The sequence below is a fragment of the Molossus molossus genome, unplaced genomic scaffold, assembly GCF_014108415.1.
Source record: "Molossus molossus isolate mMolMol1 unplaced genomic scaffold, mMolMol1.p scaffold_m16_p_10, whole genome shotgun sequence".
In the NCBI taxonomy this organism is placed as follows: Eukaryota; Metazoa; Chordata; class Mammalia; order Chiroptera; family Molossidae; genus Molossus; species Molossus molossus.
The window spans coordinates 6,018,099-6,087,221 of NW_023425345.1; the positions used below are offsets into that span (position 1 = coordinate 6,018,099).

The following is a 69,123-nucleotide window of genomic DNA, read 5'->3' on the forward strand; positions in this document are numbered from 1 at the left end:
GGCTGGCGCGGTCTGCCCCTATCTGACTGCTGCTGTCCCATCGCTCCGGGTGCGCTGGCGCCCTGCTCCCGGGCTACCTTCTTGGGGAGGAGGTTCTGGACAAGACCATGGGCTCTGGATCCGCCAGCCCAGAAGGGGGTCCTGCCCAGCCACTCACCATCTGGGAAGACCCGATATATCCCCGGGCCTCAGCTTCCCCATCTGTACAGTGGGGCTTAGCAGAGAACTACCCTTTGGGTCGCTGTGAGGCCACATGTGCCTGAAAACGTGCCTCGGCCCTCGGCGGCCTCAGTTTCCCTCCTCCGCTCCCGGCCTCCGAGCCTGGTCTAGGCCAGACACGCGCGGCCCGCCGCCGCCGCCCCCGCCTTAAAGCTGATGTCCTGGGCGGCTCCCAGCTGCCTCCCGCGCCGACGTTTCTAAAAAGCTTTTAAAAATGAGGCTCCCTCCGGGCGGCGGGAGTGGTCGGGAGGGGCCGCGGAGCTCCCCCGGTGGGCGGCGGCGGCGCGGGAGGCGAGTGGCTGATCTCTATGCAAATGAGGCCCAGCGGCGCGCCGGGGGCGCGGGGGCCGAGGGGGCGCGGGGGTGAGGGGGCGCGGCGCGTCTGCAGCGCCCTGGGCCCGGGGAGGCGGGGGTCCGCAGCCCCTCCGCTCGGGCACCAGCGTGGCCCATCGGAGCCCGGGAGCCCGGAGGCGCCGGTCCCGCCGGGCTGAGGGGCTGAGCCGCCTGGGGGACGCTGGGGTCGCTCCCCCAAGCCTGGACCCGCGAAGGCTTAGAGGCGCTGAGACCTGGCCGCTGGGGGCCTTGCTGCGTGTTCAGTCCAAACAGAGGAAAAGGCTCGGGGACTCACGCCCCGCCCTGGGAACAGAACTGGGCGTAAAGACACATTGAGCGGGCACTTTGCATCCAGCACTGCTGAGCGCCGGGTGGCCGCTGATCTACTGAAACCGGTCCGTTGATGTGGGCATTATCATTCCCATTCTAGAGATGAGAAAATGAAGACTCAGAGGCAAGCTCACAGGGCAAAGCACCAGAGGAGAATCTGAACCCAGGGCGGTCTGCATCTATGGACAGTTCTTACACCCGTGGTCATCTGTGTCCCGCTGGAGGATGGACCACTGGAACTGCCGGTGGCCCCATCCAACTCTGAACTGCCCGGGGCCTCTCTGGAGGGGCCTCTGCAGCTGGGGAGACGCACGGCTCAGTCTGGGGCAGAGCTGGGGCACCGGTGGGGGTAGTGCTGGGAGGCCTGCAGTTCTGACTGTGCCTTGTCCCTGACCAGAGGGGTTAGGGGAGCCAGGAGGGCGCTCTTCACACATCGCCCCCGCTGTCAAGGTGCACAAAATCCCGTCATTCAAAATCCAATTCCTTTATATTTTTCACATTCTGGAGAAGGGAGACAATAAGCTTAAAAGTGATAGAGGAAATAAAAATGGGAAAGTCAGATGAATTTAGCCATTCTGTAAGCCAGAAAAACGACCTCAGGAGAAAGGCAAGCAGCAACCTTGGACAATTTTGTAGCAAATGGGGTCTGTCATCTTTGCTCCATAACGAGCTCAGACAGACCATAAGGAGAGACAGAAACCTACAGGTACCGGGCAAAGAGCAGGAGCAGACAATTCACACTAAAAAGGAAAATCAAATGCTTCACCACCACGTGGAAAAGAATTCATTCCCACTCAGAGACATAAAAAGCGCGAGAACTTTAATAATCGCAATTCCATTCAAATTAACATGGAGTTATTTGATCTACCACTGTAGATCAAACTGTAATTGAATTCTGCGACACACCTTTCAGAGCTGTACAAATGTTAGCTGTGCCGATCCTCACAATGGCTCCAGTTCACAGATGGGAAAACTGAGGCGGAGAGATTAACTACGTAATTTGATCAAGGCTCCGCAGCTGGTGAGTAGCTGAGCAGAATCACCTGTCAGATTACAAACCAGCAGGCCAGTGCTTCTCAAAGTGTGGTCCCAGATCAGGACCACCAACATTACCTGGGAACTGTTTAGAAACACGAATACTAGGCCTCGCCTCAAACCTACTGAATCAGAAACTCGGGCTGGGGCCCAGCAATCCGTGCTCAGCAAGCCATCCTGTGATCCTGATGCTACGACTTGAAAGTTACTGCTTTGGGCTCTAGTGTGTTCAGAATTGGGCACCTGCTTCTGCTGAGGACAGCAGGTATTCTGAGCCTGAAGAGTGGCCAGTAATTGCACTTCTGAGAGGACAGATGGACAAGGGTTTAGTCATGAAGATATTTCAGATAGGGTATTTATAAACTTGTAAAACTGGAAACAATCTAAGTCTCCAACAGTTGGGGATTTGGGAGGAAAACCATGATTCATCTGCTAGGTGGACGGTCGTGCAGGCAGGAAGTGAGCTCGTGAAGAGTGGATGACACGACGCCATGAGGGTAAGCGATGCGTTCCTGTTTGCCCAGACCGGCTCAGTGTCAGCTCCGATAGCCCTGCATTCCAGGACACCTATCACCCTAAATATAGTCGGCATCGCAGCTGCTGACCACCTATTTCTGTTCTCCCTTCTCTGTGGGTGGGTGGTAGGATGGTACTTCCCTGCCCCCTTGGTGATAGGTGGCCATGTGACTTGCTTTAGCCAATGAAATGTGAGCAGAAAGCAACATGTCAAGTCAAGACAGCGCTCCTGGTGGCCTGTGTCAGGATGGCATCTCCTCAGTCTGGGTCCCTGAGTGACTGTGATAAGCAGAGACCCCTGCTCAAACCCTCACTGAGTGTGCAGTGTGAGCAAGACATAAGTCTTGTGTGTGAAGCCCCTGAGATTTGGGGCTTATTTGTTACCACAGCATAACCTAGCCTGTCCTGACTGGTACACAGGTGGAGTCCATGGGGTTAAGGACACGTTACAAACTTGCCTATGTAGTCGCAGGGCAGAGATGTAAGACAGAAAGCAGATAGGTGTGCTGGAATAATCTGAAATGTTTATAACATCAGGTTGAAGAATTTTTAATCTAAGTTTTTTCTTCCTGATCATTGCATTTTCTAATTTCCTCCACGGAGTATGCTCTATTATTTTTTAAATAGGGAAAATTTTGTTAAAAAAATAATTTCTTTGGGTCAAAGCTGGGTCCTCCCTGGGCTCTTATTTATGAATTGCAAATCCCTTGGAGGAGGGAGGCAGAGAAGAGAATTAATCTTTAGCTTCAAAGGGACTAAAAAGGTCAGGAGTTAATCCTTCACCTCTGCTGAAGACTGCCTGTGGTCCCTGGGTCCTCCTGGCCTCAACCAGTCGAAGAAAACAAGTTAATCAGCTGCCGCTTCCTGGCCCAAGTGGCTCTGGGCCTCCACTTTCTCTTCTGTTAAATGGGAATAATCCTGTCTGCCTTGTGGGCTGTTGGGAGGACCAGATAAGATGAAGTATGCTCAATCAATGCCTTCTACCTCTGTCTTCCTCTGTGTTGGGTGACCTAGAATGTCCTATAACCTCGTGAGCCTCAGTTTCCTCATGACGAAGGGGAAGGATGATTTTACAGGCTGAGGCATTTCCGCACAGGGCTAGAGAATCCTGTGAAGAAGCAGAGAGAGGGGGCTGGGTGGTGAAGGAGGACTTCCTGTAGGAGGAGGGCTTCAGCTGGGGATGGGAGGATGGGCCGGGCAGCCCCTGGGACCTATGGTGGTTCTGGCCAGAGCCCTTGCTCTCGGCCCTGCAAGAGAGACCCCATCAAAACGGTAATAGTGGCAACTAATGTCTGCCGAGGGCAGATGGGGAACCAGGCTCGCTGCATCATGTCCAGTCCGCACACCCCTTTGGGGCAGGACTTGGGTGGACTGATAAAGGAGAAGTGTTCATTGGAACTGGATGCTGGTGGAGGCCTGTTGCCAGTCTGCCCAGCCATGGGCCCCATCCCTTCCAGCCCTAGGGCCGCCTAGGGTGCCTCCACTTCCTTGCTGGACTCTTGTAGATATGTCCAGTCTCTAGGGCGACCATATGTTTTGGGGTGCCTGGGGATGCCCTGGTTTATTCCTGTTGTCCCGGCATCCTCTCTAATCCAGCTCCTGAGCGCTCTCAGAAGGGTCCCACTTTGGATGATGATTGTGTGGCCACCCTAAAGCAGCTATAAGGGTCTCAAGTCAGACACCATGGCTCCAAGCTGGCTCAGGCCCTTCTAGCTGAGCCATGTGCCCCTGTGAGCTCAGAGTCCCTCTTTGCAGAGTGGGGATCACAGTGCCTACTCTGGAGAGTGGCGGGAGGTTGGGAGGCAGCATGTTGGCAGAGGCCCTGGTCCTAGTTAGTGCCCTGTGGTTGGTGGCCTTGGCCATGACATTGCTACTGGGCATGCTGGGGGTGGGGGCAGGGGTGTCCACGTGAAATCTGGAACACTGGGTCATTGTGGGCTTGTTTTGAGGGTCACTTGCCACTAAGAACTCACAAGAGAATGTGAAGGGAAACCTCCCTAAATATCACCTGTGGGGGCAAAGGTGGCAGAGGCCTCAGCCCCTTTTGCATTGTGGGTCCAGGAGAAGCCAGGTGGGCTGGGGAGCGGGAGAGACTTCTGTGACCCACAGAAGTGTCCTCCTTCTCTGGGGCAGGCTTGAGGTTTGAGTAGCCCCCTGGGCTTCGGGGGTGAGCGGCCTCCCAGCCTGTGCCACCCAGAGGGGCCTGGGTCTCCTCAGGTCACCCTACAGATGCCCCTCCTCTGCTCTTCCCAAACCCCTTCCCTTCAGGCCCCTTTCTCACACCGCTATTGCAGCCCCCAGAGCTTTGCCCCATGAGGTCTTTTCTCTCTCTGTCTGCCCTGCCCAGGGCCGCAGACTCTGATTCATCCCCGTTTTTCCTGCAGCCCAGCACCAGCCTGGAACCCTGCACCGGAAGAACACATCCTCCCCAACCAGGCCCTGTGGGAGCTGGTTCTCCGGGCGAAGCCGGCGGGAAAGGGCAAAGCCCGGGGGTTCCCGCCCAGGAGGCTGTGCTCCGGCTGTCTGGAAGCTGAATGGGAATAACCCTGCTGGACAGGGCGGGGAGGGCGAGCCTGCCTCCCTGGGGATCTGTCCTCTCCGGCTCCACAGTCCAAAGAGGGCCAGACACTTGTCCAAGACCCCATGGCAATTGGGGATAAGGCCAGGACTTCAACCCAGATGTGTCTCCCTAGGAGGCTTCACTCTGCCGTCATTCCGGCGAGGGCTGCAGAGGGTGGGGGTGGTGGCAGGCAGGCAGGCTGGAGTGGCTGGGTCTCTGCTGCCCCCTCAGTGGGTGGGAAGGACAGGTTCAAGGCTGGGAGCCCTGGTGGGAGGAGGCCTGCCCAGGCTTCTTTGAAGCTCACACTCATGGAACCCTGGGGCAGCGCCTGAGTCAGCCCAGGGCAGACATATTTAGCTCCTTTTATTGTCCCTAGTCAGTCCCTTTCTCCAGGTCTCTCACACCTGCCGCTTGACTGCTGGCTGCCCACCCCCATCCCTGTCTCCTGCTCCCTGGCACCCAGGTGCGGGGCCCCAGTGGCAGCTCTGGGTTACCCAGTGTGCTCCCCCTCCTCTGGCACTGGCTGGGCTCCCCTCTGCCTTCTCAGAGCCCCCTGTCCCCTGCCCCCTCCCTCCCTCCCTCCCGGGGCATCCTGTGCCAAGCTCGTTCTCCCCCATCCTGCCGTGGCTCCTGTCACAGGATCCCAGTCAGGGCTTCAGGACAAGGGGCACGGTGGCCTTGGAGAGTCAGGGGACTACAGCATTGTGCACACAGCTCATGTCTTGCCAGGACCCAGCCCTCCTCAAACTCGTATCCTCTTGGCCCACCAAGGCTGGTTTTCAGGGTCCAAAGGAGTCCAAGAAATACCTCGCCTTGTTAGGCATCGTGCCTGGCTTCCTCCTGGCCCCCCTGGCTGGAAGAGCTAGGCTTCCCTGTGCTCATCTGTAATGGGCTGCTCTTCCAGACCCTCCCCTCCCACCCCCGTGAATCCTCCCTCCTCCGGTGGCCCCGGCCTGGTTTGTATGCCCATGAGGGCACGCACACATTCTGCCTGTAACACCAACAGTAATAAACAACAGCACTTAACATAACCTTGAGTAGGTGCTCAACACAGTTCTATGTATTTTTTCATATATTTAACCATTCCCATTTTATAGATGGGCAATCTGAGGCTCATAGAGCTGAGAAAATTTGCTTGAGACGCAGGGTAGAGTTGGGCCCTGAACCCAGGCCATCTGGGTGGTTCTCAGGACGCCCCGTGGCCTTTCACACTTTTGTGGCACCTCCTCGTTTGCCATCCCCTCCCCCACACCTGTACCAGTCCATCCCCAGGCAAGGGCTGTGTGTACCCCTGTCTGTGATACCCTTGCACACGGAAGTCCTGTTAAAGGTTTGTATGATGGAGGTCGCCTGGCCCAACCTTCAGGGAGGAAGGTCACACCTAGAGAGGGTGAGCCACCATTTCAGGGCCACAGCCAGAAAGTGAGAGAGCTGGGTGTCCTGACCCCCAGGCTTAGCTCAGCGTGTGGGGAGGGAGGTCTGTGTTTACCTGTGGCTGGGGCTCATCCCTGCCAGGGGCAGGCGGTCTGGGCCCGGCTGGCTTCGGCGTGGGAACCTCTCATCCATGTGTGGTGGGAGCCCCCTGCCGTCCGGAGCGAGGAGTTGCAGCATGGTGCAAAAGTGGGCAGCAGCCGCCCAGGGGAGGAGCAAGGGGGCCGGCGCCAGCGAGTCAGAGGCCCCAAGTTCTGGATTGTGATGCGGCCCTGCCCTCCTCTCCTGCCACTCCCCGGGTCCCTAGCAGCACCGCCCCTTCCCACAGAGCCTGTGCCTCCAGACAGGTGCCCCTGCTGACGTTGACTTTTCCATCGACTTTGTTTAACCAACAATTGCATTGCATCTACTGTGTCCTAGGCACTGAGCAGGGACAACCTGGCCTTCTGGGAGTTCACAGTCAGTGTGTGTGTGTGTGTGTGTGTGTGTGTGTGTTGGGGAACAGACATGAGGTGAGCTCACTGCATTCTCAGGTATAGTCCTTTCCCCCACCTGGCTGCCAACACTCACGCACAGCTCCTCTGAGAAGCCTCCCCAGATCGCCCCTCAGCCCAGCCCGGCCTCCACTGGCCCCTGTGCCCCTTGACAGCGGCACGCATCGGCCTAGGCTGTCCCCGCTCTTTCCCACCTGTCCCCACCTGTTCTGAGCTCCTTTTGAAGACCAGGGCTTTGTCCTGATGGTCTCTGGATCCCCGGCTCTGCGTGAGCCTGGTACACAGTAGGCACTCAATATGCAGGGGCCGAATGAATGAATATATGAACGTGTTGATCAGTCCAGTGCCACCAGGTCTTCGAGAGTGACGCACGGTGGAATTCCAGACAGGGGCCGGGTTAGGGTGTGGGAGCCACCCGGTGCCCTGCACGACTGGGCAGGGCTGCCTGGCGTTAGAATTCACAGCCACTAGGACGTAAGCCCCGCGTGGGCAGGGACTGTCCTGTTCCTCCAGTGCCTGGAGCCGTGGCTGGAACACTGGAGGTATCTCATACCCATTGAGGGAAGTACAGGTCAGTGAAGGCTACTGAATTCAAGCTCTTCTAATGCCATACATGATCGCTGGAGCCAGCCTGTGCTTGCCTCCCTCCACAGACAGGGAGCTTATTACCTGTCTCCCGAGGCAGCAGCTCTTCCTTTTTAGACAGCACTGCCTGCTGGGAAGATCTTTTGCCTTTCCCCAGCCTTGGAAGAACCAGCTCACCCCCTCCCTGCTCTGGGGGAGCCCTGTGGCAGATGCAGCCCCCAGGGATGTCTGTCCAGTGGGCAGCCTCAAGTGTCCTGAGGATGAGGGCCCAGGGCCCTCTGACTGCCCACTTTTCCTGTCTGGCCCTCCTGCTTTCAGCTGGGAAGGTGACGAAGGTGAAGGGCCAGGGTGGGGTCGAAGATGGCAGATGTGGTCACAGAGGAAGACGACAGAGCCCCGCTCATGAGATGGATCATGGCTTTTTTTTTTTTTTTTTTTTTTTTTTTTTTATCCTCACCCGAGGATATTTTTCCATTTTTTGTACAGATAGAATGGGAGGGAAAGAGAGGAAGAGAGAGAGAGAAACATCGACGTGAAGGGACACATCGAGTGGCTGCCACCCGCACGACCAACCAGGGCCGGGGACAAACTGCAACCGAAGTACGTGCCCTTAGCGGGAACCGAACCCGGGTCTCTCCAGACCGCAGGCCAACGCTCTAACCGTTGAGCCAAACTGGCCAGGGCTGGATCATGGCTTTTATTCTCTCTTCTGCGTGGTTCGTGCTACTCATGCCCAGAGAATCACTGATTCCTCCTCAGTGACGGGGGAGGAGCTGAGGGCAGAGAGAGGACGGAGTGCACTGAGATCACCCGGCCAGCACATGGCAATGGCAGGAGAGGACCTCAGACCCCGTGACCCCCAGACCAGCGTTGCTCCCATGAGCCCTGGCGCCCCTGCATGGTGGGCTCAGCTCCCAGGTGACATGATGTCTTTGGAGGTCCTGAAATGTCCTGCAAGGCCTCCTGCAGCTGCCCAGCCCAGCCCCTCGGTGCAGTCTCATGACCAGGCACCTTGGCGCCCAAGCAGCTGCTCCATCGTGATGCTGCAGACTGTATGCACGTGGGCGTGGGGGTGGAGGCAGGAGAGGTGGCCTCCCCTCCCCTGGGGAACCCCCTAGCTCCTGCTCGCCCACTCAGGCTGGCACTGGGGCAGAGGCAACCCCATATCCTGCTTTCCTGCAGGGAACTTCCCTCCAGGGGCTCCCCCAGGACCCGAATGAGGGGGTGAGAAGTACCTCCGAGAAGCCTTTTCGAGGGACCCTCTTCCAGGCTAGGGCCTCCCGGAGACAGTGTTCTGGGAGTCAGCTCAGCTCTCAGAGGTGCTGCTACAGAGGGTCTCAGGATGCGGGGACCCGCCTGGGTTGCCCTCACCACCAGGGGTACCCGCTCAGTGGGCTCGCAGGGAAGCCTTGGCTGAGACTCTGCCATGACTCTGTGTCACTCATTGACTTGGCTGCTGCCTCCAGGCAGCCCTCCTGGTAACCACACCTATAAAGCTCCCTCTTCTTGGCTTCTTGGTTGTATCACCAGTCCTGACTGAGTACGTTCGTCTGGGATGTTCTGCACCATTTTCTTGAGGAATCCCTCCCCTGAAATGATGATCCTGAGGGTGGAGCCCTCAGCTCCCCAGCAGTTTTCAGTTCAGAGTCCCCTCCAGCTTAGTAAACAAGTGCAGCCGTCTCCAGCGGGAAGCTCCTCAGGGAGACTGGTGCAATCCTGTCCTGCCTGGAGGAAGCAGTTTGAGAGGCGGGAGCAGCCAGCTCACTGATTGCTGGGGCTTGCAGTGGAGCTGTGGCTCCCCTTATCGGCTGGAATGGCGGGGGGCACACAGCCAGAGGGGCGAAGACGTTCCTACCCAAACCTCAAAGTTTTCCAAGCACCACAGGAGGAGTGAGACTTGGGAAGAAGGCACACGGTGCCTCGGGGATGGAGCTTAGGAACCGCACGGCCTCTCCTACCGTGAGGACCGACGGCATTTCAGTCACAGAGGAGGAAGCTGAGGCCCAGAGAGAGAGGACGCGGACGCGTTCTGGGGCTGGTTTCTCTTCGCCTGCTTTCTCCGGGCCTTTCCTGGCAGCAGCTGGGCGCCGAGGGGCCTCACTGCCGGCTCGGGGCCCTCACCCACGCTCCTGAGCGTCGCCTCCCCACTCGTCAGGCTGAGTGGGGGAGGGGAGGATGCCTCCAGGCCCCAGCAGCACCTCCCGGGAGCCTACTGCTTGCTGGCGATCTTCTTCTTCCGAGCAGAGACCAGGTCGTAGAAGGGGACGCGGGTGATGCTGGCTCTGCAAGGAGACGGGCGGCAAGGCTTCAGGGCTGAGCTGGCCAGCAAGGGGTTCTCATCTCCCGGGCTTGTTAGAGGGGCGTAGGTTTCCCAGGGAGCGGCTGGCCTGCCCCCCTGCAGGGAAAAGGTCGGATGGCCCCGATCAGGACCAGGCCAGCGTGAGTCCAGCTTCCCGGCCTAACCGAGTCCCACGGGCAGGGCCAGAGCCAGAGACTGAGAACCGGAAGCCTTGGCAGTTCTGCCCCTAAATGTCCCTGGACCCCCCTTCAGGCTCCCATCAGACCCTCGGAAGGAGGGGGAAAGAGCCCGGACGGCCCAGTTCTGTCCAGTCCTGGCTGTGTGACCCTGGGCAAGTCCCTCCCCTCTCTGGGCCTCAGTTCCTCATCTGCAGAATGGGGGTGGAGTGGATGTGACTGGCAGCCTGATAGAGCTGCTGCAAAGCTTGAAGGAAAAGACCCTTCGAGTCTCCGGGACACGGCCCAGGTCCAGAGACTAGTCCTGTCTTTCTCTGTTCCTATGTCTCCTCTGGCCTACAGGACACCTGCATCTCCCCACCGGCTCCGCGTCAAGGCTGGTATCCTGCCTTTCTCACTTGGCCACACCCCTTCGCCATTTACCACTCTGTGGCTCCCCAGTGCCCTAGAGAAATCCAGGCTTGTTGCCATGGCAGCCACGGCCTTGCCATCCTCTGCAGCCTCCTCTCCCACTGCTCAGCCCGCACAGTGCTCTGTCCCTGCAGTCAGGCCCCTGCACTGCCTGGCAGTGCCCGGCCCACACTGCCTGGTACAGCCACCCAGGGCGCTGGGTGCCATCCAGGACGGCCACACATGACTTCGCCCGCACTGACCCTTCCACCTGGAAAACCCTTCCCTCCATCTCCACCAGCTCTTCCCAGGGCCACTTTGGATCCTGACGCTAAGTCCAGTGCCATTCCTGAGCACCTGCCCAGTGTCAGGTGCTGGGCGGAGAGCGTTCGTGCGACAACCACCTGCTCCTCCCATCAGCCCTGTGAGGTCGGTGCCTCACTCCCCTGTGTCCTGGGGCCTGGCATTTGCTGGCACAGAGGAGGTGCTCACAGGCCGGGGAGGGGGGTGGCATGCCAGAGACAAGAGGGAGATGCTGGAGTTGTCCTCCTTTGCAGACAAGGAAACAAGGCCTGAGAGAAGCAGGGGCTTCTGGGAAGTGACAGGAGGCCCGTCGCTTGCCGCTGGCCAGCCCTTACCGTATGGCCTCGATCCACTGGTCCCGCTCCTGGGCGCTGGAGGCCGAGATCCGGTAAGACTGGTGCTTGCCCTCCACCACCTTGCCGTCGCCATCGGTCTTGCAGGCTTTTATCTTCTGGCCCCGGCAACTGGGGTTGTAGAGCTCCAGGCAGAACTGGGGGACGCAGCCAGGGCAGGGCAGGGCAGGGGTGAGAGGCAGGGAGGCCCGGCCAGCCTCGGACCCACACCCCGCCCCAGGCCTGCTTCCTGTGAGAGGGAGGGGCAGGCAGGGAGCCCACCGCCCAGGAGATGGAGGCAGCCGAGCCCCCTGGCAGGTGTGCTGGGCCTGGCCTCGCCTCCTGGAGAGCCCAGCCCCGCTGCCCTCTCCTCCAGCCCTGTTTCAGAAGTGCCGCAGCCGGTCCAGCCTCCCAGGTCCCCGCTCTGACACCTACTGGCTTCTTGGGGTCGTCCACCTTCTGCACTGAGAGGTTCTCAAGGGGTATGATTCCCCGCGGCTCCTTGTCCTGCAGGCGAAGGGGAAGGGGTGTCAGGCTCAGCCCCTGGAGCCTGAGGCTGTGGACAGGGAGGGAGCTGACCAGGCCCCCTAAACCCAAGAGGAGTACCCCTATCTTCCCACACTCTGTCCAGCCTGGAGGGGTAGGGGGGCAGCCCAGAAAGAGCCCTGGCTGAGAGTCAGGAGACCCAACTGAATCCCTCGGCCCTTGGCCCAGTCCCACCTCCTCTTTGTAGCTCAGTTTCCCCGGTAAAATGGGTGTGGAGGTGGACTGTGTGGTCACAGTGGGGCCCCAGCTCTGTGAGGCAAGTTTAGCGGAGTGCAGAAGGGGGAGGGGCAGGGAGGCTCCCGTGCAGAAGGGGGAGGGGCAGGGAGGCTCCCCGTGCAGAAGGGGGAGGGGCAGGGAGGCTCCCGTGCAGAAGGGGGAGGGGCAGGCAGGCTCACCGTGGTGAATTCGAAGTAGTAGAGGCAGCTGTCGGTGAGGATGAACCAGCGCCGCTTCCACGTCTTCACGCGGCCTCCTGCAGGTGCCACAGCAGAGTCAGCCCTCCTGGGGCACCGACACTCCCTCCGCGAAAGGGCTGCCGTTGGATGCTTCCCCCACCCGACCCCCTACCTCCTAGCCTGCCGCACTTCCCCCAGATCTCGTGCCTCCCAGATCTGCCGCCCCCAGGCTTCCCGTGAACGCCTGAGGGCTCCTCCAGGCGCAAGCCCCAGGCATGGCTGGTCACTCCCTGGGCTTCCCTGCTGTCCCTGCCCCCAGTCCATCCCCTTGGCCTGCTCCCTGCCTGGCACGGGCCAAACACTTCATCTTTCATTTGCCAGGCAACGTTCTAGAGCGTTACACAAATATTCACTTGTTCATCTCCAGAACCACCTGTGAGGGGGAATCATTATCAACCCATTTTATGGATGAGGGGACAAGTCATCTGCTCCAGATCCTGCAGCGGAGCTGAGACTCGAACCCCGGTAACCTAGCTCCAGAGGCAAGTGCTTGGCTGTTTTGCTTCACATCCAGCCTTCCCAGGGGTTATTTGTTCTCCCCATTCCACAGCTGTGGAAGCTGAGGCCGAGCACCCGGACCATCAGCACACGGCAGAGGAGCCTCCCTGCGGCTGAGAATAGTCGGTTGGGCAAGAAAGGAGGCCGCGTGGGCTGTGGACAATCAGGCTGGGTGTGGGCAAGGGGAGATGCAGGGCTTGCACGGGCCCCCCAGGCCCAGGCTCCTGCTCCACCACGAGGTGCTGTCCTCACCTGCCTCAAAAGGCCACTGGGCCTGGGTAAGTGTCCCTGCTGGGAGGCGTCCGGAGTGTGAGTGGGGGAGGGGCAGGCGGCTGGGGTTCCCCTCCCAGACTCTGCTGCTGCTACTCCAGCACCGCAGCACCCACTCGCAGCTCCCACCCACAGCTCCTCTCTGCAGGCCCGAGGCCCTCCCTGACCCTGAGCCACATCCTGTCGCCCCCCACCCCCATCCTTCAGGGACACCCAGCCCTCTGCCCACCAAAGTCTTCCATTTGCTGGTTGTGTGGTCTCGGGCAAGTGCCCTGACTTCACTGAACCTGAGCTTCCTCAGCAGCCTCCGGGAAGAGACAGGACTGCGGTTCAAGGGTTTGTCTGTGGCCTGTCAGCATCCGCCCCCCCTTCCTGCTTGCCTGCCCCCCCCCCCATTCCCAGGACAGACAGACAGACAGATGGAGAGATGGGGCAAGCAGAGCTGCACTGGGAGTCAGGAGATCTGGGACTGGCTCAACTCCACCCTGGGCTACATGTCAACTTGTGTGTGTGTCTGTCTGCTGTGTGCCCGAGGGTGCAGGCATGTCGATGTGTGTGCTCGAGTGTGCCTGAGTGTGTCAGCGGTGTGCCTGTGTCCCAGCCGAGTGTGCTCGAGTGTGCTAGCTGAGCGCCCCAGTGTCCTAGCCGAGTGTGCACGAGTGTGCTAGCTGAGCGCCCCAGTGTGCCAGCCGAGTGTGCACAAGTGTGTGCCTGAGTGTGTCAGCGGTGTGCTCCAGTGTGCCTGAGTGTGCATGCATCTCACCCAGCTTGAGCAGCCAGCCCTCGCGGTCAGGGTTGAAGAAGGTGTGCGTGAGGTCATTGCCGTCGTCCTCAGGAATGGAGAAGGGCTCACTCTTGATGCTGTCGAAGAGGTTCTGCCCCGAGAGAAGGGAGGGAAAGGCCTGGCTGTAATGTCCATCCGGGTCTGGGGCCCGGGCCTGGCCTGGCCTGACCTGACCAAAGGGCCTTGCGCCGGTCACTGGACCTTAGGGCAAACTTTCCTCTCCTGTTAGCTCATCATTGGCCCCTGGCCTTCCTGGCGAAACTCCCTGGTTCCCCCAGGCCCCCTGGTGCTCTCCTGCCCCCACCCCAGGGCTGCCCCCTGTGCAGAGCCAGCACCCCGGAGACACTGTGGACGGCCTCGTGCGTGGTCCCGGTACAAACTATTTCAGTCTGTTTGCTCGCTGGCGCTGACCTTCCCTAATGGAGGGGCTCCCTGAGGCCCAGCCTGGGTGTCACAGCTCCCGGCTCCCCCAGGCCCAGCCTGGGTGTCACAGCTCCCGGCTCCCCCAGGCCCAGCCTGGGTGTCACAGCTCCCGGCTCCCCGAGGCCCAGCCTGGGTGTCACAGCTCCCGGCTCCCCCAGACCCAGCCTGGGTGTCACATCTCCAGGCTCCCCCAGGGCCCAGCCTAAAGCAGGTTGGCAACTGGTTGCTGACTGAATGGATGCTGCCCCCTCCCCGACCCCGGGCCTGGCATTCTAGCCAGTGGCATGAAAGCCCATGGCGGGCCCACGGCGGGACAACAGTGCTGGTTTGACAGCACGCCATCTGGGTTAAAATCCCAGCCTGGTCTCTCAGTGCTGTGTGACCCTGGGCATGTCCCTCAACCTCTCTGAGCTGCTGTGTCCTTATCTGATAAATGGAGAGAACAAAGCTGACACCAGGGTTCTGGGGGGGTAGCAAATAGACTCCACAGGGGTCAGGGCCCCCCTCTCCAAGTCAAGGGAAGGTGATGAGGAGGGAGGAATACAGCCTCTGCCTGCACTCTGACCAGATGCTGCTCTTGTGGGTCAGATGTGCGAGTCAAAGACTGTCACCCTGTGTCCGAGGATGTTGGAGACAAGGACACTTGGCTGGGAGCAGTATACCCACACATACATTCTTCTGTGTATCATGTGTGTGCATACATGCACACATAGAAACACAGTCTGGGGCACAGCAGCAGAGGTCAGGGCCTCCCTGGGCCACACCCTCTGCTTAGGTGCAGTAGCAGAGACTGTCAGGTGCACCGCGGGTTGGGGACACAGAGGAGCCACCGGGGAATGGGGACTGGTCCAGCTGAAGGAGACACTCAGGGTGAAATGCTGACCTAGGCTCTCAAAGGCACAGACCTGTTCTGGGTGGGCTCCGATCGTGGGTGTGGGGAGTTCCCAGAAAGTAGATTTCATTTCTCCATGGAGGACATTCTAGCAGTTAGAGCTGCTGAAACATGGAAGGAGCAGCCTTGCAGGGGAATGAGTGCCTTGTCTCTAGAGGTATGCAAGCCAGGGCCGAGACCTCCCTTTGGGCGAGTTGTGGACGTTGGCGGTGGGTGATCCCCGTGTGTTAGGAACCCTCTGGGCACGTCGTCTCATGAGTAACCTGCTCAGACTGCCGAGCGTTTGGGAAAACACTCCAAGCTGTCTATTTCTGCTGATTAAAACCAGACACAGCACTGGTTCTCCAGCTCTCGGGCAATTAAGTCATTTCCTTCGGCTGATTTGTGTGCGCTGCTGTTCACATGGCTTCCCAAATTTTAAATGAAAACACTCACAAGTCCTGTTTGATTCCTTCCAAGTTTTAGAAACGGGGTTTGCTTATGAACGGTCTTTTCTGACCTGAGAGCTAGGGGGTGGGGAGGTGTGTTCCTGGGCTTGACACCAGCGTGTTCCTACTTCGGACTGGAGGGTCCCTGGGCTCAGCCTGGCTGTGGCGGTGGGCGTGGGGGAGAGCAGGGACCACTGCCCTCTCTGGAGCCCCTGCACCCCTAGAGCAGCCGGGAAGCCCTGCTGCACCTCCCTGCCCGGCCCTGGGAATTCCCAAGTGCGCAGGCTGGTTAAACAGGGCCTTTGGCAGGAAGGCCTGTCAGCAAAGCTGTCAGAGAAGGACCAGCGTTTGGGAGACTGGAGGAGGTGGGCAGGGGAGCCTCCCGACACCCTCTGGGGCTCTGGCAGCTTCTGCAGGCACCTTATCAGTCTGCACATTCTGCCCCCACAAGGAAGACAGTCAGCTCACCCACACTTCCTGTACCTTGAAAGCACCAGCCTCCCCCCCCCCCCCCCCCCCCCCCCCGCCCAAAGAAAACACCCCTGCTCCTGTCGCCACCAAACCACTGGGCCAGGCTGTCTTCTGCTCCGTGGACACAATCAGACTGACACTGGCCACCGCTGGTGGTTCTGCTGGCCTTGCGTCCGTCCCTTTCCATCCCCTCAGTTCTCCTCTGGGGACTCAGCCCCCCACCCCAAACACACTCTGTCCAGATTGCTCAGGGAGGTTGACACCCACTGCCCCCACCCCCAGGCTCCAGGGTGGGGTGAGAACGATTCCCTTTGGCTAATGAGAGCATTTCATCCTGCCAGTCACAGTGACTGGTTCAGGGAGGGTCACAGTGACTGGTTATGGGCTGACCTAAGCCAGCCCATAAGCCCGAATTCTGGGACTTTAGTTCAAACTGCTAAACAAAATGCAAGCCTGGAGCTGCCCCGGCCGGCCCTGCCACAATCCAGGAGTCCTGACCTCACTGAGCACCTGGATCTAGCCAAGCCTGAAGCTGGCCTATCTGAAGAAAGTCAATCCCTGATCTTTCCTGTTGATTCCTCTAGCTGGGATGCAACGGTCAGCAGGGACACATAGCCAAGTCCTCTGTCCCTAAGTTATGCCTCTGGTCTCTGCAGAGGGAAGGGCCCTGGGGTCAGACGGACATGGGTTTGAATCTGAGCTGCTCACAAACTATGAAACCCCTCCCTAACCAGCTGCCCTCTGGGAGCGCGGTTTCCTTCACTGTAAACTGGGGGGTGGTACCTGCCACCTGAGGTTGTCGGGAGGACTAATGAGAACACAAAGTCCCTAGAACTGGGCTCGGACATGGTCAGTTCGGATGGAGTCTTTGGACTCCACTGCAGAAGATGCCTGGAACTGGGACACTGTTCCCCTGCCTGGACCTCAGTTTCTCCGCCTGTAGCCCTCCTCCTTCTCCTCCTCCACCGTCGATCCCTCTCTGGGCAGCTCTCTCGAGGTAAGTGAGTCCTCATTATTTCTCCAGCACTTTCCAAGAGCCAGGGACTTGAAGAGCATTATCTCTGCCTCTTAGAGAATGACGTGAGGTCAGTGTCATCAGCCCACTTTGTAGATGAAGAAACTGAGGCTCAGACTCAAGATCACACAGCCATAAAGGCAGCGCTGGGATGTGCTCTTCCATCCTCAGTCCACACCCTGTGTCTTGGCCCTGAGTCTCTGAGGCACCGTGACCTGTCCCATCACGAGGGCCAGAGGGAGACCTGCTCGTCCCACTGTCCCTCAGCCCCACCGGGCCCCTCTCCCAGCTGCACACTTCGTGTCCACAGCCCTCGGGGTGCCCTCTCCCTAGGTGAGGTCTCTGCATCAGTTAATTTCATAAATCAGGCTCTTAGCAGCATCCTGCGTCCTCGGCAGGGCCCAGGCTGGAACAGCTATGAGGGACCCTTCCGCCAAGTGGCCAACTTTGAATATCTGAAGGTGCTTAAAGCCGAGTCCTTGCTTTACAGATGGGGAAGACCAGGCCAGAGAGAAGGTGAGAAGGTGCCTCCCTCCCCGACAATCCACAGCAGCTACCTGTGGAAACCTGACCCAGGCCTGGGGTTCTCTGTGCCCTGGGAAGCCTCTAGATTAATTAGCCCCTCCAACTATACCAGGCACTTTGCTAAATACCCAACCTTCCTTCCTTCCTCCCTCCCTCCCTCCCTCCCTCTCTTATCCTCACCCGAGGACATTTTTGCATTTATCTTCAGATAGAGTGGGAGGGAGAGAGGGGGGAAGAGAGAGAGAGAGAAACATCAATGTGAGAGAGACACATTGACTGGCTGCCACCCACATGACCCCAACCAGGGCCGGGGACAAACTGCAGCCGAAGTATGTGCCCTTAGCGGGACCGAACCTGGGACTGTGGTCCGTGGGCCAATGCTCTAACCGCTGAGCCAAACTGGCCAGGACCACATACCGAATCTTTCTACATTGATCCTATGAGCTGGGAGCCAGCTTAAGTACTGTCAGAGCTCAGAGAGGTCAAGCCACTGACCTAATGTCACACAACCAGAAACTGGGGGACCAGGACTTGGACGTGGCTTGGCCTCTCTGTTCTCCATGCTTTTCCCTGCTGGGTCCCTGCCTCTCCTGGCTGCCCAGGAGGATAATAAGCCCTTCCTGACCCCCCAGGCAGAGTTTGAAGCTAAATTGAGATAATAGACCAGAAAGCCCTCTGAGCAGAAAGTTACAAGCTCTATACAAATGCAAGGCATTGTTATCAACAAAAGGCTTAATGGAGAAAAACATCCAAGGAGGGAGATACTGAAAAAGGCTCACTGGGGGCTGGAGCTATAATGTGGCACCTGGGAGATCTGGCAGGACTGGTGGCGGCTCTTCATTAACTCATTAACTGCCAGGCGAGGTGCGCCAGCGTGTTACCACCAGTCCACCGAGATGTGTCAGCCCTTTGCAAGTGCCCTTCCTGTTTCAGGCGTCTTGCTAAGTGACGGGGTGTTAAAATTATTTTTATTATTCTTAATTGTGGCATATGCCACCATTTAGAGCCTGTGCTATGTCCCTGGCATGGGCTGTGCCCTTTACATGTAAAACAGTCACTACTCGAGCAGCTGTGACGCAGGCCTCATTACCCTTTCTCCTGTGTGAACGGTTGGGCAGGGTGAGTCATTACCCAAGGTCGGTCGGGGAAGGTGAGATTTGACGGGAGCTTCCCACCATGATACATTTTCTCTTCTGGGACCAAGGAGGGGGTGGGCTAAGGGCCCTTCTCAAACAAGGACAGGCACCAGAATCATTCCAGACCCAGGCTCCCCCAGACTTCTGCAGGAGGTGCCCAGCTGGGTGCGGAGTTCACACTCTCTCCCTGTTTCCTGGGGAGGACCGAAGCTCTACTGAGCTCTGGGCATCTCCAGTCCTAGAAACGACTGTCAATTCATTTTTGGCGAGCCAGGCTCTGAATCTCACTCCAGTGCTTCCAAAGCTGCTCCTGGCTCCCTGTCGCCATCAAAAGCAGGCACACTCCTGAGGCTGTCATTCAAAGCCCTGGACACTCCGGCTCCACCGTGCCATCCGTCACGGTCCATACGCATGCTAACCCCAGCCTGCTACTCTCGACTCCCCTCCCTTTCCCAACCAGGCCTGCCTGGGTTCTGGCCACTTCCTCTTTCTGAAGTGTCTTTTCCCTACTTCTCTGGGGGAACTCCTATTCAACCTTCAAAGCCCCGTTCAAAAGTCACCTCCTCTGTGGAGTCTTCTAGTATGACACCTTTCCCCTGCCCCCAGGAGAGTGATGTAGTGTCCTCATGTCTGCATGGTTGTGTTCCCATGGTTAGCACAGCATGAATCACCCACGGCTGTAATTCACACGTGGATCATCTTCCCACCAGACCCTGCGGTTGGTCTGGGCAGGGCCTGTGGGTGATTCATCCCTGGATGCCCTGTGCTCAGCACAGGGCCTGGTGCAGTGTGGCGGGGGGGGGGGGGGGGGGGGGGGGGGAGGGAGGGCACTGTTTGGTGAGGAGACAGGAGGCCTGGGTTCTGCTCAGCTGCAGCTGACATGCAACCTGTGGAGACCTCAGTTTCCTCCCTTCTGAAGGGGGAGGAGTCTGGGCACAGAGCTCTGACACACTGAGCATCTACGAATCTGGGATTCTAAGAAACAGACGCGGGCTGCGTGAGGCACCCTTTCTGGAACTTGTGAGTGATGGGTGCCCGAGTCCCTCAAAGCTGGAAGTCTGGCAGAACCTCCTGGGTGCTCTATCTCTGGACCTCCTTCCTAAGATAGGGGCCACTGGTGCAGGCCCATCTCAGGAGCAACCTCAGAGGAGCCCCCCTTGGGGATCCATCTAAGACAGGTCCCTCCCAGATGCCCACGGACTGGGCTGGGTGAGGCCATGCCCCTTACCCGTAGTTGTTCCTCCGGCAGGTCACTGCCGTCATTGATGCCCCGGTTCATGGACACAAAGCGCTCAAAGGGCGGCTTGTCGCGGACGTTGGGGTTGTGGAGGCTGGTGTTGAGCATGATGATGGAGAAGGACAGGACATAGCAGGTGTCTGCGGGTTGGGACAGTGGGTCAGAGTCCTGGCCCTGGTTGCTCTCCCCTGCTCTGTCCCAACCCCTTCTAGGGATCAAGGATCAGCATCTGAAGGGCCCAAAGGTCCACCTTCCCCTCCTGGCTGGGCATCTGAGGCCTGGCCTTACCCTCCACTCCCTACTGGACTCCCTGCTCCAAAGAGATTCCAGCTGCCACATCCATGAGCCCTCCGTGCCCGCCCACCCCTGTGCTGCTGCTCCTGGGCCCCCTGCCAGACATACCCTCCCCTTCCCGGTTCCACTCATTCAAACCCTTCTCTTTCAGCTCCAGCCCTCCTCCCCGCCGAGCCCTTCCAGCCGCTGCCCACTCTGTTCTCTGCTTCGTGCATCTCGGAGAACACGTATTGTTGGCACCACTGTTCAGGGCTCAGTCACGTGCTGCGGGTGATCTGGCTGGCACGGCGGGGCTTCTGGGGCCAGCGCTCCTGATCTCTGTGCAGGCGGCCGGGCGGGCACTCGGGAGGGAGGTGACTGCGGCTCTGTGGTGTGTCCAGAGCAGGGAAGTCCAGCTATGTCCCCACCTCTCTGGTTGACGTTGGGGAAGTCCCTGCCCTCTCTGAGCCTCTGCTTCCCCATCTGTGGCATTCGGAGGTGTAACTCCGAAGTAGCTGCGTGTTCTGGACACTGGTGATTCTCTCTCTGATGACAGTGGCTCCTTATGTAGTTGGTGCTTGCCCTGCGCTGAACTCTCCCGTCCCCATGACCACCCCACGAGGCAGGTGTTGTCACTGCCCACATTGTACAGATGAGGAAACTGAGGTCAAGTTCCATGCCCAAGGTTACAGACTTAAGAAATGCTTGGACTGTGATTCAAATCTTTACAATGTTTTCCTTCCTAAAATCTTTATTGAGTACCTACTAAGTGCTGTGGGCAGGGGTTCCCTGGTGCATAACCCGGATACGGTCCTACCCTCCTGAGGCATTTAGACCCGCGGAGCTGGCAGATGCTAAAACAACCAAACACTAAACTCCTGCAGAACTACCAGCCAGGTTCGAGGTCTGCAGGACTGGTCCATGGGCACAGCCTAGGAGTGGGGTGTCAGTAGCCAGGTCGCTTTCCCTCTCAGCCTGTACTGTGTGCAGGGACAGGAATACCGCAGACCTCCTGGGCGGCCTGTGAGGATTGCACGGCTTCGTATGGGTAAGCACTGAGCATGTGGGGAGTGCTCTATAAACAATTGGTTATTGTTTAATGGTGACTTCAGATTCTGAGAAGAAGCCAGGACAAGTCCACGAAGAGATCTTCTCATCTACCCTGTGGGGGAGTGTGGGAAACTGACCTTCATTAATATCCTTCTATGCTCCGTTGCCCACTATGTCCTGCCCAGGCTGTTTTATGCTTCTGGGCCTTTGCTTGAACTAGAATTCCTGCCCCAAAAGCCCTTTCTCCCCTTGACCTCCTGGAGAACTCTTATTCATCCTTCAAAACCCCATTCAGACCCCATACCTCTGGGAAGCCATCTGGGACATGCTGAGTCGCCATCTCTGCCCTCAGACAGGTGTGCTGCTGCCCTAACACCTTGTGCCATCATTTCCTGCTTCCTCTCCCAAGGAGCATGCTCCGAGGCAGCTCTGCCCAACATGTACTCAACAGAGGGCCCGGCACAGAGTGGGCGCACAGTGAGGGCTTGGAGTGATCTGGGCTCCCAGGTCTGGGTACTTGCGGGAAACCAGAGGGGTGGGTTAACCATTCTGCTTTGAGAGGCAGATGTACGCCTGGCAAAGCTGAAGGGGTTCTGGAGCCCCAGGTCCCGCCCCGCACTGGCACCTGTGGACTGGAAGACACCTGGGTTGCAGAGGCAGTATCGAGCGGCAAAGGTCTCCATCATCCGGTCAATCTTCTGGGCCTCGCCCGGCAGCCGGAAGCTCCACAGGAACTGCCTGGGGGAGGAACAGGGCAGCAGGGTGGGTGGGGCTCTCAAGGGGACCTGGACAAGCCCCTCTGCCTCTCCCAGGCTTAGTCTCTATCCTGTAAATGGGCAAACCTGAACCTGTTGTCTATGCCCTAGTGAGGTTTGTACTGGGGAGCACCTGGCGCGCGGGGGTCTTGTACTGGGGAGCACCTGGCATGCGGGGGTCCTGTACTGGGGAGCACCAGGCACGCGGGGGTCTGTACTGGTGGGCACCTGGCGCGCGGTGCGGGCAGGGGGTCTGTACTGGTGAGCACCAGGCACGCGGGGGTCCTGTACTGGGGAGCACCAGGCACGCGGGGGTCCTGTACTGGGGAGCACCAGGCACGCGGGGGTCCTGTACTGGGGAGCACCAGGCACGCGGGGGTCTGTACTGGTGGGCACCTGGCGCGCGGTGGGGGGAGGGGGTCTGTACTGGGGAGCACCAGGCACGCGGGGGTCTGTACTGGTGAGCACCTGGCGCGCGGTGGGGGCAGGGTATCTGTACTGGTGAGTACCAGGCACGTGGTGGTGGGGGGGCTCTGTACTGGTGAGCACCTGGTGCACGGGGTCTGTGCTGGTGAGTACCAGGCAGGCAGGGGGTTTCCAAGAAAGGTTTTTTGTTTCGTTTTCAGAATGCAGAACTGAGTTGGTGCTGCCCTCTGTCCGTCTGAGTCCTAACACCTTTTGTGCCTGGTACCCCTCAGCCAACGAGGGAGCCTCTGCCGCTGGATTCCGCAGCTCCGCCTGCCTGGCCCTCAGGCCCTCTGATCTGACCGTGGGACCCTGAGCCATGCCCTCCCCTGGCCGGATGCCCCTTCCTGGAACCTAAGCTTCCAGCTCTGGAGGTCAGTGATTTTCACAACTTTAAATGTCACGTCTTGAGGGCAAGGGCCGTGGCTGTTCCTGTCACGTCTCTTGCTGGGCCTCGCAGAGGTCCAGGCACCCAGGACTGCTCCAGACAGACTTCGATGCCCCCTTTGGGAGCCTATTCCCCCAGACTCCCTGTGGGCCCATTTCTCATCCAGTTCTCACAGCTGTACGAGGTTGGTACAATTATTACCTCCATTTTACAGATGAAGAAACTGAGGCACAGGGAAGTTTCTGTGACTTGCCCAAGGCCACACGGGGGGTGAAAGGCAGAACTGGGATATGAACTGGGCAGTCTGGCTCCAGAGTTTGTGCTCCTAACTGATACACTATAATGCCTCCCGTAGTTGTAAAAATAAGAGTAGGCACAATATCCTAATTAGAAAATAATAAGTAATAATAATGCAATATGTGCTGCGCTGTATTAACAAAATAAATAAAACAAGCACTCTTCTGAAAAGCAGTGGGAATGGCAGCAATAATGGTAATAATGATTACAATGAAGAAATATTACAGTAGTGTAATATAATAATACCAGCACCAATAACCCAGGTGCTGCTACAGGCGGTCTGTCCCAATGGTCTCATCCAACCTCAGCTGTATGAGCGAGGCACTGTCATCCATTAATTTTTGCTCCTGAGACATCGTGCTGTTAGCCGCGTGGCTTGTGGTGCCCCCGACACCCCCCACCCTGGCTGTGCCGAGGGCCGGGCCCTGGACCACTCACCTGAGGGCCTGGACGAGGTTGAGGTTGGCGAACTCATGGCAGTCCACAAAGGCCTGGAGGACCTGCAGGTTGATGGGGTCCCTGGGGAGGGGACACACGGGAGGGTGAGGTGCACTGGGGAACTTTCTGGTACCTACCTCCTGGAGGAGATTGAAATGGGGGGGGGGACAACAGAGGACAGATGTCCTCCTCTGCATCCAGCCACTGTCTGGCCTGCTCACATCTGTCTGACCCCACATCAGCACCCCACGTGCACACCATGCCCTCCCCCATAGGAACAGACCCCTCCCCCCACGGCTCACTGCTCTCACCCTGAACGGGAGTCGGCTTTGGAGGGGTGTTCCTTGAGTCAAATCCTTCCTGTGTCACTGCCTGCCTGGGTGACACCACTCAAGCCATGTGACCTCCCCAAGCCTTGACCTGTGCAATGGAGATAACTGTGCCTGCCCATGTCCCTCCCTCTTCCCAGCTCTCAGATCAGGAAGTGCTGCCCTTCTGCGTAGCCTGCACGCTCAGGAGAAGAAATGTGTCCTCTGGGGAACCTGGGAGAAGGGTTGCTGGCTTGCTGACCCAGCTCCACCCTGGTCCTTTACAGTCTAAGCCCCCAACCCAGCAGCCAGAGGGGTGCTCTGAGAGCACTCCTCTGCCCAGAACCCTCCCATGGATCCCCACCTTGTCACCTACTACTGCCTCCCTCCTTTCCTGCTCTCTTCCAGTCTCACCAGCCTCCTGCTCCTGGAGCATGTTTCTGCCCCAGGGCCTTTGCACATGCTGTTCCTTCTCCTCCCTTAAGTTTCAGTCAGTCGTCACCTCTCCATGGACCACTCCTGTCCACACCAAAGTCACAGCCCTTGACCTGTGGTCCCCAGAACTTCTCACCTCCCTTCTCTGCTTTATTTGTATTTTAAAGAACGTATAATTTTCTAACATGTTTTACATATTTGGCAATTTGTCTTCCCCAGTGGGATGTACCTCCCTGAGGGCAGGAGTTTTGTCTGTCTTGATCACTGGTATAAATCCAGGGCTTAGAACAGTGCCTGGCAGAGGGTAGATACTAACAAATATCGACTTGTTGAATAAATGAAGGAAGGCAGGAAGGAAGGCTGTGGTTCAGAATCTGGAGGGGAGTGACCGCCTCCTCGGGCTCCAGGAGTTATGACTTCCTAACACGATGCACTCCCTCACTCCCTTGCACACAACACATACACTAACCCGTGCACACTCTCATTCCCTGCCTCCCGAGGCCCCCCTTACCTCTCCCCCAAGTAGTTGCCGATGGCCGTCTTGTTGAGGCCCTCGCCCTTGTACAGGAACTGGGCGATGTCCTGGGCACTGGAGGTCAGCAGCTTGTGCTCAGTGAGATACTGGATGCCCTGGGAGTGGTACACAGCCATGAGCAGCCCCTCAGGCAGCCAGCCTGGGAGGGAGACGAGAGGGAGCCCCCGTGGCCAGAGCCCTGCGGCCTGGCATCTGGCACAGACTGCTCTGGGAAGTTGTGTCCCTCCTTAATAGAAGCTGCCTTTGTAAGGTGGTGAGTTCCCCATCACTGGAGGCATGCAAAGAGAGATGAGGTTTCTGCTGTGGACCAGGTTCACGCCAGGTGCTCCTCAGGGTTCCCTTCAGTCTGACACTATTTGATTATATGCTTCAGTGATTCCATTGACTTAAAAATTTAAGTTCAATGATTCAGCCATTCCTTTTGTCCCCTTAAAGTTCACATTATTTAAAAATAGTGTTTCGTTTTTTTCCTTGCAAGTAATCTATGTCCATTGTATAAAAATTAGAAAAAACAGTACAATCAGAAGAAGAAACTGCCCAGGCCCTAGCCCTCGGAGGTAGACCGTCCTCACGGCGGAGACTTGCCTTCCCTTTGGGGGGGGGGGGGGCTTGCCTCCCGCGTTGAAACCTGCGTTTCTGACCTGACAGTGTCACAAACCTCTCCCCACGGCCCAGGTGCTTGGAGTCTGGCATTCTAATGTGGGATTTGGGGGGTCGGCCCCTGGTTTTCTGTGACGATTCCTTCATGTCCCTGTTCCTTTTGGAGAAAGAGACTTCTGGAAGATGAGGGGCGGTTTGAAGGAGGCTCTGAATGACAGGCAGAGGGTCCCGGGGACCCCTCAGGTGCTTGGGCGGGGAGCGGGAGTTAGTGTGCGCGGGGGGCCCTGTGGATGGGAGCAGGGTCCTATCTCTACGCTGTGTGACAGACACTGTGGACCGTGACGGAAGCGGGGCAGCGCCTCAGCCAGAGCAGTACTTTTCCAGGGCCCGTGGCGCCTGGCCCCCCCCGTGTGTCTGCCCCCCTTCCTCCTGCATGTGTTCGCGCAGGAAGGTGGGGGCTGGGGTTGCTCTGAGGTCAGTGGGGCAGGGGAGGGTGCCGACACCCCACAGCTGGCTCTTCCAGGCCCAGTGACTGGAAGACACGTGTGGAGACTGAGCTCCAGAATCCACGGGTCCAATGTCCTCCTCACAGAGGAAGAAACTCCAAGTCCATGGGCACCGGAGACTCCGCCCCCACCTCCTGGCTCCCACCTTGTGCCCGGGGCTGCTGTGCCGCGGGTGACAGAGCCCCCAGCCACGACTGGACAAGGCGCTGAGCCCTGCTGGGCCTCAGTTTCCTCATCTGTAGGCTGGGTTATCATGTCAGTGGAGGGAAAGTGAAGGTGCCCGGCTGTAGCATCCCCAGTCCCATGACCCGAGCCCCCCACAACTGCCACCTTCATGGGGTCCATGTTGAACTTCTTGCGCCCAATGCACAGCTCCTTCTCCTTCTGGGCCAGCCGGCTGTGGACATGAAGATGTCAGTGTGAGCTGCCCCGGGCCCCAGGCCACCCCTTCCAACCTGCAAGGACCCTCAGACTCCTTGAGGACTCCCCTCAGCTAGAGCCAGTATTCTCTAGGGGGCTGCATGGGCCCCTGAGGCCGTGTGCGCATGCGAGATGCAGGGCCTGGGCCCACCCCAGGTTGCTCCTCAGGGGTCACTGGTCGAGGGGTGGGTCAGGGTGGGTTGGAAGAGACTGCGTGGAGAGGATGGGGGGATGGAGTGGTCTCTCAGGAGAGGGAGCTGCCTGGAAGCAGGGACCAGCCCAGCCCGTGCCTGCTCCCTCTGCTGCCTCCTCCGCCTCATCCCTGACTTCTCCAGGCCCCAGGCCAGGTGTGGCCCCTGCTCATTTATGAGGTGTGACGTCCTTAGGAAGACACCATGACAAATTCCCAGGGTCCCCTGGCCAGGCCCCTCACCTCTCTTCTGTCATCTCAAAACAGTCGATCTGGGCAAACACATCTTCAATCTCATCTTTCAGCTTCTGTGGGGTGGCAGGGAGGGGCAGGACAGGGAGGGAGAGTCAGGGGGCGGGAGCTGGGGTGGGCTCTCCCCCCTCCCCCACCACTCCCACACCCTCCCCCATCCTCCCCCACAACTCCCACCCCTGGGCGCAGCTCCCAAACTGCTCTTTCTTGACAGACCCCCTCCCCAGATGTCTCCTATCCTCAAAGTCCCAGACCAAACTACTGCTTCTGTCTGTACTCTTCCTACCATCTCCTGACTGGGGGGGGGCAGTCCCCAAGTCCCCACCCTATTTCCGGGCTTGCCACCCCTCCCCTCAGCAGTGTACAGTCTCCTGCCCTCTAGCCAAGCCCACTGGACCAGCCCTCCTGCCCCAGATGCCATCGTATTGAAGCACACTTGGGGCCTGCCCTGCCCCTGCTCAGACTCCTCCCATGGCTCCCACTGCACCACCCCCATCAGCCCTGTGAGGCTCCAGCTCCTCTCCAGCTTTCCTCCAGCTGTCTGTTTGCTCTGTCACTCGTCCCGACTTGGTGCCCACTGTGTGGGGTACTGTGGGTGCCTCAGGTACGAGGCCGCGCAGGCCCTCTTCCCGGGGACTTTGCAATCCCCGTGGGATTTGCAGAAGAGGACATTGAGGTGTAGAGAGGTGGTGACATGTCTAAGGTCTGACTCTAAGCCTCTGGTTTCCTGGACTCCCCACAAGCCTGTTCCTTCTCGAACTTGCAGGGAGTGCCCAGTGGCAGAGGAGAGCCCCTGCCTCTGCCAACTGCCACCATTGGGCAGACAGGGCATCCTTTGTCCAGCTTTCCCCTGCAGGGCAGCTGCATGAGCCCCCCGAAGGCACCCAGCCCTCCCCTGCTCTCCCTGAGATCTGTGGGATAGAGGTGGTCCCAGGGGCTTGTCCTGGGACCCAGGAAGTACATGGGGCCTGAAGCCTATGTCTGTGCCCAGTTAGCTCCTGTCCATGTGACCTCAGCTGAATCACTGAGTGGCTTCCCCACAAATGCAATGGGGGCTCACTGGCAAGTATTAATTGAGCACCTACCATGCTCTGACTATTGGGCTGCAAGTTCAGTGGTGGGTACGACAGACCCAGGCTCCATGCACAGAGCTCACGGTCCAGTGGGGTTGGGATCACGATGGTCATGGGGAAATGAAATGACCATGCAGAAAACCATCACAGTAATGACACAGGAAAAACTTGGCTCATGGTAGATGCTCAATAAAATACTCGCTGAGCGAATGCTTCTGTACCTTCATTCTTCCCTGCAATACTGGATGGACATGTGTCAGGGTGGGGTGAGATCCCAGCAGCCGTGGCCAGGATGGTCAGGGCCACCTCTCAGAGGGGACGGCATGTGAGCTGAGAGTGAAATAATGAGGAGGAGCCATGACAGGAGTTTGGGAGAGTCCCAGGCAGAGGGAACCGTGAGTGCAAAGGCCCGGGGGCAGGACTGAACCCAGCATATTCCAGAAACAGAGTCAGGGCCTGTCTCAGAAGGCTGTTGAGAATCAGATGTGCTAATGTCTTAAAAACTAATGAACTGACAAGTGCTAGCCACGTACTGGTATTATGTTGACCAAATGATCCCCATTTTAGGGGGGGTGAAGCTGGGGCTCCTCATAAAGATGAGAGCAGATTGAGGCCACCCCAGTGGGAGTAGAACCCCCTCCCCCAGGGAGGAGGTGTCTAGAGCCGCAGGTGGGCTCCACACAGCAGGGAGTGAGGGTGTCAGTGCGGATGTGCGTGGACTCACATGGCCGTGGGCACGAGTGTGTGAATGTGCACGCACCTGGATGTCCTCCAGAAGCTTCTTCCGGTGCCATTTGATCCGCTGCAGCTCCTCAGTTTCCCCACTGCTCAGCTCTGCTGGGCCTGGAGAGAGAGGAACCCGCGGTCACTGGCTCACCCACTGCCCTCCCTCCCGTCTCTCAGCTCCTGCACACTGGCCCCTCAGCGCCCTTTTCTCCAGACACCCATGATTGCTAGGCCTTTTCATGCAAGCCTGGGCTCAGATGTCACCACCTCCAAGAGGCCTTCCCTGACCACCCTGTCTCAGTCAGCCCCTTCCCCACCTTCCCCTCCTACCCAGCTTTCTGCTTCTTCTACTCTCCCGGTACAGATGCCCTGAAATTACCCCGCGAACTCGCATCTTTCCTATGCACTCAGTACATTCTCCGCTCCAGGAAAGCAAGCACTTCAACTGTTTTGTTCACTGCTGCGTCCTCAGCAGCTAGAAAGAGCCTGACGCACGGCAGGTGCTCAATAAAATACCTGCTGAAGGCATTCATTCTTCCCTGCAACTTTAGTTTTTTCTTTTATTGGATCATTTATCTCTTTCATTTATTTGCATATTTATTTGCACAACCAAGAAGTGGTGTATAATTTGCCTCACATTCCATTGGCCAGATGTCATATTGCCACATCTAGCTGCAAGGGAGTCTGGGAAATGAGCCTGTAGTAGGGTGGGCCTGATATCCTTACTATGGGAGATGGGGAGAATGGGTTTTGGGGGATATCTGACCGTTTCTGCCCCAGACACTGAGGCTCAGAGAGGCGAGGTGACCTGGCTGAGTTCCTGCAGGGACCAGTTGCTGACAGGGTTGACCTTGGATTGGGCTGACTAAAAAGCTCTTTCCACTCCACCTGGAGTTGAATTAAAGGAGATAAGTGTGTGTTGGTCAGAATTCTGTGCAAGGTGCCGTAAAGAGTCTCACACCTGGGTCAGCTGGCTTACCTCCACCCCCCATTGTCCTTCTTGATCCATCCACAACACTCTCCCGGTCAAAATCCCCATGGACTCCCCATCACTTGAAGGAAAAGTCCTCCTGCTGGTCCTCCACACTCTCGCGGCCTCTCCAGCCAGGCTTCCCCCCACCGTTCTCCACAAGAGCTGCCCGTCCAGCCTGTCAGCTCCTCACTGCCCCCGTATTGTCTAACTCTCGGTCTGACTCCCCACTTTGCCCGTGAGGTTCCTCCACCTGCGTGCCCTCTCCTGTCTGCCTGTCCAAATCCACCCTGACTCTCAAGTCCCAGCTTTGGGAAGTGCCGGTCATGTTTCTTAAAGGCTTTACAAGGACAGATCTCAAACCATTTTCCCACTTCTCACCCTGGTGACTGAGCAGCTGTCTCGGACTTGGAGATGGAAGTGGGTATTGAGATGGCAGGACAGTAAGCTAGAAGGAGCCTGGGCCCTGGGCGACTGTGTGGAGAAAAGTCATATTTGCCTCACCAGCAGCTACCCACTTGGACTTCTCAATGAGAGAGAAACACACCTTGAGAATGTCTCTGTCACTGTTATTCCGAGTCTCTGGTACAGCCGTCAAACCTGAAACTTAACCTTATCCGGGACTCATGAACCCAGATCCTTACCTAGAGTGTGGTCGTCAGGACTAAAAGAGCTGAATCGTGTTAAACACCCAGCAAGTATCTGACTAGGGTAATGTCCAACATGTGTGTCACGATGCCGTGCTGTGCCGTACAGATCCTTCGGGCCACCGTGCCTGCTGTCCGCTGCCGGGGCTGGGGGAGAGCCTGCTGACTGTTCGCAGCCGGGTCCCTCCCCGGGAAAGTACCTCAGCCGGATGGAGCTGCCTCACCTATGCATGTGTCCCTCCCAAATGGCAGCCACAGCTCAAAAAGTCCAGACCCCTTGCCTCATTTCTGGACCTGAATCCAGACTGGTCCTATTGACTGAAGAAGAGGCTGTGTCCCCAGAGGGAAGGGTCGGGCAATGCCTGACAAGTGTGGTGTATGGTAATGATTCCTTTGGCCAAGAAGTCAAGATGGATCTGTCTGACCCTTCAAGTCATAAAGTCAAGTGAGCCCAGTGGCAGTTCTTTGTAAGGGGTTCACCTAGGAGTGAGTGTGAGCAGAACCGGAAGACTCCAGTAAGCTCCGTGGGCAGGTGGATCCCCATGTCATCCAGTGCTGCTGCACCAAGGCTTGTCCCTCGGCTCCCACCATGTCTGCGGGGGGGAGGGGGGGTCCTTTGAGCTTGGTTCCAGGAGGGATGGCTCAGTGTTTGGGTACAAGCGAAAATCAGACAGCGACGGGACTATAGCCCTGCTCAAAGGTGTTCTGGAAAGAAAGCGGTAAGAAGTCCTGCCAATAGGCTGAGCGTTGGGCAGGGCACCTGGCCATCCATTTCGTGTGGAAAGAGAAGCTTTGGGAGGTAGGCATAGACATGCATTCATGGGCAGTAGAGGGTAGCCTGACTTCTTGGTCAGAGGCTATGAAGAAGAAAGATGAGAAGACGGAGGACAGAGAGAGATGGGCAGAGGCAAGTGGATGGCCCTATGGGAGTGGGCACAAATGGGGAGATTTTTGCAAAGCACACTTATGTTCCCCTGCAAACATCCTCACAGGAGAGGCACTAAACCACCGAGCAGACACAACGACTCGGCCAGTTGACATCAGCCAGTCTCTGGCTGACCAACCCAGTGCTGGTGCAACAGCACAGAAATGAAGCAGCCATGTGGCCTGCGCGGAGGCCATGGGTAGACCCACCCACCCAGGCCTGCCGAGCTGCTGCCACTGCTGAACAGCCGATTTGCCAGCAACAGAGACCCCGTGTTTCTTGAGAAAACCAACCAGCAACCTGGCAGCAAATTGATGACACTGGACCCCTTCTCGTCTGCAGAGGCTAGCAACTTATCTTGCCCGGAATCCACACCTGTTCTGCATATGCGGTGGTCTCCCTGCCCACAGAGCCTTGGCCAGCATCAGTACCCACGGGCTTCCCGGGGGTTTGATCCTCTGACACAGAACACTGCGTGACATTACATTACACCGAGGGGCCCTCTGCCCAGTAAAGGTGGTGTGGACGGAGCATGTGGCCCTGGGTCCTGCTGGTCCTCTCAACATGTCACTACCAGAAGATGCTGGCCTGCTTGAGCAAGGGAGCAGCCTCTTGGAGGTGCTCTGAGGTGTCAGCATGGAGATAACCCTGCTTGGCGGGGCACTGTCCTCTGCACTTTAAATCGATGACCATTAGATGGTGCTTTGTCCCCAGCAGGTAATCTACACAGATCCATGAACAAGCAGGAGGAGGAGCTACAGGACCATCTCTCAGTGACTCACTTGGGAGTTTTCCTTTCTGTTTCTGTAACTCTGAGCTCTGTGGGTTTAGACTTCTTGGTTTCCAGGGGGCGGGGGAGGTGGCCCTTATATCAGGGGACAAAACAAGAGTTACATTAAACTTTAAGCTCGAACACACCCACTCCAGGCTGGCAGCTTCATAAAAGTGTATCATTTAATCCTGACAACTCTGCCCTGGCCGGCTTGGCTCAGTGGTTAGAGCGTCAGCCTGCGGTCCAGAGAGACCCAGGTTTGGTTCCCGCTAAGGGTGTGTACCTCGGTTGCAGTTTGTCTCCGGCCCTGGTTGGTCGTGCGGGTGGCAGCCACGCGATGTGTCCCTTTCAAGTCAATGTCTCTTTCTCTCTTCCTCCCTCTCTCCCTCCCACTCTACCTGAACAAAAAATGGAAAAATGTCCTCGGGTGAGGATTAAAAAAAATAATAATAAAAATATAAAAATAAAAAATAATCCTGACAACTCTGTGACGTGGGTTTTTTTTTAGTTTAAGACACTGAGGCTCAGAGAGGTGAAGTGACTGGCCCTGAATCACACAGCCAAGGGCTGGCAGTGCTGGGAAGGGAGCCTGCTTTGCGGATACCCGAGCCGGTAAGCAGGGCTCTGCAGCCCTGGGCACGTGCGGGGCTAGGAGTCGCCAGGGGCCCCCCACCTGGAGGCAGGAGCGGGGACTTGGCTGGGAGGCAGCTCTCCAGGCTGGGACCCCTCTGTCCGGAGCAGGAGGGAGGCTGAAATCTGTCGTGGAAAAACCCAGTCACCTCTAGTTGACTTTGGGGTGAAACAGCAGACTTTTTGCTTTGTTTGTTTACTTCCTGTTGGCCGGGGCTTGTGTTTTGAGGCAGGTCTCTGGCCGGGGCGCACCTGCTGGCGGAGCTGTGTGTTGGCGAGAGGCCGGGCTGGGTTTCAGCGTGTCTACGGCTAATCCCCATGTGGACGGTCAAGGGGTGAGCCCTGGCTCCCGGGGCTCGGGCTCGCTGACGTCTCCTCTCGCATCGGCTCTCCTCCCTCCCTTCACCCTGTCTGGGGCCAAGGAGACACATGGACACACTCAGCTCCAACCCCTCCCTGAGGGTCAGGCCCTGCTGTGCCCCTGGGCACTGGCCATCATCTTGTTTGTCATTTGACCGACACAGAAGTCCTAGAATTTCCCCTCGATTCTTCCTGAGTTCTCGGGCCCTGGGACGGGCCCTGAGACACCGGCCAGAACCCCAGGAGGCACCTGGGCTCTCAGCTCTCAGCCCCATGTCTCCTCCTCCCCAAGCCCATCTGACCCCTCCTGTTTGCAGGCCCCCACCCCCGCCCTGGCCACTGGCTCCTGCCTCTGGATGGCGCCGGGCCTCCCCACGGCTCCCTCTACTCCGCCCTTCCAATCCAGTCTCCCCTGGCGTCCCGTGGTCCAGGGGATAGACTCCAAGTTTGCCCGGGCCCAGCAATCCTGCTGTGCACCCTGGTCCTCATCGCACACTGAGCCCCTCTGCCCTAGACTCGAGGCCTCACTGCCGCCCGTCGTGGGCTCTCAGGTGCTCTTTCCATCCCCGGCCTTGCATATGCTGTTCCCCATGTGGATGACCTTCCTTCTCCTCTGCCCAGCAACTGCTGCTCTTCCTCTCCGTCTCCTCTCGGGGGCCTCCTGTGCTCCTTCTGCGCACTGTCCTCTCCCTCACGCTCCAGCCACTCCCTGCAGCCGGCCTGGGACCGCTGGCTCAATAAACAGCCAAGCTGTTGGCTGAGGAAAGGCGTGCTAACTGAGCACCTACTACGTGCCAGGCCCTGTGCGCTCTAAGCTCTTCCCATCCACTATCTCATTCAATCCAGACGGCAGCTCCAGAAGAAGGAAGGTATTCCTTTTTTTTTTTAAACACTGCCTTATAATTTTTTTCCTTTATTAATTTTAGAGAGAGAGAAAGTGAGAGGGAGAGAGAGAGAAACATCGATGAGAAAGAACATTGATTGACTGCCGCCTGCATGCTCCCCACTGGGGATCAGGCCCACAACCTGGGCATGTGTCCTGACTGGGAATCGAACTGTAGACCTCTTGGTGCAGGGTCAACACTCAGCCACTGAACCACACCGGCCAGACTGGAGGAAGCTATTTCTAATCGCATTCTGCGGATGAGACACTCGAGGCTTAGAGGGGTTAAGTGACCTGCTCAAGGTGACGCAGCTGGAAGGCGGTGAAGCCGAGACGCACACCCAGGTCCTTCTGGGGCTCTGAGCCTCCGTGCTGACGTTAGTCACCTGACGCCAGACCTCGATATGCCAACCATCAGAACCCCATCAGAGCTGACCCCGGATATTCTCACTCGGGAACACCGACCACGGCTGCTTGTTTGAGAATGAAGACGGGACGCAGAATGTTGCCTACAGTCCGAGCCCCTTTCCCTTTTTGGGTAAGAAATTAAACAAAGCCAACACCATAGAGCTGGGGACACTGAGGCACAGGTGTGGGTGGAAGCAGTTTTCCCCGGAGCGTGGGCCGGCCTGGGGGGCTGTTTGCATTTCCCCTCACACAGCTCTTTCGTGGTTTGACAGGTAGGTTCTTGGGTCCTCCTGGTCCACTGTCCCCGCTGTCAGTCCCTGACCCCATTGGGTGGCTACTGGCTAAGTGCACTCGGACCTGCGGGACAGGGCTGACGGCTCCTAGGCGGCTGCACCATCACGTGGTGCACAGGCACCTTCTGACCCTTCACCTCTTTGTTAAAAAGTGGGGGTTTCTTCCCATTTCAGGGTTGAGGACAGGGTTCAGGGAGTATGAGAAGGACATAGCCTGAGAGTGTTTACTGCTGATTCTAAGGCAGCACCGGTGTGGCTCACAGCAGGTAGGTTTTTAGTAATAATAATAATAATAACAGTAATAAAATAAAATAAATTAACTACGTTATAAGAACAACCGTCACCCCCACAAGCTCTGTTTACTCCCCAGCTCAGTACTTTTCACACCTCCCGGAGGCTCCCCTTAGACTCCGACCACACCCACGCCCGGGCTGGGCTGCCCTCTGCCACCCTGCCAGGCCAGCCGTGTGTGGCCGGTGCCCGCCCCACCATCTCCCCCACTCCTGTCCACTTCCCCTTTGTCCTTCCTCTTTCCCAGCGTATTTTTAGAAGTCATTCTGCCTGCAGCCCTGCTTCCAGGACAGCTGGCCTGGCTTCCCCTTTTCCAGGGCAGAGGGAGGTGCTCTCCTGGTGCTCAGGGCATAGCGCCCCAGAGTCTGGTGGGGGGCCACTGGGCCGGAGGGCGTCTGGGGGAGCCGCTCCCATCCCAGCCTGCCCTGCGGTGCACCGCGCACCGTGTGGCTTCCTACCCCCAGCTGAGCTGCCTCTACTCTATTTTTAACTGCACCGGCCTCCTGTCACCAACCTGCTACTGCTACTGTCATTGGTCATGTTGGGGCTTTGTTGCCTGGTCCTGTCACCTTCCTGGTGGGCCCTGGGGGAGGGGCCTGACCTGCTTCTGGATGCAACACACACAGCTAGAGGAGGAAAGGCAGCCCTGGGGGGAACTTTACCACTGTCCTGCCCATTGTACAGATGGGACACTGAGGCCCATCATGACCACTGGCAGGTTGGTACAGAGCTGGGAACCAAGCCAGGTTTGGCTGACTCCCCGTTTAGTTTAGGTCAGACAGACATCATGGTGCCCACTTTAGGGGACAAATCTGAGCTCAGAGGGGTAACCATCTGGCCATGGAGGTGCTTTGGGTAAGACCCAGTCTGGGTAACAGAGGAATGATCTTCCCTTTCTCCTTCTGCTTCCTCCAGGAAGCCTTCCCAGATCTCCCCTGCTCATGTGGAAAGAGTGGCTTCCTCCCATGCTCCAGGCCTGAGCCCATGTGCACATCTGTCCTGGGTCGTTGCCCTGCAGATATAGCCCCCCCCTGACATTCCAGATCAGAGCTCCCCAGGGCTGGGCCCATGCCTGGTCACTGCTGTCCCAGCATCGCCCAGCACAGGGCCTGCACACCAGGAGACTGTTTCTAGAATGAATGCGTGAATAGAAGAGCTGATCAATGGGGACCTCAAATCTCTGGCAGACTGCTTCTGTCGACCCCACTGATGCCATTTCTTGCCCGGCCAGCCTGCCCCCCCCCCACACACAACCGGGCTCTCTGCTCTCAGGGGCTCTCCCTCTGCTGCCGTTCACCGGCTGCCCTGCACAGGTCAGGGCTCTCTCAGTGCATTCCGGTGAGCCTCAGTTTCCTCACTTGCATCATGGGACAACCATCTCTGTTCCTAAGGACCTCCACAGGTGAAGACCACAAAGACCGAAGTGACAATGATGGAAAGACGGGCACGTTGGGGGGTCACTGACTCGTCTTCCCCTCGCATCTGCCGAGTGGCCCTGAGCCAGGCGCTGCCCCTCGCTGGGCGTCCTGTTGCCTATGCTGTGGTCACTGAGCCCTGCCAGGGGCCAGGGGCCAGGGGTCAGGGCGAGAGCCCTGGATGGGGAGTCAGGAGGTGAGGAGTTCCTGCAGGACTGTCTCCCTCTCTGGGCCTCCTTTGTCCCTCCTGCAATTGGGGGTGTTGAAATGGACCTGTAGTTCCCTAACTGTGGGGTGGGGGGCCCCCAGGGGCCAGAGGCAGACTGCTCCATGTTCAGTTTTGTTTGAAGAAAGGGTTCTGTCGCTAACAGATTGGCGTCGTCTGGCCCCGGGGAACTGGACAGCTCCTGGCAGCCCTGGTCTCCGGGACCTGCCGGCAGCGCTGGAGCGTTGAGACGCAGGGCACAGAGCTGGGCCCTGTCCTCTGTCCCACAGAAACACGGCGCCGCTCCTCTCCTGTTCCCAGGGCCCCTCTCCCTTCCTCTTTCCCGGACACATGGTCCTGCCGCCGGGGCGGGTCTCAGCTGCTTGCTCTGGTCCCTCTGCAGGTTCTAGGCAGTGTCCTCCGCCTCCCCAAAGGTCAAGCAGGTGCTTCAGGGACTTTGTACCACCCAGACAGGCACCACAGTGACCAACATCGTCACCTTCAACACAAGCAACCTTCCTCAGCCCAGCTCCGGGCCTTGCACTGTCCGTCCTCCTGCGGGCTCTGCTCGGAGCCGTCTCCCCGACCCTCTCCATTCCCCTCACCCGACTCCACTGTTGTCCATTCTGCTCGCTCCCCTGCCACGGTGTATACAGACATGAAATGTCTGTCCCTCCTCTGGAATGTGGGCCCCGAGGGCCGGGCAGGGCCTGCTCTGCTCACCCTCCCAGCGCCCGGGCACAGCTGGCAGCCGGCCTGCACCCACACATGCTCGCCGCCCGCTTCTGCATCCCCACCTGTCAGGTCTGCTCACACCCGGATTCCAGCCGGGTCCGGGACGCGGGCACTGTCATCCCATTCTACAGAACAGGAAACCGAGGCCCCGAGAGCCGGCCCCAGGCCTTACCTGGGTGGCACAAGTCCATTCCGAAGCCTCCAGGGAAGGTGGTCGGTGCTGGCCTGAACCGCCGGCCCAGCGGCTGCTCAGTCTGATGTGTCACCTCGGCTGCGACAGGCCCCTTCCCGCTCACCCCGCCCAGCCCGTGTGGGGAGGAAGTCCTGTCCTGCGGGGTCTGTGCGTAGGCTCTTGACGTAGCAGCAGCACTTCCTAAAAAAACGGAGTTTCAAGTGGCAGGCGCTCTTTAAGTTTTGGGTGTGAACAAGGGAGGGATAGAGGCCGAGAGAGAGGCAGGGGTGGGGATGGAAAGAGAAAGACAGACGCGCGCGCACACAGAGGAAGATAGTCACAGGAAGGCAGAACCTTTTCCAGGGCACACTAGACATGTACTCAGCAACCTCCTCACATACGAAATGAAGAATCACTCAAGTTAGAGTCTAAGCCGAGTCCCAGATCCCACCCTACAAGCTCTTCATCAATTCTCCCTTGAGAAAATAAAAATTAATTCAGTGTTAGGAAGGGCTTTGCTTCCCTTAATGAAATGTCTGGCTTTTCCTGTCTAGTGGCCGATTGGGCAATATGTTCTATTTCCCTTCTCCCTTATGACGCTAGGAAACTCACAGTCGAATCTGAAGCGCCTTTGCAGCTGTTCTAACGTAGCGGACGGACTTCGGGGCCAGGACGGAGGGAGGTCATGTGTGTGAGGCTGAGACCAAGTGGGTGCTCAATAAACACCATCTTCTTCCCCCTTTTGGTTTGGATATTTTTTCTTGGGTTAAAATTCACAGTGTTATTGTTTGTACCTTCCCCGGCAGGTTGATTCAAATCCTTTGTGGAAAAAGGTATGGTGTAAACAACAGCTATAAAATAAATGCTCTTTCCTTATGACTTTGTGGTACGTGGTTTATTCATCCGTTTCCCCATCAGTCTGGGCCCGGTAAATACTGGGGACATAGAGGGTGTTCAAGTGTGCAAAAGTGTAAATGAATAACCGAAGGAGCATAGGGGAAATGGTGGTTAATGCACCAGTGAGCTAACTGTCTGCCCCTCCCTGTATCCACACCCCTTCGCGCGGTGACCCTGCCGTTTGTCCACCCAGATGTGGAGGCTAGTTCGTCTGCCCTGGAATCCGGCCTGGGCGGTGTCTTTCTGGGCCCACCAGAATGTGACGCTAGCTTTCGAGACTGGGCCGTAAGAAGATTGGTAGCTCCCACCCTTGTTCTTGGACCCCTGCCCGGCTGCCATGACAGCCAGCCTGGGCTGGCCTGCTGGGGTGGCAAACCACATGGAGGGAGGCCCAGCTGCCGTCTGGTTACAGCCTGGTGAGTGAGCCCAGCGACACCAGAAGAACTGCCAAGCTGAGCCCAACCCAGACTGCTATCGCATCGAACTGTGGGAAATAATAAACGTTGGGGGGAAAAGGAGAAACATCTGTAACAAAAATAAATAAATAAATAAAATTTTTAGAAAGAAAAGAAATAATAAATATTTGTTCCAAGCCACCAACTTTTGGGGTGCTTTGTTACACAGCAAACGCTCACTGATACAGAGGAAACCCAATGTCTTCATTTTATTGAAGTGAAAAACCGAAGCTCATTTCTGGGACATGCTTGGCCAGGTTGGCACTTGAGCTAGTGCCCAGCGCAGGATTAGAAGCCAGACCTACTAACTGCCAGTCTGGTGCCCTCAGGACTCCCGAGACCCACCTGCTCCCTGGTTCTTGCATACCTCAGTCTTATTTTCCAGTTTTCAAACTTGTTGAAATTATCTCCATGGCAAACTAAATTTTTCTCAACGAATCTGGGCTGGAGGCACAAAAACGCTCTTTCGCAGGTCACTTCAGAAAGAGAGATGGGAGGAAGGTGTAAATCCCCGTGCAGGAAGGTGTTAGCATGGCAGGTCTGAGACTCAGAAAGGCCTGCTTGCAAGGTGAGCCCGGCCTGGCCTGGGAACTTGGATTTACAGAGGATGCCTGCCGTCCCCTGCTGAGAGGGCTCACCAACGCTGTGGTTTACGTTGAACGCCTGCTTTCCTTCTGGGAGTCTGGCGTTTGGTACCAGCTGGGCCTATGTGGCTGGCCCCACGTGGCTGGCCCCCGGTGGAGACCGTGGGCACTGCGTCTTTGCTGAGGTCCCTGGATGACAACACCTCACGTGGGTTTCACGGTTTGTTGCTGGAGGAACGAAGTGCCTTCCACGTGACTCCACTGGGAGGGGGCCACGCTCACGCCCGGTCTCCTCTGGCCTTCGCCCCAGGCGTTTTGGGGCTGATTTTGCTTTGCGTCTTTTGCCGTGATAGGTCATAGCTATAGGTGAGGCTATACGTTGAGTCATATGAATCCTCCTGGTGAATCACTGAGCCAGGGACAGTCTTGGGGACCCCTGCCACATGCCCTAGTGCTGTGCCTTGCCCAGGACCGCAGTTTGGCATCTAGGACTCCCCTTTTAGTCTGAAGGGCAGGTTGAATGGTTCAGTTATTACTGCTATCTCATTCTCTAAGACTCTATCCAAATACCACCTCCTCTGTGAAGCCTTCGGTGATTATACTTCCCTTCCCCCAGCCCTAGAACCCTGGTCATGTCTGACAGCTTATACGCAGATGACCTGTAAGATAGGCTTAATAGCAGTGCCCACCTCGTAACCTTCCCGTGCGAAGTAAACAAGCAAACCCATGTCAAGCATGTTCGAATAGTGGTTGCCGTGGAGCAGGCCTTTGATCAGTGCTAGTTATTGCAGATGCAGAGAGCAGGGGTTGTCAATCTGAATTCTCACGGGGGTCAGGCAGATAAGTGAATGAGGGAAGTGAACCTACTCGGGGACACAACAGGAAATGGTGGGGACTGTGGCAGAACGAAGTGGCTTGTTCCATATGGTCCTCAGCTCTCGCTGACTGTCGCCATGAAAACATGGGAGCTGTGCTTCCCAAGAATAGGTAAATTTATACATTTTTGTGTGATATTCACCATCAATTAATGTTTAAAAAATTGCAAAATACTGAGCTGGAGAACAAGGTGAAAGCCAAGGTAATGGGGGTCAGGCTCCTGGCTCACCCACTCAGTGCCTTGATGTAAACACGGGTGGGAGATGGTCACCTAAAATGTCAGCAGACACTGCGGTGAGATTTAAGGTGACTTGAACTCTCTTTGTATTTTCATGTATTTGAATGTTTCATTCAACAACAAGAGACAGCAGGAGCTGCAAGGAACTGGGTAGAGGGCACGTGGGCAGAGACCTCGGAGAGTCCAACAGCCAGATGGGTGTGCTCGGGGCAGTGCGGACGCAGTCTCCTCCTGCCAGTGGGGCCCGGCCTTGACCCTGAGTAGAGCCTGAGTGGGGTGCGGCCAAAGCTGCATTCTCTAGCTCCATCGGGGCCCAGGTGAACTTCTGTCTCGCCCGAGGAGCCTTAGACTTGGGCTCTGATACCCGCTCTACCTGCATGGCCTGGGGCACATGACTTCACCCGGGAGTCTGCTTCCTGGCCTGCAAGGGGAAGAAAGAATCCTCCCTCTTTCTCGTGTGGATGAGAAGGCTACCTAAGCAAACATGTGAATACCGTCCCCAGTGTGCAGGATCACAGGCGAGCCGCCCGCTGGGACATCCCAGGACCTGGCCCCTGTGCCGTACGTGTGGCGTGCTCTCTGGGTGCCCGGGGGCTTCCACCCCAGTGTGGGCCTTGCGTGGTGGCATTTTGAGGGGAAGGGAGGTTTTAGGTGGGAGCCATCACTTCACGCTGAGTAGGTGGCCAGGAGGTCCTGAGTGCAAACTTTGTCCCCAGCAGAGTGCTGGGTGCTGGGGACACGAAACTCAACGACCACCAACATTCATGATGCGCTGGGGTGGAGGGGCTCTGGATCCATCCAGCAGGGGCTCAGTGGAGGGGGACGCCTGTCGGGAATCTCGGGTGTTTGTACAGGAAGGAAGGAGCTGCGGCGGGCCAAGCAGGAGCTGGGGAGGAGGGTGCTCGGAGAAGAACAGCGAAGGCCCCAGGCTCGAGGCGGAATGAAGGTGGGACTGAGACGGTCCAGGCCTGGGTCCCGCGCTGTCTTGGGTCTCTCCCTTCCCCCCCCTTCCTGAGTCTCCACCCCCCCCCCCCCCCCGCCCCACACTTAGCTGCTCCCTGACTCCCACTTCCCCTTTCCACCCAGGCGGCAGCAGTTTGGGACCGCCGTTTCTGCTGGGGACAGAAACACACGCGGCCCATCCAGCGTGCATGTGCGTCTCCCGTGCAGGAAGGAGCTGGCTCCCGGCTCTGCCCTCCCCCAAGCACTGGAATAGGGCCTGGAGGAAGCAGATCTTGCGCGGGCCCAGGTGGCTGGGATGGGGTTGAGGGCTGACACAGCCAAGGCCACGTCTCCCTGTGTCACGCCTCCCCACGGTGGCCAGCTGTCTGCGCAGCTCCAGGAGTTTTATACGTACTTGACTATGCTCACGAAGGCTCGGTTCACCTCCTTTGTCCAAAGTCCTTGCTCACACCTGATGCAAAGGACCCTGGGAAACGTGTACCTGGCACCTGCGCCATCCAGGCGGGAGGTGGGCTCCCCCAGCCAGGGAGGTGGAGTGCAGGGGCTGCTGGTAGGAGGCAGGGCATCGAGCAGGAAACCGAGGCTCGGACGGCTGCCTGGCTGCCCACAGGCCCTGCCAGGGCGCAGGGATCGGCCTGGAGCTCGGTCTTGACTTTTGCATTATTGTGGTCAAGGTTGAACCATTTTTCTGGGACATGGGTTCTAGCCATTTTGCAGGCCACTCCTCTAGGGTTTGCAGTCCGCAAAAGATTGACATCTGACACTCCAGTGTTCACATTCTGTTAGCTTTGGGCTGCTCGGAGCCTCCTTTTTCGCTCAGAAGATCTCCCGGTCCCCTCTCCCGTGTTTTGGTCTTATCGCTTCAGCCGCGGTCCACGCTCAGGCCCTGTGGCATGCGGGACGATGAGGGCTACCCGGCTGACGGGCTGGGCTGCCCACCATCTAGACCCCCACCCCAGGGCCGTGCTGTGGCTCCCGGGCGCACCCTGTTTTGAACATCAGTTGGTCAGAACCATGTCTGTGGACTAAGGGGCAGGGTTGGGTGTTTTAAATGTTCCCTGGGATTTGGGTTTATTCGGGTATTGCAGGGCCAACGGAACAGAGGACAGGAAGAGTCTGTTCCGGCCCCCGAGAGTGTTGGGGTGGGCAGGCCAGGCAGGGCCGGGCGGGGAAGCCCGGGGGCGGGGGAGAGCGAGGGGACCACGTGAACAGCAGTCTGCACTCTGGTTTTCCCAGGGAGAAGCAGGCGAAGCAGGGTGAGCCGCTGAGCAGGCTCGGCCTCGGCTAGTTGGGGTGGTTGGGGGCCCTGGGCCGTAGGGGTGGTCTCCAGTGTCCGGTGCGTGGCCCGGGGAGTGTCAGGGCAGAGTATTGGCTCCTGGTGTAAAGCTGGACAGAGGAGCTAAGTTGGGGGAAAGGATTCAGGATTGGTTGGCTTGCACATGAATGGCGTGTTGGCAGGCCAGTCACTGACCACCTTGAGAAATTAGCTCACCATGGGAGGGGCGGACACTCCCCAGCAGGAAGACCTCAGATGCTTGAGTATCAAGAATCTGGAAAAGAAGGATATATGGTTAGTATATAGTTAAATATATTGGCGTGGTCGGTGTGGTTCTCCGTGGCATCCCGGGCACCTGGGACAGACTTTGCATACAGCAGGTGCTCATACATGCTTCTTGAAGTACTGAATGCTACACTGTCACCCGAGAGGCGCAGACTGTGTTTTGTGAAGGGCTGATATATATCATAGCTGGGAGGATTGGCTTCTTCTCTGGGTCAGCCTGTATCTCGCTGGGTCCTGGTGGCTCACCCTGGCTCGAACCCCAGCGCCTCCACTTGTGAGCTGGGCAGCATCCTCCTGGGCTCAGCACCCTCCTGGGCTCAGCCTCCTCCTGGGCTCAGCATCCTCCCAGGCTCAGCCTCCTCCCGGGCTCAGCCTCCTCCCGGATTCAGCCTCCTCCCGGGCTCAGCACCCTCCCGGGCTCAGCCTCCTCCCGGACTCAGCCTCCTCCCGGGCTCAGCACCCTCCCGGGCTCAGCACCCTCCCAGGCTCAGCCTCCTCCCAGGCTCAGCATCCTCTCTGGCTCAGCATCCTCTCCGGCTCAGCCTCCTCCAGGGCTCAGCCTGCTCCTGGGCTCAGCACCCTCCCGGGCTCAGCACCCTCCCAGGCTCAGCCTCCTCCCAGGCTCAGCATCCTCTCTGGCTCAGCATCCTCTCCGGCTCAGCCTCCTCCCGGGCTCAGCCTCCCCCTCGGGCTCAGCCTTCTCCTGGGCTCAGCTTTCTCATCTGTAACAGGAGATACTGTGCAGTGTCTCCCCAGCGTGTGTAGACCAGAGGGCTTGGTGGTGAGTGTCTGGCCTGGAGGGGGCCTAGAGGAGGGGTCTGTGGTCACTGTGTTTAACATATTCTCAGATGCTTATGACCTTGGCAGGAGAGATGTAAAAATGTCAGGACACACGCTGGGCCTAAGAGCCTGGGATCGGCCTTTAGCAAACAAGTTACTACAAGAAGTAAAGAAGCTATGTCTGTGCTCGCCGTTGAGGGCACGCGCACTCCGTGCCCTTTCGTCCTGGGCACACGCTCTCTCTTCGACGCGGTGTCAGAAGAGCCCAGCTCGCCAAGGAACTGCCATGTTTCCCCTTTTCTGGGAAGGAGAACCAAATCGCTGGCCTTGTTTCCCTTTTCACTCCGGCTGCCAGGAAACTCAGGCAAATCTGAGGCTTGACGATTGCATCCCACCGCAGGGCCTATTTGCTTCCTTTTCCCCTTGGGCTTGATGTTCTGCCTTCAGGCTCCTGGCTTTCAGCGGAGGCGTGAGGGTCTGGGGGGCACACGTTCTCAACATAGCAGGAGGGGAGGCAGGGAGGAACGAAGGAAGCATAAAAAGCTCAGGAGAGCCCTGGCCAGCTTGGCTCAGCGGTTAGAGCGTCGGCCTGCAGTCCAGAGAGACCCGGGTTCGGTTCCCGCTAAGGTCATGTACCTCGGTTGCAGTTTGTCCCCGGCCCTGGTTGGTCGTGCGGGTGGCAGCCACTCGATGTGTCCCTTTCACGTTGATGTTTCTCTCTCTCTCTCCCTTCCTCTCTCTCCCTCCCACTCTATCTGTACAAAAAAAAAAAAAAAAAACTCAGGAGAAATACGAGTGCAGTGGTTGGGGGAGACCAGGCTTAGGTCTTGGCCACCAGCCTGCTGTGTGCCCTTGGACCACTCACTCGCACTCTCTGATGTCCTCCAGCCTCCAGACGACTTAGTGTCCTCTGCAGGCTTGCCTTCCTCCTCCTGTCCTGAAATGGTCCTTCAACACATATTTATGAGGTGCCTGCCTATTCTGCGGTGTAGCAAACCCCCACAGACTTCTTAGCGGGCTTAAAGAGCCTGTAGGGTGCGCACGGCCCTGCAGTGCAGGCAGGTGGGGACCGCGGCTCTCCGTGCCCCTCCGTGTCGTCTGGGCAGCGCACGGCTGGGCCTGCAGCATCTGCAGGCTCGCTCTCTCCCACGTCTGGGGCAGGTCTGGAGGGCTCTAACAGCTGGGACCCAACACCTGGAGCTCCTCAGGCACCTCTCTCCTGCTCTCCGTGGCCTCTGCACACGGCCCATCCAGCATGGCGGCCCCAGGGTAACTGCTAGCCTTGGAAGCCACGGGGCACGTCCGGAGAGAGCCGGAGCGACCTGGCCTCAGAGGTCTGTGTCGCCTCCGCTGCAGTCACAGGGTCACACTGTAGGAGCATGTGGGGTGGACATGTTGGTCCTTCCATCGTTAGAAAATACTGCCTGCAATTCCTCCTCGGGCCAAGCAACATGCTGGGTCACGGGGACATGGACACAGTGGTGTGGAAGATGCCGGGGTTTCCCCCGCCTGACACAGACGTCTTTCTTTATAACTTTTTTTTTCCTTTACTGATTTTTAGAAACAGAAAGTGAGAGGGAAGGAGAGATAAAAACATCGATGAGAGAGCACATTGACTGGCCGCCTCCTGCATGCCCCCCACTGGGGATCGGGCCCACAACCTGGGCATGTGCCCTGACCGGGAATCGAACCGTGACCTCTGGGTGCATGGGTCGACGCTCAACCACTGAGCCACACCAGCAGGACAGAATGTCTCTCTTTATTGCTCAAGGCCCACAACCCCACACAGACACCCCCATATCCTTGCCTTCGGTCTGTGCTTTCCTTGACTCCTGACTTGTGTTTCCAGTTTCTGCCTTAGTGGCCCTCAGCTCAGTAGGCCCCAAACTGGCCTGTCATTTCTCTCCTGTGTTCTCCGGCTCCGCCAACACAGCACTGACCCCAGTCACCCAGGTGGGACCTGGGAATCCATTGGGACTACTTCCTCCTCCCTGCCTAGATAATCAATGCCCCCTAGAGTCACATGCCCCAGGGCCTTTGTACATGCTACTCCTTCCACCTGAGTGCTTTCTCTCCTTACCTTCTCTGGCCAACTCCTGCTCTGCTTCAAGTCTTGGCTTATGCTGTTTTCTCTGGGCCGTGTTCCCTCACCTAAGTGCCCCTGGCTCCTGGCACACCTTACCAGCCTTCTAGGACTCGTCACTGTAACTGCCTGCTCGATATTTGTTTTCATTATTTGAATCATAAACTGTGTGAGCCACAGGCTAACCAGATGTACCAGATATTTGTTGGATGAATAAATGACTGAAGCGGGGCCCAGGGTTTGACCACATCCGCTCTAAGGGCCTTGGACCCTGCATTTATTTCTGTGCCTTTCCACAGTACGTTTCTGTCTTCCCTAAAGGCACACTACCAGCGGGCTCCGAAGTTGGCATCTTCCCCACCAACTAACCTGTCTCGGAGGTGGTAGCACGTAAGCCCAACGTGGCCTGGGACAGAGCGAGAGCTGAGACATGAGGGTTCCCACCCGTTCCCAGGGGCAGCTCCGGCTCCTCGCCCCCTCCGAGGTCAGCCCGTCCCTCAGCCCAGACAGCTCTCGGAACCAGAACCTTCCGCGTCCGGACGCCTTGGCCGGGCTGGGCGCGGTCGTGCCCGCGGTGATGAAACAGAGCAGCGTGTGGTTGTAATGAGTTTAAAGCCCCGGACCCTGGAACGTTCTTTGGGAAGAACCATTAGCACGTCGAGAGCTGTCCCGCAGGGTTACAGAGGAGAACACCAGGGAGGCGGGCGGAGGACGGGGAGGTGGCCCTGAGTGCCCTGGTGCCACTCACTTTTCCCACTTTCCTTTCTGTGCCCTCACCGCCCCTCCGGCTCTGACGTCCGTCCCCTCCTGGGCTGTCAGCGCGCAGGTCCCCACTCAACCTGGGCACACAGGGGTGCAGCGTGTGCCCAACGTCAGCACCAAGGGGCAGGGGCAAAGGACTCCCGACTCCTCCCTGCCAGAGTTCCTTTGTGGGCCCAGCTGGGACTGCAGGCCAGGCACGGGGCCTCGGCTGGGGGTGATGCTGGGGGGACGAGGGCATGGCTGGCACAGAGAGCACCGGCTGGAGCTCAGGCAGACCAGCTCTCCCCGCTGCCTCTGTCCCTCCAGCTGTGTGACGGGCGCGGAAGTACTCAGCCCCTCTGGGCCTTGGTCTCCAACTCTGCCCAACGGGACTGCTGGCTCATTTCCTCTTGAGACCTGCTCAGAATGCCCTCTGGGGGCCAGGGCCGTGGGCACCGACGCTGGGCGTGAGAGGTCCTTCCCCTCACCACCAGCTGCCACCCAAAGGGACGTTCCCCCTCTAGCCCTCGGTTTCCTTTCCTGCAAAAACGGGATCATGACGGCACCTCCCGTGAGGGGCGGTGTGAGGGTTTCCTGACAGAATCCACGCTGGGCAGCGGGCGCAGAGCTTGGTCCGCTCAGGGCTCAGAAGCCCTGGGCCAAGTAGGAGGGCTGGGCCCGCCCCTTTGTCTCCTGAGACCAAAAACCAGCCCACGGGCTCCCCCCTGTGGCGGCCGCAGGGACGTCACTCGGAGAAGCCTCAGCTTGGGCTCCCTGCGGGCCTGGAACCTCAGAGGGGCCCTTCACCCAGACACCCAGGAGTCTGTGGGCAGTGACTGTGGCCGGGGCCAGGGCGCGGTGCTGGGAACAGCGTGGCAGCTCTGTCCCCCTGTCTTCGTTCTTCAAAGAATCCTCCTGACCCTCCATGGCTGGCCTCAGGGTGGGGGTGGGGGGTGATAAAGTGGGTTGGGGGCGATGGGTGGGGGAGGTAGGGAGGTGCCAGGGTGGTGGGTAGGGCCTGGTCCAGGGTGAGGTGGATGAGGTTGTGCAAGTGCTGGATTAAATTTAATCCAAATTCAAATTTAAATGAATAAATGTAACTTTATTTTTGACATTTTGTTCATAATGATTTTTTGCATGGATTTTGATTTATAAAGATAGCATATAAGTATTATTTGATCTGATTAGTGAGTTGTTTTTATTTTTGGTATGTGCCCCTAGCGGGAACGGAACCTGGGATTCTCTGGTCCGCAGGCCAACGCTCCAACCACTGAGCCAAACCTGCCAGGGCCTGATTAGTGAGTTTTTAGCTTCCCCTTAGATCCTCACCCCAGCCCAGCCCCTTTTGGGGAGAAGATGAGGAGTACAGGGGAGCTGACCATAGAATCCTCCTGACTCCATCCAGTGGCTGGTCACTGGTCCCCCCTCCCTCCATCTTCCACTGTCTACGCTTCCATCCCTCCCTCCACCTCCTGTCCATTGGTCCACCTGCCCACAGTGTTAAGAACATGCCTTCTGCCCTGGCCGGTCCGGCTCAGAGGTTAGAGCGTTGGCCCGCGGACCAGAGAGTCCCAGATTCAGTTCCCCTAAAGGCACATACATCAGTTGCAGTTTGTCCCTGGCCCTGGTTGGGGTTGTGTGGGTGGCAGCCACTCGATGTGTCTCTCTCACATCGATGTTTCTCTCTCTCTCTTCCTCCCTCTCTCCCTCCTGTTCTATCTGAAGATAAATGCAAAAATGTCCTCGGAAGAGGATAAAAAAAAAAGAGAGAGAGAGAACATGCCTTCTGCTTTTACATGGCCTGAGTCTGCACGCTGGCGGCCCATCCTGGGCGACCCGACATCCATTCAACATCCACCTTTCCATTTGAAGTAATATCCCACTGAAAAGTTATTCAAATAATACTTGAACATATTGTTTAAAGAACATTTATTGCTTCCTCATAATTAGTGATTGCTCTCTAATCTCCACACATCTCGTGAAATTGATACGAGGAACGGAGGCCCAGAGAGCCAAGGGTCTTGTCCAGGATCCCACGGTCTGTGAGAGAGGGACGAGTCACAGGCGGCCATGTCCGTCTGCCCTCGTCCTGCTCTCTTCAGGGTGCAGTGAGGCCCCTGGGCTGCCTCCTCCCGACGCCTGGCTGAACGAGGCGACACCTGTTCTAGGCCCCGCTGTGTTTCTCTGATGGAGTGGAGTCCGCTGACACCCGGAGCCAGGCGACGAGCCCCGGCCAGTGCAAGAGAGTGTTTACAAAGTACCTGAAGGGAAGGAAGTGCACGAGGTGCGCGAGTCCGAGGGGAGAACGGGCCTGTGTGGGCCCTGGAGGCTCACGGCCTCCCACCCCACCCCCTCTGCTCTGCTCCCCTGTGCTGGGCCTGGGAAGCGAAAACCTGCTGTTGCTCCTGGATGTGACCTGGATTCTGCCCGTGAGACCTGCTCGTGTGAGGTTTGGCAGGTGGCCGTCTTCTTGCCTCTCCTGCGGGTGTGGGTGTCACGGGGGCAGTGGCTGGACTCTGTGCCATCGAACCGTCACCTGCTTCCTGGGGGCGGGAGGCAGGAGCAGCAGGGGCAAGGGCCCAGGCGGCAGCCCCAGGGGGTTCTGGGGGTGGCCTCTGACTCTCCACTGTCCTGCATGTGGCCTTGGCCGCAGCCCCCCTCGGTCAGTTCTGCAGGGTCCTGGGGACCCTCTCCCTCAGAGACCGTGGCCTAGGCTTCTGTAAGCACCTGCTTCCCCATGTGCGATCCACTCCTGCTTAAGATTCCCGGGACAGCTGTCAGTTCCTCCACTGAGTCACTAGCACGGGGTCACGATGGCCGCTCGTCCAGGAATCCGGAAGTCACCACTTGCACCTCTGAGGAAGTGGTTCCAGCAGAGTGGCAGTGAGGGGCCATCAGCGGGGGGCCCATGGTGCCCTCTAAGAACGTGGGCCAATCCACAGAAACAGGCTGAGCCCTAGAACCAGAATCTATGGATTTAGCTCCTGAATGTGTTTGGCTCACTGGGACCCTAGTCCCCAGCCCTTTCTGGTCCAGTGCCCGGCTCCCCCACCTTTGTGTGTTGAAGTCTGGCTCTGGTCTTTTCAAGAAGGAAACCGCACTGCAGTGGGCGAGGGGTTTCCTAGACGTGAGGCGCGGAGGTGGCGTGGGCCGCGAGGGGAGGATGGGCGGATGGCCCTCGTGGAAATGAGACCAAGCCAGGGCTGTTTCTTTCTAAGGTGGGGCAGGCTTGATGTGGCAAAGCAGATTCCTGGGGAAGCAGAACAAAGTACTGGAGAAAGGAGCGGGATAGGGGCTGCACAGCCCACTAGAGGAGGAGACGGGGTGTGGACACACGGTGGAGTGGGAGGGGAAGGAGGCTGGAGGAGAACCTGGCCCTCTCAGGCCGTTTTGGGTGGCAAGGAAGCTGAGGTCATCTGAAGGACCAGGCTGGTGAAGAACGCAAAGCTGGGGAAGGGGTGTGTGTGAAACAGCGCCCTCTAGGTGTCAGCAAGGGGATGGCTGAGAACAAAGGCCTTGCTGATTGAAGGTGGCATTGAAAGGGGCAGATGTGGTCTGGAGGTGCAGGTCCCAGTGAAGGGAGGAACTGAGGTGCTTTGGGTAACTTGTACAGGAAGAGTGACTTGAGATTGAGCCGCTCTCTGGATGCGGGTGCAGAGGGAGGGAGGGAATGGGGGGCCTGAGCATGCGGCCAAAACACGTGCAAGGGAGCTGGGGTGGGGCTGACAACAAGGCCGGGAAACCTGGAGGGGGACAGATATGCCCCCAGATATGCAGCAGGAAGGGGTTTTCCAGGGCTCTGTCCCCCTCCCAGTTCCCGGTCTGGTATGGAGAGGAGACTGTCAATGGAAGTTCTGGTCATGTGCTCAGGCAGAGAAGGAGGCAGCCCACCCCGGGCGGCAGGGCCCCAGGCTTGGTCCTGCCTGTCCTGAGCGGCCATCGGTTTGGGAGCCCTATTGGAGCCCTCTAAACGTGGCCCAATCCTTCCCGGGTGACCTCCTGCTGCTTTAAGCACTGTCTACATCTGAACAACTCCGCCCTGTGTCTCCACCCTGGTCCTTCCCCTTGGACGTATCCAACCACACACTTGACCTCCCCATGTCCCACAGGCTTCTTGACCAAGATGCCAGAGTGGAAGCTTGGATTCCTGAACCTGCAAATCCCCTCCTCCCCTGGCCACGCCCCTCCTGGTTAAATGGAACTTCCATCTGCCAAGTTGCTAAGAATGAGTTGACTCCATCAGATCCTGCAGACTCTATAAAATATATCTCAGGTCTGGCAACTTCTCACATTCTCCACTAGCACCTCCTTGGCCCAAACCTGGGTCCCCTCTGGCCTGGGACACCTCAGTGACAGCCCTCTCCCAGCTCCTGCCCTTGTCCCAGTATGGGCTAGTCCTCCCGCGGCCACTAGAGGGCGCCTTCTAGATTCGGGTCTCTTGGTTGCAGGCTCACAGGCTATGCAGTCTTCACTAGTGCGTCCAGGCCCTCCTGGCCAGGCTCCTTCCCGGGCACTGACCCCGGGCAGGTCCTTTTCCTGCAGCGTCCTTCCCAGTCTTCGCGGAGCTCAGGCTGTTTTGCCTCTTCTTCGCCAGCATGCTCTTCTGCTCTGCCTCCTTTGTCATTTTTTCACAGAACTTTCCACCACCTGTGTCATCATTCTATTATTCATTATTTTGTTTATCGTCTGTGTCCCTGTCAGAATGTGAGCTCTCTGGGGACAGGGACTTCGCTCGGTCAGTCGGCCGCCATTTCACAGGGCCTGTCACAAACTAGTTAAATGATGAAACGTGGCCCGGCCGGTGTGGCTCAGTGGACTGAGTGTTGCCCCATGAACTGAGAGGTCCTGGTTCGATTCCTGGTCAGCGCACATGCCCAGGTTGTGGGCTCGATCCCCAGTGCGGGGCGTGCAGGAGGCAGCCGATCAATGTTTCTCTCTCACATTGATGTTTTTATCTCTCTCTCCCTTCTTCTCTCTCTAAAAAAACAAAACAAAACAAAAAATGATAAACTGTGCATATCAGCCTAACACGGCAGGCAGGAGTCCACCCTCCCCACGCCCTGGCCGGGACCCAGTGAAGGTGTCTTCCCCACCCTGCTCAGCACCGGAAGCCACTGATCCATCCAACATCAGGGCGGGCAGAGCCAGAGGGCTGACACCCATGGCCGGCCAAGGACAAAGGCCATAGTGAAGGAGTGAAATGGCCCAGGGTGGGGGGTACCTGGAGGAGGGAGTGGGCGCTGGGAGTCAAAGCCCAAGACCTGTTGGAGGAGGTGGGGGGACGCCCTGGATGGCGTGGAGACGATGCCCAGACTCCGCGCCTCGGCCCAGCTAGTTCTGTGCGGTTCCGGTGTGTGTCTGAAGGCGGACAAGCAGCCTGGGGTTGGGGTCTCTGCTCCTACCCCTCCATGATAAGAACGAGGGTTGGGCTACGGAGCCTTGGAGGAGAAGGAGGATCTGGTCAAGCAACAGGGGGACGGCAGGAGCAAGGACACTTTGAGTGTGGCGTTTGCACACCTCCCAGGGCTCTGGCCTGGCGGTGACAAGGGAACAGAGAGGGAGTGGGGACAAGTTTGGAGACCCCGCTGCCCGATGAGATTGTTATCCGATTGGAGGAAAAACCGGATCCCGTGAACAGTGGGGACATCCCACAGCCCTCGTCCCCAGCACGGACACACGCAGCTGTACCTCCCTGAGCAGCAAGGCTGAGCTCTGAACCAAAGCTTCGAGGTGGAAAGTGGAGAACAAGACAAACTCAAGAACTAACAGGAGGGAGAAGCCCCGAAGGTGCCTGGGCGCCGGGCCGAGAAGACACAGGCCAGGAATGCTGCCCAGCCCAGGGCGGCTCGAGACTGCAGAGTTCACTGGAGATCCAGGAGGCTCTCCAGCGGGCAGGGAGAGCCAGGGTCAGCACCAGCGGGGCGGGTCCCTGGGCAGCCGACAGCGGGGGAAATGTACAGGGGAGAGATGGAAGGGATAAGGACCAGCCATGAAGAACTCCGCCGGAGCACTACGTGGAGGGACCACGGAGGGATGCTTTCCAAAGGCGACTTCAGCGTGGAAGGGCCGAGGAGCCACGGGGCGCCCAGGAGCCGAAAGAGGACAGCCCGAGGGACCAGGCGATGGCCGTGTGACCAAGTCCGCAGGCCTCCAGCCACTGTGCGCAAGGCCGCTGGCATTCTGGGGAAGCACGGCTGTAACTCGTGGGATAGACAAAAAGCTAATTTGCCTACTATGGAAATCCATGAAAAAACACCAGCACCAAATATGAAAATGGACAAAGGGTATGAAATCACAGTTCACAGGAAAGGGAAATTCAGATGGCTTTGAACTCTCTGAAAAAGTGCTCACTCAAATGAAAAGAAATGCAAATTAAATCCCCACTGTCATATCTTTTGTTTGCCTACTGCACTATCAACATTTAAAAAGTTGTCTTGCCGGACCGGTGTGGCTCAGTGGTTGAGCGGTTTACCCATGCACTGAGAGGTCGCCGGTTCGATTCCCGGTCAGGGCACATGCCCAGGTTGTGAGCCTGTGGGGCATGCAGGAGGCGGTCAACCCATGTTCTCTCTCATCGATGTTTCTATCTCTCTCTCCCTTCCTCTCTCTCTAAAATCAATAAAGAAAAATAAAGTTGTCTCAAGGCTGTGTTGGCGAGAAGGTGGGGAAACAGGTTTCATGCACAGCTGCTGGGAGGAAGGATGGTGCAGCCCGGGGAGGGTATTTGGCAGGGATGATGCATCCACCCCCCAGACACCCTCCCCAGTGTAGGCACCTTCAGACACCCCCTTACAAAACAGGGTGTGTACCCCGTTACACAGGCTGCACAGTCGGAGTAGCAAAAGGTGGGGGGAGCCCAACCTTTTCTTCAGTGGGAAGGACCCAGATGGATTCTCACATACCAACGTCGGAATTCTGCGCAGCAGCAGATGTGAATGAAGAGGCTCCTGTGGATGAATACCGGAGACATTTCAGGGTGCACAGCGAACGAGAGCCAGCAGTGTGCTGGGCCCTGCCGTCTGCGCTCCCTTTGGGGGTGAGAAAAGGGAAACAGATGTGTTTTGTTTGCTGGAACATCTCTGGAAGGACGCGCAGGAGCGGCCGAGGGGGTGGCTCCTCGGGGCCTGGGTAGCTGGCAGCTGGGCGGGAGGGTGGACTTACTGTGACAGGCTTTTCTGTGCCCTTTGAACTCTGGACCCTGAGAATATGTTACTCATGCAAAGGGAATATGAAAATATTAAATAATGAAAAAACTCTGGAAAACTGTTTGCTGTCTAGGTCTCAGTTTAGGGGCGAGGATGGTTGTGAAACACTGGGATGGGAGGCGGGGAGACTGCTGGGCTCCGGGGGCCAGTGGGCAGCGGGGTGGGGCTGAGCAGCGTCGCCAGCTGGCCTGCCCACGGCAACAGGGGCCGTGAGTGGCTGGGATGGCGGCCGAGGGTGTCGAGAGAAGGGGCAAGACAGCGCCCGGAGGAGCAGGTGTGTGAAGGAGAGGCGAGGGTGCGCCTGCGCGGGGACCTGCGCGGGGACTGCGGGGGTGGCCTGTGAGGGCTGCAGGGAGGGCTCCCTGGGTCTGAAAGTGGGCGCAGTCGGAGCCTGGCTGTGCTCCTCCTCTGGGGGTGTCTGGGGCACAGAACCCCAGTGAGGGCAGAAGGAAAGCCCTCAGCGAAGACAAGGAAGTCCTCACACCTGCATCCAGGGTTTCATGGGGATTTCCTGGAAGGAAACCCCCTCCCTGAGTCCTGCATGTGCCTCATGGAGCCTTTGGCCTCAGAATATGGCTCCTGCAGCAGGAAGGGGAGAGAAGACTGACCTGAAGGTGGCCCGAGGCCATCAGCCCAGGGAGCAGGCGGGCGCAGGGCAGGGCAGGGAATGGTCACCAGCATCCGTCTGCATCAGCCCCCCAGGAATTTGACCCCAGAGCTCGGTCGCTCTGGGAGGACCCTGTCAGGCTGGGGACCAGACTCGAGCCCCTGGGGACTGCCCAGAGCTGGCCACCCTTCTCCAACCTTTCTTGGTCGTGACACTGAGCATGGGGCTGACCCCAGGAGGTGGACCTGCACCCAAAGAGGTCCCCGTGCCGCCTGCAGGGGGCCTGCCAGAGACCCTGAAGTCACTCCCGCCTCCCGGGGCTTCCATTTTTGTTTTTTTAAAGCTCTTATTTTTATAACAATTTAGTAAGTGCCCCCTCTGTGCCAGATCTTAGAATATAGTAAAGATAAAAAGTGTTGACTGCTATTTTAATAAAAGGTTAAAAATTTTAGAAAGAACCCTGGTGATTCCCTGCGGCCCCGCCCCACCCAACTTTCGGGCCCACCCAAGCTGTTTCCAGTGGCTTTACCATAGGATTGGCCTGTCGTGGATCCTGCTTCAGAGTTTCCTAAAGTCCTCAATCAAGCAGTATCTGGTCTCAGCAAGCCCCATTCCTGTCGTTAAGTGGCCCCAGGCCTGGCACTAGAAGCAGCCAGCCTTGGTTCACAACTTGGCTTTTCCTGGGCACCTCCAAGCCCAGCACAAGAAGCAGCCATCAGCAGATCACTTTGTAGCTTATGCTGGTGGCCCGGATAGAACACAGGCAGAGGCTGACCTAGCCCCAGAGCCAGCACACCCAGTGGACAGCTTCAGACCACATCAAAGCACCACCACTCAACCACCTCCACAAGTGACACACTCAAGGAGTGGACTCGGGGTACCAGAGCCCTGCTGAAGTCTTTGTCTGTGTGGTGCGCCCCAGCACAGCTGATCCTCCAAGGCAGTCAGAGGCCAGTGGTCAGTGGGCACAGCCAGTCCTTGCAGCTGATCAACCTGAGTAAAACCTTCCCATTGACGTGCCAACAGCAACCAAGACTCAATTACAACAGAAGGGTGGACAGTCCACACTAGGGGTGCACCTCGAGGGCCCAGCTGGGTGCTCAGAGAGGCTGTGCCACTGGACCCTATAGGACACCTACCACAATAGGCCACCCTACGAAGCCTAGGAGACATAGCAACTCTACCTAATACATAGAAACAAAGCAGCCAAAATGAGGACACAAAGAAACACGTCCCAAATGAAAGAAAAGAACAAAGTTCCAGGAAAAGAACTAAACAAAATGGAGATAAGCAATCAATCAGACGCAGAGTTCAAAACACTGGTTATAAGGATGCTCAAGGAACTCAGTGAGAACATCAACAACATAAAAAAAGACCAGTCAGAAATGAGGGATGCACTAACTGAAATAAAGAATTATTTACAGGGAATCAATAGTAGAGTAGGTAGAGCCAAGAAGCAAACCATCAATTTGGAATATAGGAAGCAAAAAATACCCAATCAGGGCAGCAAAAAGAAAAAAGAATCAAAAAAAAAAAAAAAAATGAGGATAGCGTAAAGAACTTCTGGGACAATTTCAAGCATACCAACATTCGCATCATGGGGATGCCAGAATGAGAAGAGAAAGAGCAAGAAATTAAAAACCAATTTGAGAAAATAATGACAGAAAACTTCCCTAACTTGGTGAAGGAAACAGACATGCAAGTCCGGGAAGCACAAACAAGATGAACCCAAAGAGGTCCACACCAAGACGCATCATCATCAAAATGCCAAAGGTTCAAGACAAAGAGAGAATCTTAAAAGCAGCAAGAGAAAAGCAGTTTGTTACCTACAAAGGAGCTTCCATAAGACTGTCAGCTGATTTCTCAAAAGAAATCAGGCTAGAAAAGAATGGCAAGAGATATTCAAGTTGATAAAAGCAATGATCTACAACCAAGATTACTCTATCCTGCAAAGCTATCATTTAGAATCGACATACACATCAAGAGTTTCCCAGACAAGAAAAAGCTAAAGAAGTTAACCACCACCAAACCAGTATTATATGAAATGTTGAAGGGTCTTCTTGAAGAAGAAGAACAAAAATATGAACAATAAAATGGCAATTAATACATATCTATCAACAATTGAATCTACAAACAAAATGAGCAAGCAGAATAGAAAGAGACTCATAGCCCTGGCCGGTTTGGCTCAGCGGTTGGAGCGTCCGCCTGCGGTCCGGAGAGACCCGGGTTCGGTTCCCGCTAAGGGCGCGTACCTCGGTTGCAGTTTGTCCCCGGCCCTGGTTGGTCGTGCGGGTGGCAGCCACTCGATGTGTCCCTTTCACATCGATGTTTCCCTCTCTCTCTCTCTCTTCCTCTCTCTCCCTCCCACTCTGTCTGTATAAAAAATGGAAAAATGTCCTAGGATGAGGATAAAAAAAAAAAAAAAAAAGAAAGAGACTCATAGATACAGAGAACGTTTTGTTGGTTGCCAGATGGGAGGGGCTGGGGAGATGGGTGAAAAAGATGAAGGAATTAAGAAGTACAAATTGGTTGTTAGACTGATGAACCTCAAAGGAAAGGGGGGAGGGAGGGTGGGATGAGATAAACCAAAGAACTTCTATGCACATATGAATAACCAATGGACACAGACAATAGTGTGGGGAAGGCAGGAGGGAGGTGGGATTGGGGAGGAGGGGGTCAATGAGGCATAAAAGGGGGGACATTTGTAATACATTCAACAATAAAGATAAGTTTTAAAAAATTTAGGAAGATATAATAATTCTAAAGTTGTGTGCATTTGATGATAGAGCCCAAAGATTTATGAAGCAAAAATAAAAAGTGACCAAGTTATAAGGAGAACTGACCAATTCATCATCATGGTGGGAGAATTAATAAACCTTTCTCAAGAGTGATAGATCAAGTGAAACAAATGAAAATTATTTATAATGATAAAAAGATTTGAACAGCACAATTAACATCTTTGATTTATTAGATATTTATGGAACACTGAATATCTATATGTTAATGAAAAAATGAACCCCATACTAGGTCATACATAAAGTTAAACTCAACAAATCTAAAAGAATCAGGCCAAGTTCTTTGAGCACAATACTATTAAAAAATAACAGCAAAAAGATAACAATCCCATTTCCCAACATTTGAAAATTAATAACATACTTTCAAATAACTCATTGATCAAAAAGAAAATTGCAACAAAAATGTAAATACTTAGAACTAAAACACAATAAAATATTGCATATCAAAATTGTAGGTTGTGGTAAATTTTATGTTATGTATATTTTACCACAATTTTAAAATGTTGGTTGCAGCTAAAGTAGTGTTTGAGGAAAATTTATAGCCTTAAGAGCTTATATTAGAAACAAAACAAGGTTGAAAATTCATGAACTAAACATTCAAAACTGAGAAGTAAAGTAAGAACCATAGAAGAAACCCAAAGGAAAAGGAAATACTAAAGATAAAAACAGAATTTAAATAAATGGAATAAAATTGTATAGTAGAAAGGATTAACAAGGCCAAAATTGGTTCTCTGAAAATATTAATATACTTAATAAATTTGGGGAGCTATTAAAAACAAATGCCAGAAACAAAAATAGTTAATATAGGATGAAAAGGAGGAATATAGCAGAAATAAAAAAGGATAGATTAAAAAATATGTATGGCCCTAGCCAGTGGGCTCAGTGGTTAGAGCATCAGCCCAAGCAACCAAGGGTCTCCGGTTCAATTCCTGGTCAAGGGCATACACTTGGGTTGCAGGCTTGACCCCCAGCCCCAGTTGGGTTGCTTGTGGGAGGCAACCAATCAATGTGTCCCTCACATCAATGTTTCTCTCCCCCCCACCCCTTCCACTCTATCTAAAAAACAATGGAAAAGAATATACTGGGTGAGAATTTTTTTAAAAGTGTGATAATACTATGAATAGCTTTATATCAACCAATTTAAAAAACCCAAGCAAAATTTTAAAATATACAAAGTATTTCTAGAAAAATGGATAAAGGATAACTAAGAAGTAATAGAAATTCCAAATGGTCCTACATCCTTTGAAGAAATTAGTAGTTTAAAATCTACCTCTCCCACCCTGGGCAGTTTGGCTCAGCGGTTGGAGCGTTGGCCTGCAAACCAGAGAGTCCCGGGTTCAGTTCCCACTAGGGGCACGTACCAAAAAAAAAACCAAAACAAAAATCTACCTCTCCTTCCTCCCACATAATTTCAAAACCAGGCCCAGACAGCTTTACAAATGCTATAAAATATTCAAGAAAGAGATAATTCGTATTATCCAAACTTCTCTAAAAATAGAAAAAGAGATAACATTGCCAACTCATTTATTGAATCTAGTATAAACTTGACACCCTTCCCCCACCTCCACAAACAAGACAAAGACAATATGAGAATGGAAAATTACTGGCCATTTTCCACTGATGAGCATGGGACTCTCTCCACCTCGATTTGGCAATTTGAAGTCAGTGATATATGAGATAGTCGTCATGACTGCACTCGTTAGGGTAGACTTGAAGCTGTCGTAATGGAAAGACCCCATAACACAATGGCTTAAAGAAGATAAAGGGCATTTCGCTCTTCTGTCCAGAGGTGAGTGGTCCTGACCTTCCATCCCCCACACCTCCAGGATTTCACCAGGGTTTCTGTCTCCTAAGCCGGGGGTGGGGGTGGGGGTGGGGGTGGGACAAGTGGTTCACCTTCAAGGAGTTGCGCACATCCCTTCCCCACCCAGACGTAATCACGGGGCCACACCTTGCTGCCAGGGGGACGGAGAGCTGTGCCCTTCAGCCCGCGGAGCTGCCTGGCTGCACGCTCGGAGCTTGGTTGTTAAAGGAAGATGTGGGGGGTGACTGCTGAGGGGCCATCGGCAGCATCCCCTGGAGTGACCAAGTCCGGTGTCTGCAAGAACGCACGGTCCCTGGACTTCAGAAAGTGGATTAACATTCACTGCATCTCCATAGATACAGAAGGAAAAAGCATTCCGTGAAATTAAACACTTAAGAGAAAAACAAAACAAACTGTTGTTACCAAGAATAGCAGGGAAACTTCTCTCACGGAGGATGATGTCTGCCAGAGCCTCCAGCATGCTCCGTGGTGAGACACAGAAGCATTCTTTCTAAAACTGGAAATAAGACCAAGCGCCCGCATCGCTGATGCTATTCAATGCGGCAGTAAAGGCTCCAGACAGCCCAAGGAATTAATATTATAAAAACCGGGGAGGAAGAACTAAAACTGTCATTTTCTACAAATGATAACACTGTCTCCAAAGACAGTCCTGGGCTTGTTAGTAGCAAAACCTCTAGATGAGAATTCCCACCCAGGTGGCCTTATACGTCAGTCCAATATGCAAAATTTGACATTTTCCCCCCATGGAAGAAACCAACAGAAAATGCAATTTTAAAAAAGCATTCATAACGATGATACTGAACTCAGCATCAAGCACCAAGGAATAAATCGTATGAAAAATGTGCATGACCTTCCCGGGGGATTCTAAAATTTATTGAAAGATATAAAAAAGAAACGGAACACGTTCATGGGTAAGAACACTGAGTTGACAAAGATGTCAATTCTCCCTGAATTCCTCTGCAAATGGAACAGAATTCTAATTAGAATCCTGGCATAGCTTTTCTTGGAACTTGATGAACTTATTCTGAAATTTATGTGGACGAGCAAATGGTCAGTGAAAAGGAACAATTCTGGAAAAGTTCGGGAGGAGAATTTGCCCTGCGGGAGAGAGAGACCTGCCACAGAATTTCGGTGACCAAGCAGTGTTTTGCTGGGGGACAGATAGACCAATAGACAGAGAAGCTGGGACTAGACGCCCAGAGCTCGCCGGGTGAGGCAGGCGAAGCTTTGCCGTAGACGGAGCTGGACACGCGGTCGCGGAGGGGACTAAGCTGACTCCACCTCTCACAAAATGGAAGAATTGCATATCTCACCACACCCGAAAATTCATCCCAACTGTATGAAGACCGGAATATCCAAAACCAGGCTGTAAAAGCTTTATTTTTATTTATTAAAAAACTTTTTTTTCCTTTATTGATTTGAGAGAGAGAGGAAGGGAGAGGGAGAGAGAGGTAGAAACATCGATGAGAGAGAACATCGATTGGCCGCCTCCTGCATGCCCCCCACTGGGGATCAGGTTCACAACCTGGGCATGTGCCCTGACCGGGAATTGAACCGGTGACCTCTTGGTGCCTGGGTCGACGCTCAGCCACTGAGCCACACCGGCCGGACTAAGCTGTAAAAGCTTTAGAAGAAATGCAGGGGAACATTTTTATGGACTTGGGGGCTGGGAAGGACTGCTACGTGAGCGAGACTCACCCCCAAAGCACACGTCACTAGAGAAGGAATTAGACTACATTCAAATAAAAATTCTGTTTATGGAAAGTCACCACTGATCGAAAGATCCCAAAGGCTGAAAAAAGATTTGCAGCGCGTACAAGTTAGGGTTGGAAGTCAGAAAAGGGAAGAGCCTCTCCGAACAAATAAGAGAATAGAGAAAGGGACGATGTGGGGAACAGGAAACCCAAATGCCCAATAAATACTGGCAAAGATTCTCAACATCACTGGGAGTAAGTTAATGGAAATTCAAACCAATGAGATGCCATCTGACACCCATGAGGTTGGCAAAAGTGGAAAGCCATACAAGACCAAGTGTGGGTGAGAGTGTGGACCAGGGGGTGAAATGCACGTGCCCACAGCTCTGCCCCCCCCCCCCTTTCTAGAGAAACCTCACACGCCAGAGCCAGGAGGCCACAGACATTCACAGCAAAACTGTTTGCAAAGCAAAGACACAAGCCTCCTCCATCCCCGTTAAGAGGAGATCACACAGATACATTCTGATACATCCATGTCATGGAATATTACTCCCCAGAAAAAATCGCTAAACTAGGGGTGTAAGTTAAACGTTCATCAGCACATTGCTGGGTGGAGGTTGTGTCTCCTAAATCCCAAGGCCTGGGGTGGGGAGGAGGGAGCTGACTGACCTGTGTGGCCCCAGGACAAGGGTTAGGACCTCTGCTGGGACAAGCTAGGAAGGCAGATTTGAGCTGAAATGAGGAAGGGTTTTCTAACAGGTCCAGCTGCCCAAGGATAAAAGGGACTATCTTCTAAGGTAATGAGTTTCCTGTCATGGGAGGTATGTAAGCAAGGCCTGGGCAGCTGCCTCATGGGCAGTGAACCAAGCATTGGATATCCATGGTGCCAGGGTGGGGTTGGCTAAAGTTGGCCTTTATGGTCCCTCTACGCATGCCCAGAGGCCCCGTGGTTCTGTGATTCAGCGAGTTTGCTACATGTGCTTGGACGAATAACCAAGCTGCGACATCCCTGCGATGGGACACCGCTCACTACTGAAAAGGGGTGGACCCGGCACGTGTAACAACATGAATGAATCTCAGAAACACATCGGAAGAAGCCACGTGCAAGAGGCCACACACTGTGTGACTCCATTGTATGAAATTCTAGAAAATGCCAAGCAATTTATAGTGGCAGAAAGCAGATCAGAGCTGTGTGCGGTGGGGCAGGGCGATGGGCTGTCTGGGGCACGAGGAACCTTTCCTTGGTTTCCTGATGTTCTGTATCTTGGCTGTGGTGGACGTTTCATGGGTACACGTACCGACCCGATGAATGGAATTGTACAACCCTATTCTTCCGTGTTCTGTACCCACTGCAGTCCCGAGCCCAGAGCTAGGTATGCAGGTGGTGCATAATTGATGCGCAGAATGAAAGGGGGTTGGACAGCCCTAACTCAGGGAGGGAGACTCTTGGCGTGGGCTGTCTGGGAGAGGCAGCTTTCTCAGGATGGAGGGCAGACCCAACTTTAGGGCCGCTCGGCCACCCGTGTTGGGGCAGGTTGTTCTCCGTGTCAGGGAGCCCCACCCTGGGGTCAAGTCCAGTCCACATTCCCCTTCCAAGTCACAGCCATACTTGTTGGCTGAGACTTCCCAAAGAGGTGTGGCATTCCCTTTGCTCTCTCTCTCTCTCCTTTTAATAAACATCTTATTTTGGAACAAGTTTAAATTTGTAGAAAAGTTGCTCAGATAGTGAGAATTCACACGTATCTTCCACCCAGTTCCCCTGATGTTAAATGAACCTCGTTCTAGAACCTGCTGCGTTTGTCAGAACTCAGAAACTCACGGTCGGACCGTACTGTTAATACATTTCGATTTGTTTGGGGTTTTACTACTTCCCCCCTCGCAGACCTGTTTTCCTGTTCTAGGATCCAATCCAGGACACCACGCTGCATTTAGTACACTGTTATTATTATTATCGTTGTTTTTAGAGGAACACAGAGGTTGCCCTATAGCAGTGGCTGGGAGAAGAACGTGGGCATGGGGGGGTACCCACAATAAAGGCCGCGGGTGGCCTGGGAGGGAGGGCCCCCGGGCTGGGCCCAGGGGACACTGGGCCTTCCTGACCTGGGCTGGGTGCGCTGGAGAGCTCACAGGCTGGGCTCCCTGCGCACAGCGCGGAGCAGACAGGGAAGTGCCCTGGCTGGTGTCGTCACGGACTGGCCAGGTGGAGGAGCAGCCTTGTGGCAGCTGCATTTCCCTTTTTGCAAAAGCCATTTGTGCCAATCCTGTGGCTTGTGTGGATAGTTCTGGAAGGGTTCAGCCTCCGGGCACCTGGGGGAATCCTGTGCCTAGCTCCCAGGGTGGGGGTGGGGAGGGATGCAGGTCATCCAGCAGACCCTGAGCTCCGCACTCTCCTGCTGTTTCCAGATTTGTCCCGAGTGGGTCCAGGGTGGGGGTCCAGTGACTGCCCATCTCTTCACCCCTTGTCCTGGAGCTGGAAGGGAGCTGGGCGTGGGGACCCGTGGCAATGAAGTGTAAGGACTAGGTGGACTTGGAGCCCAGCAGCTGCAGAACTCAGGCTTTGTCGCCCAAGGCAGTGGCTGGGGTACCACCTGACTTCTCAGACCCTCCGTTTCTGCATCTCTAAAATGGGCCACGGATCTTTCCATGGGGCTGCCTCCAGCTCAGGGCCTGCGTGGCTTGGGGTGCTGCCTACCATGTCCCTTCTAGTCCCCTTCTCCATGAGCAGACCCTCACCCCTTCCTGCCTCGTCACCTCCTGTATCTGCCATCCTTCCACGCTCAGGGGCTCCCACGTGGGCCTCTGTTTGGGGGGAAGCTCTGTGCCTTGCTCCTGCACCCCTCACCCAAAGCACCTTCTCTCCAACACCACCTTTCACGTGCCGGCCTGGTGCCACCTCGCAGGCCCCAGCTCTCTGCTGTGCAACTCAGGTCCCCTCCCTGTCGATCCCCTGTGGCCCCATCACTTCCTGCCTTGACGGACTACCGCTGTGCCCCTTGCACCCTGGACTCACCGGTGCCCGATGCTGTGCCTGGCACACAGACGGTGCTCATTCAGTGCTTACTGCTTGGAGTGAGGTGAACTGAATTCTCGGAAACCTCAAGCCCACAGAGAACAGTTCTGGTTCTGGCCCTGCCCATGGAAGCGTGTCCCCAGCTGAGAGGGTCCCTAGGTCTCTAGCTGGTGCCCCAGAGCAGGGATGGCGGTGGGGGTGGCCAGGGCCCAGCCCAGCACCGAGGCCCCCCAGCTGTTGGGCCAGACCGCATGCTCCGCCCCCTGCAAACGGCTGTGGGGGCAGCTTGGGCAAGTTCCCCTTCCGCTTCCTCCTGCCTCCTGTCGCTGCTGCTCCGCCGGGGCGCCCCGCCAGGCTCTCCACACCCCTGGTGCCGAAGCCACTCTCCACCGTCACTGCCGCCGCCCTCGGCCCGACAGGATGCAGGCTATCAAATGCGTGGTGGTGGGAGATGGGTAGGTACCTGGCTGAGCCTCTCGGCCTCTGCCCGGAGCCCTGAGACCCTCCTGCACAGGTGTCCCTGAGGAAGCCCCCTTACTCGTAGGAGTCCCTGGGAGGCAGCCAGGAGGAACTGTCCCTTCTCCCAGGAACCAGAGGGAGCCCCGGGGTGGGCTGCGGACAGCCTCGCTCTCTCTGTCCCCCTCACGCTGGGAGCTTCCTGGATGGAGGGTGTAGGACTGCTGGTGAGGTGCCTGGGGCCCCTCGCCTGTGCTGAAGGTGCTGGGGCAGGTCTCCCATGGGACCTCAGTCTTCAGCGTGGGGCGCCTGTGGGGGAGGGGGAGCCAACAATCTGGCCTTGGTGCCCAGGCTGACCTGGGCTCTAGTCGCTGGCTTATGCTGCCGTGTGGCCTTGGGGAAGTCCAGTGCCCCTCTGAACCTCAGCCGGCCACCTGGGAACTCCCACCGGAACTGAGGGGGGTCACCTCGGGCATTAGGAGTGGTTGTCCTGTGCACAGTACGAGCTCCCCTCCCCCGCGCTGCCTCGCTGGGGAGGATGTGGGGAGGTGGCTGAAAGCCGAGGTGGGGACATGAGGCAGAGCTGGGGAAGCAGAAGGGACGAAGAGAGGGGTGGTGGGGGTCAGTTTGGGGCTGCCAGACCTCAGTGACCTCCGGCTGTCATGCCCTCCTGCGGGCCTCACTCTCCTCCGCTGTGAGCTGACAGGTCCAAATGCCAATCTCTCACGGTGCCTCCCAGCAAGAGTGTCTCGGGGTCCAGTCCACGGGTCCATCCTGGGGTTTCCGCAGGCCCAGCCCAGCCCAGCCCACTCCAGCTGGGTAGGCCTCCTGTCCAGCTCTCCTGTTCCCCAGGGGGGCAGCCTGAGCCTCCAGAGATAGCTCTTCCCCGGCCTGGGTCCCCGAGGCCCCGGCTGCCTTCACTCTGATGGGTCGAGGGGGCGGGCCAGTGGGTGAGGCTGCCCTCAGCTGATTCTGATGCACTCTGGCCATTATCGTCCTGCTGCCCACTTCTGCTTTGTATCTGATCTGAGCGGGGCAGGGCGGAAGCCAAGGGCAACGTTCAGTCATTCAAAGTTACCTTTGCTGCCAGGCCCAGGGAGGGCGGGGTGGGGAGGACGGGGCAGCTAGCCCCTTAGAACGGAGGAAGTGACAAAACAGGGGAGCAAGGGGGAGGGCCAGGGCTGCCCCTTTGGCCTCCACCTGGGTCCCCTCCCAGCCCAGCAGGCTGGGGGAAACAGTGTGGATAAAGGGCGATCACTCTTTTTTTTAAAAAAAAATGTTTTGAGAGAGAGAGAGGAAGGGAGAGAGAGATAGAAACATCAATGTGAGAGCAACACACTGATCAGCTGCCTCCTGCACGCCCCCCAGTGGGCACGTGCCCTGAGCAGGAATCCAACCACTCAGTCCACGGACAACGCTCAGTCTCCTGAGCCGCACTGGCTGGGCGAGGGGACCACTCTTTATTTAGCACTTACTGTGCGCCCGGCCCGGGGCTTAGTCACAGATCTGGTTCATCCCCTCACCAGCCCTCGTATTAGGCCCATTTGACAGCTGGGAGAACGGAAGCCCAAAGACATGAAATAGTTCGCCCAAGACCTTCTGGGGTCTGAACCCCGGTCCCTCTGACTGCAGCACGCTGAGTCTTCACTGCTGTGCAGGGCGGGGGCGGGGCGGCTCCCCAACAGCTGCTGGCTGCCCCGCGCCCTGCACTGGGCTTGGTTTACTATGGGCTTCGTCTAATTTACCTTTTAGCACCCTCCTCTGAGGAGGGACTCATCTCATCCTTGTTTCTCGATGGGGAAACTGAGGCACAGAGAGACTAACGGACTTGCCCAAGTTTGTGCCACTGGCAGGTGCCAGCCCAGGTGTGTGATGGCAGAGCCCTCCCCGACAAGCACTGGGGGCCTGCAGCATTGTCCACTTCAGGGGTGTCTCGGGCACCCCCTGCTTCCAGCCCTCTGTCCCACATCAGTGTCACCTGGGAAAGCCTTTTCAAAACACACATCCCCAGTTCTGCCCACAGCCATGGTGAGAATCTCTGGGACAGAAGTCTGCCCGTTGACAAGCACCCCAGATGACTCCGTGGCTCTCGGGCGTGAGGACCCTGAGCCGGGAACCCTCAGACGGGGAACTGAGGCCCAGAGGGTGGGTGAGGGGACCGGTCAGGGCCTGTGACTGACGCCCTCTGGAACTTCTTGTCTTTCAGAGCCGTGGGAAAGACCTGCCTTCTCATCAGCTACACCACCAATGCCTTCCCGGGAGAGTACATCCCCACCGTGTGAGTCTCGCGTGGGCGGCGGGCGCATGGAGGCTGGGGAGACACGCATCACCAAGCCCACTCCCACTCGGGCACTTCTGTGTGCCGGCCATGTGTGGGCACGTGGGGGCTGAGCAACTGGCATAGCTGCCTGGTGATCTGGGGAGGCAGCCCCCACGGTGGAGGAGGGCGACAGGGCGGGGGAAGGACGAGGTCCTCAAGGGCTTGGATGACAAGGAGCAGAGATACCAGAACACACGTGTGTGCTGGGGAGAGGGGAGTGCCATCTGGAGGCCAATCAGAGTCCTGTCCTCTTGTTGGATGTGGAGTCAGGGTTGTCACTCGACATGTATGTAATGAAGTGTGGGTGTCAGACTCAGGAGGGAAGGATAAGTCCCCTCTGCCCCCAGTGGCCCCATCACTCACAGGATGACTTCCCAAGTCTGCAGCAGGGCATTGAAGGCTCTGCCTGGTCTTCCATCAACCTTCCTTCCCCGCTCCCGGGCCCCTTCGCTTCACCAAACTCTCCCCAGCATTTCCACCTCAGGGCCTTGGCTCAAGCTGCTCCCTCTGCTGGAGGACCTGTCCTGCGTGTGTCCACTTCTAAGATGCGAGGCCCACCTCTGGGGCTCCCTGCTCCAGGAAGCCTTGCTGAGCTAGCCAGAAGGGGTCTCCCACTCCCCAGAATAACTTTATTTGCCTTCTAACCATGAGCCTGTGGAGTGCAGGGACCCTCGCCCACTGCCCGAGCAGTGCCTGTGCCCAGTGTAATCTGTGTCTCACACGGGAGGCGTGTTGACCTGAACTGAACTTCGTGGGGAGACCAGGAGGACTGATCACAGACAGCTACCAGATTTGAGGGTCTGCTGTGTACTGGCCCCCACAAAATGTCACACATGTGTGACCTCATTGGATCCTACCGGGAGCTGGGTATTATGACACCACCCCACCCAGGGAGGACGCGGAGGCTCACGACCACGCAGGGGCTGCCCCAGGCTCTCCGGTGCCCTGATCCCTCTACCGACACTTCTCCCCTGCACTCTGAGCTGGCCCAGCCAGCAGGAAGGCAGGCAGCCAGGACAGGACAGGGGCACCTGGCTAGGGAGCCTGGGAACCCAATAACTGCCCGCTGGGTCCCCAGCTCCCCATACACCTTGGCGCCGCCACACACCTCTCTCGGCCCTTGCCCTGTGTGCCCATCCACCATCGATCACCCACCGTGGACCAGCACCTCCTGCTGCAGGGGGAGGGCTGGCTCTAGATCTGAGTAGTGCAGCAGGTGTGTCATCAGACTAAGCAGCTCCTGCAGAGGGTCACTGTCACCGGGTTGTTGCCTGGGCGCCTCCCCCGTACGGGGGATGGAAGGCGTGTTCTCCGCTGCAGGACGGCGGGGCCAGTGGTCAGCTGCTCTCAGCAACTTGCGGAGACTGGCCCCTGGTGGACTTGCTGGTCCTGGACAACCTTGCAGAAGGGCAGCCGGAGTGGACCAGACAAGGTCCGGCCTCCCGGGACTCGAGGAGTTGGGTCGGAGGCTCGGGCAGACTTCACAGAGCCGTGTGCGCCGCTGCACGGACCCCAGGGCCTGCACTTGGTTTGATGCTCTCATCCCCGTCTCGAAATCCTTAATTTTTGAATAAGGAGTCCTGTGTTTTCATTTTGCATTGGATCCTGCAAAGTACCTGACCAGTCCTGCCTGCCACCTTCTTCTGTCTTCTGGTGCAGAGTCTGCTAGGATCCCTGCGCGGCTGTGGCCGGGACCTTGTGGAGCCCTTGACAGTGAGGGGCGGGGGCACGGGGGAGCATGGAGTTGGGGAAACAGGCAGCCCGGGATCTCTGGCACAGAGATGAAGGTCAGAGAGCTTCTGGGGCTGGGGACGGTAGGGTTTGCTGGGGACAGGGAGGCACGTGCTCCGGGCACAGATCAGGAAAACGAAGAGCCCAGCTCAGCTTGCTACCAGCAGCCGGGGGCTAACAGCTCAGGGCCAGGCCCCCATTTCACAGATGGGGGGACAAGAGCCTGCTCGGTGCTGGGGATACAAAGACATGGCAGGAAGACCCTGCCCTCAGTGCCTGTGGCAGAGGGGGTCCCCCTTTCCACCACGCCCCCTTATAGCCATCCTCAGCTGGAAGCCCTGTGAGCTTTCCCCGGGGAGTGGAGCCAGGGGCTCACATCGCTTCAGGATTCCCCCTGACAGCGAAAGCTCCTCTCGTATCCCGGCCTTGAAAGCCCTGAGTGCCGCCCCCAGACACGCCCACTCCCACAAGCCTCTGCCCTCTCCCCTTCCCATCCTTCGGTTCCTGGCTCAGGAATGACCTCCCTGACCCCCTGTCTAGTGTGGTCCCTGCCTCCCCCGGGCCCCCTCCATCCTACCACCCTGCTTGACGTTCTTCACAGCCTGTCCCGATCTGATGGCCCCTGCGGGACTGAAGCTCTGGGAGGCAGGGCCCTGCCCTCATCTGCTCCACCAGCTTCCAGAGCAGAGCCGAGAACGTTGCAGGCAGGTCACGGTCAGCCTGCCCCGAGGAGGAGCTGGAATCGGCACCTTTCACCTGCCCCCTTTCCTCCTCCAGTCCAGGGCCCCCCGAAAGAGGCTGCAGAGTCTGGGTGAAAATGCCGCAGCTCCGTGACCTGGGGCAGGTAGCCCCCGGGCTCTGACTCAGTTTCCTCGCTGAGAACGGGGACAATGGTAGACTCCACTCCCTGGGCCCCCGGGAATGATCTAAGTCCGACGGGCCTGAACAGCACTTGGCACTCCTGGGTGCCCAGCAAATGTGAGCTCCCTGCCCTCCCAGAATTTGGAGTGGGCCCCCTTGCCCCAGCGCAAAGTCCGCTGAGTCCCAGCCGTGCAGTTGCAGCGATGTTTCCTTACCGCACCGGCTCTGAATTGGGTAACAGGGTCTAGCCGGGCTCTGCCACCAACTGACTGACATCGTGGGCAAGTCCCTTCCTGCTGTGAGCCCCATGTCCTCATCTGGAAATGGGGCACAGTGGGAAG

At 56.8% G+C, this 69,123-nt stretch overlaps 2 protein-coding genes across 5 annotated transcripts in view; one reads left to right on the plus strand and one right to left on the minus strand.

Moving 5' to 3' along the window:
• Positions 1 to 8,121: 8,121 nt before the first annotated feature.
• On the minus strand, positions 8,122 to 37,205 carry CYTH4 (cytohesin 4). Of its 4 annotated transcripts, XR_004958288.1 has the most exons (15): positions 32,591 to 32,739; positions 29,161 to 29,282; positions 28,429 to 28,511; positions 26,587 to 26,651; positions 26,064 to 26,130; positions 24,604 to 24,722; positions 23,350 to 23,430; positions 21,632 to 21,744; positions 19,675 to 19,823; positions 13,536 to 13,647; positions 11,945 to 12,021; positions 11,439 to 11,510; positions 11,007 to 11,161; positions 8,739 to 9,785; positions 8,122 to 8,276 (listed from the first exon to the last, which is right to left on the minus strand). XR_004958288.1 is itself a non-coding variant. In XM_036251088.1 (14 exons), the coding sequence occupies exons 1-14, from the start codon at positions 32,656 to 32,658 to the stop codon at positions 9,713 to 9,715; spliced, it is 1,356 nt and encodes a 451-aa protein (XP_036106981.1). In that variant the 5' UTR covers positions 32,659 to 32,739; the 3' UTR covers positions 8,122 to 9,712. The 4 variants fall into 4 exon arrangements, 3 of the variants coding, with proteins under 3 accessions (XP_036106981.1, XP_036106983.1, XP_036106982.1); XM_036251088.1 differs by having other exon boundaries at positions 8,122 to 9,785; XM_036251090.1 differs by lacking the exon at positions 29,161 to 29,282 and having other exon boundaries at positions 8,122 to 9,785; positions 32,591 to 32,702.
• Positions 37,206 to 63,732: 26,527 nt separating this feature from the next.
• The window catches only part of RAC2 (Rac family small GTPase 2), a 16,250-nt gene continuing 10,859 nt past the window's right edge, over positions 63,733 to 69,123 (plus strand). Inside the window, exons 1-2 of the mRNA XM_036252073.1 lie at positions 63,733 to 63,869; positions 66,077 to 66,148. Of these exons, the coding sequence (XP_036107966.1) occupies positions 63,835 to 63,869; positions 66,077 to 66,148 (107 nt within the window). The 5' untranslated portion in view covers positions 63,733 to 63,834. The remainder of the gene's footprint in view (positions 63,870 to 66,076; positions 66,149 to 69,123) is intronic.

What these genes read in the sequence shown, in the direction of transcription:
- CYTH4 (XM_036251088.1), bottom strand. Translation starts at nt 32,658, where the DNA reads ATGGGGATTAGCCGTAGACACGCTGAAACCCAGCCCGGCCTCTCGCCA. An exon ending in AGCTTCTGGAGGACATCCAG is followed by an intron (nt 26,652 to 28,428) that starts GTGCGTGCACAT and finishes GCCACCCCACAG; the next exon opens with AAGCTGAAAGATGAGATTGA. An exon ending in GGGCTGGCTGCTCAAGCTGG is followed by an intron (nt 12,022 to 13,535) that starts GTGAGATGCATG and finishes TGGCACCTGCAG; the next exon opens with GAGGCCGCGTGAAGACGTGG.